Source organism: Manacus vitellinus, unplaced genomic scaffold (assembly GCF_001715985.3).
Source record: "Manacus vitellinus isolate BGI_N305 unplaced genomic scaffold, ASM171598v3 scaffold_8_pilon, whole genome shotgun sequence".
Lineage (NCBI taxonomy): Eukaryota > Metazoa > Chordata > Aves > Passeriformes > Pipridae > Manacus > Manacus vitellinus.
This window is the reverse complement of record NW_021940864.1, coordinates 11,338,066-11,410,154: the sequence shown is the minus strand read 5'-3', so window position 1 is coordinate 11,410,154 and position 72,089 is coordinate 11,338,066. Positions and strand designations below refer to the sequence as shown.

The 72,089-nt window shown below is 38.9% G+C and overlaps 1 protein-coding gene and 1 long non-coding RNA gene across 2 annotated transcripts in view; both read right to left on the bottom strand.

Annotated features, from left to right (window-relative positions):
- Positions 1-34,774: 34,774 nt before the first annotated feature.
- LOC108641777 lies at positions 34,775-42,138 on the bottom strand. The gene is made up of 3 exons (XR_001922251.2): positions 41,992-42,138; positions 41,019-41,197; positions 34,775-35,662 (listed from the first exon to the last, which is right to left on the bottom strand). It is a non-coding gene; the product is annotated as an uncharacterized LOC108641777 (long non-coding RNA).
- A 21,345-nt stretch (positions 42,139-63,483) lies between these two features.
- The window catches only part of PKDCC (protein kinase domain containing, cytoplasmic), a 32,783-nt gene continuing 24,177 nt past the window's right edge, over positions 63,484-72,089 (bottom strand). Inside the window, exons 6-7 of the mRNA XM_029965100.1 lie at positions 66,701-66,874; positions 63,484-64,748 (exon numbers count right to left, since the gene is read on the bottom strand). Coding sequence (XP_029820960.1) covers positions 64,663-64,748; positions 66,701-66,874 — 260 coding nt within the window. The 3' untranslated portion in view covers positions 63,484-64,662. The remainder of the gene's footprint in view (positions 64,749-66,700; positions 66,875-72,089) is intronic.

Below are 72,089 nucleotides of genomic sequence, written 5' to 3'. Positions count from 1 at the left end.
GGAGCTGCTACACTTCCATCAGGGTGCATTTTCTGTAGTAAGGGAAAGGATTGCCGCATCTCATGAGATTTTAGAACTATTCATTGTAACTCAGTTTTGCTCATTGCTATCCACAGAGCTATCAAAAATTCAGTCATTTGAAAGATTTAGGGTAGAAGATTCTAAATTGTGTTATGGGAGGATTTTACAGAGGATTCAGTGGATTTAAATAATTTATGCTTGCATTTGACCTTAATTGAGATATCCCAAGATCATGCATATAAAAAGTGATGCCCTTTTCCACAACTTGTGTTTTATTAAAAACTTCTTGTATAGTTCATGACAGTTTTAACTTTTCACAAGACACTCACAAATTAGAATCATCTTCCTTGTGGGCCTACTAATGGAAATCCCCTCATACAGTTATTAGTCACTGTCTTACAATAGCTTCTTGTTTCTAAGTACTTTGATGTTGTACATAAGAGCCGTGGATCAATTACATTCATTTTTCCCATTACCAGGCAAATATTTGGACATTTTCTGTTGAGTTGATTCAAGGCAGAGCTAAACTGAAGGAGTTGCATACAGTGCAGACATCTCTAACCTTCAGAAGCTGAAGGTTTTGTGACCTGGGAGAATTAATAGATGTTTATTCTAGCAGGGTAAATGGAAAAAGACCATTTCTATTTTAGGGAGATAAATGAAAAGCAGGGAAGATGGGGTTTGTTATGACAAAATCGTTCACAAGTGGCATGCTGAAATGAGAAAAAGCAGTTATGTATTTATATTATAATCCTCACGGAATGTTTGTCAAGAGAGACTCAAGTGGCAAAATGCATTAGTAATTGTTGTGTTTCCTCACTTGTCAAAACAAGTATTTCCACTAAAACTTGTCTGCTAAGGTTGTCTACATTGCAAAGATTCAAAACACACCTACCTTCTGCAGTGAAAATCCAGAACGTTTTTATTATGATGTGATTCCTTCCAGTGAGGAGAAGACATGTAACTATTTCTTCTTGCCTATTTCAAACAATAGTTGTAAGTCTTCCACCACTGTGTCAGAAACACATTTTGAAAATATTTCACTTGCCAGGATTCTTCTACAGAACAGAAGAGGGAAGGCGAGCCAGCTGGCATGCCCAGCAGTGGCAATCTCGAGTGCTTACCATGCTCAGGAATGTTACAAAGCATGAGCAAACGGACGGCATTCTCCAAACATGGTGCTGCAGTTATTCCTCAGCTGGTGCTGCTCTTCTAAACTTACTCAAGTTCACTACAAACACTGAGGGGGATTTTGGTTCAAATAAGGGTTTCATTGAGAAGAGACTAGTGCTCGATTTGGTCATTGATTCTTTGTCAAATCACAGAAACCCTGAAACTTCTTTTTCCATAATCTGTAAAGGAATTTCTGTGACTATGGTATAGACAAACCCTCTGTTAATTCAGCTGTATTACTGCCATGGTACTAGGGATCAGAATGTGTCAGTTGTATGGAAAGACAGAATGTCAGCTTGTATGGGCTTCGTTCTCTTCCTTCAGAGATCAAGAACTGCCCAGTGATAGGGGTGGTGAATCCTTAGAAGTAACCTCAAAAGAAGATTCCTTCCCAGGTAGACTGTCTGCTAGCCCGTGAAGCAAAAGGACATTTCTTTTTGTCTAAAGGTTAAGGAAAATCAGTTGATGAAATTGCTGTCAATATTGTCTTCTTTAGATAGTATTTCAGTAATGGATTTAGAGCTGTTCAAAAAACGAACACATGAATGGATAATGCATTTGATATTCATTGCAAAGTCATGATTATGATTTTTTTCTGAAGGAGTTTTAATATTTTTATTTAAGTCTTTCTGAAACAGTATGAACTTCTTATTATTTCCATTTCTGGAAAGATAGGATTCAGCCAAAAAAAAGCTTTTTGAAAAATAACAGCATTTCAATTAGTCTGTAAATTATTTCATCAGTGTTGTGTGTTCAGAATGGAAAATTAGTCCAGTATGAATCCTGAAAAATGAAACAATTGAGAACTTATACATGGAATTGTTTTCAAGTCCTTAAAATCCATTTGTGAACCTTGATGCAGAATTCTCGTATCTATCATTTCCAAGAGAGTATCTTATGTCATAAATGTCAAGGTGTTTAAACAGAAGAAGGTATAGTTCAGCACTGTTATCTGCTGTGACTGTCAGGAAAGGCATAAATCATGGTTATCTGAAGGTCTGATGCTGTTCCATTTGTGCAAATTTGAGTCAGGAGAAATACCACTGTAATCAATGGACTGCAAAATTGTACAGATAGCAGGAAAAGGGTGCCCCAAACATATTGTGTTTTGCACATTTTATCTTTCTTTACTCATTTTCCTGGCTACACCTCCTTTTATTTATTCCTAAAAAAGAAAGACTGCAAAAAGCAACAACTCGAAACAGCCTTATCACAGGGAACCGCCCTCAAATAAATGTGTCTTTTATTAGGCATTGTCTTGAAACTCCCCATCACGACTTGAACTGAGGACAAGAGAAGTTGGTGCATTCTTGCATTAGGCCTATTGTGATTTGTAGCTTAAAAATGCTTTATTTAATTCCCATTTAAAATGGATTTGCAGCATATGCAATTTCAAAAAATAGGATGAAACTCACTGTCTCTTTCCATTTATGGCTCAAGCACTTTTTTGGAGGCATCATCATTCATCACAATGTCATCTCATGGTTATTACTTTGCCCGCCGAGTAGAGACATTTCAGTTAAAAGTGAAAGTACCAATTGTGCTAACTGTACTTATGTGTTTGCAGTATATTGAAGAAAATAGATGTGGTCTGGGATTGAAGTTAAAAGCACAAATTCTGTGAGGTGTTGAGAACAACCTGCCAGATGCTGTGCAACCTCAGTTCCCATCCAGGGTGACAGAAAGCTAATGTGCCTTGTCTTTTTCAGGGTCAGACCACTGGCGATTAAACAATTCTAGCAAATATGATCTCATTCTTATTTGTCTGGGACATTATGAAACACAACTTGAAGGAAATTCAGATGTGGTAGCAGAATACAAAGCACTAACACACCCAGCATGGTGCTTGAAATGTGTTCCTTTATAATCCTATATTTCCCAGACAAACACTTGTAAACATTGAAGTAAAACAAAACACATTTCCTTTTTATGAAAAAAATGCCTCAAAAACCACAGGATTAACAACAACAGGGAAGGACAATCCCCTGAAGGGCCTAAATCTTGTTTCCAAAACTTGGGCTAAGTTGACCGTGTTCAAGTTGAATTTCTTTATGATAGCACATGGAACACATTTTTAAAAAAAAATATATACCACGGTCAAACATACCCTAGAATAGATTCTGAAGTGATACCTCATGGTTTAAACACCCTTACTGATTATATTCCAATGATGAGGGTGGGAAATGGGACTCACACATATTGCATTTGGTTTCTGGCTTGGCTACAGGTTTTCCTGCATACACAGGAGCAAAACAATTTATCTATCCAGTGTTGTGGTTGCATGGCAAAACAAAATAAATCATTTTCTGCTTTCTTCAAGCCAGAAGCAACACAGGTGGAAGAACCTGCCTGCCATTCCAGCCCCCACAGAAGAGCAAAGACAGAGCTAAATATATGCTGGGGCAATAAAAAGTGAAAATACTGTTTACCCAGTAAAGCAAAATGCACCGTGGGAAAAACTCGCTGTGGTGGTCAGTTGTTTTGTTTGCTGAATCACATTATTTTTGAAGGAAGACAGAAAATTATGTCATTATATAACAGGTTTTTATTCAAAGGTTGTGAAGGGCTCCTACTTTACATACCTCTTTCCTGTTTCTCGTGCCCAGGCTATGCCCAGTCATCTGGTCAGAAGAAGAAAACTATCACACAAGCAAACGTTCCTGGAAATGAGTAGAATTATATAGACAAAAAGCTTGGTTCATAGGTTGGAAGCATAAGAAATACATCACAGGCCCAGACCAATGTCTCTGATGGTGTTTTATCTTTGGCAGCAAATTCAATTTAGGCAGGATTCATCCAATACCCTTCTTCTGCGAGTCTGCTCTTCAGCTGTGGCCTATTTCCCATCTTCCAGCATTTAACTACTTAAGAACTTTCTGAGCCAGAGGTTTATACATAAACCACACTTATTAATACCCAACAAAGCATCTGATTTTCATGAATTTTTCTAATCCAATAATTTTGGGGGAAAATCAAAATGACCTCTTTGTCCTTCACAGCATCCATCCTACAGCAAGGAGTTCCGCAATTCAATGATGTGTTGAACAAAACAATCTCTTCTTTTTTCTGTATTTTCCTGTTTTCTAATAAAATGGCCCTTAATTCCTGTACTGTTGTAAAAGTTTCATGTCTTCCTTATTTTAGATATTTACCATGTGCTAACTTTTTGGTCACTACTTTTGCAAGTAGAAGAGCATTATCTTTTTAGACTCCTCTACAGAAAATTCCTCAGATTATTCTTGTTCCCATTATCTAAACTTTTCCTGTTATCCTGACAGTTACATTGATCAATCACAATGAGAGTTGATTGATTGACAATTTCATATTTGAATTCTTCCAGATCTCCTGTGTAAATACCACCTATTGTTGCTGATTTGTTGTGCTACTGATTTGTTCCAAAATCTCTGACACTCCAATACAGGAGTTTGCACAGACTCATTCTGTGTAAAGAATGACCCCAGTGTGAAAGACTCCCACCTCATTTACAGCGAAGATCAGTGCAAATAATTCATTTAGCTGTTCCATAATGTCTTTATCTTCCTTTGCTGCTTCTTCTCATTCTGCTAACTGTCCAACTGTGCTGCTTCTGATGTATATACAAAAGGCTTTACTGTTAGCTCCCATTACTTCTGCAAGTCGCTTCCACTAATATTTTAGCTAGCTTTGCTGTGGCTTAACATTTATTTTGCTGGGGATTATACTCTTCCTCTGTTTTCTTTCTTTGGACACCACTTCCATATTTTGGAAGATGTCTTTTCATTTTGAATGGTCTCCATTACACTACTGTTTAACTATGCCAGCTACTTCTGGATGTGGCTCATTCAGAGTCCATTTTTATTGATGCTATTGATGACTGGCATACATTAACTGGCATACATTAACATGCATGCTGTTTTCAAATATTTAATTCTTTTAACTGCTATTTACATGTCTCCCTTAAAGAGCTTCCTCGTTTTTGTACAATTCCCCAACTAACTATTTATCACAAGTGACTTAAACACTACCAATGAACCCAAAAGTCTCTGAACTTCTTTTTAAGTGTTCACTGAGCATAAAAATCAGACAACAAAGCTAAATAATGAAAGGGCCAAGGGAAGGCTGTTATGAAAAAACTCACATATTAACTCAGAGGTTAACATTCCATCCGTGTTTGTTTCATAAATTTGCACATACCCACATTAACATAATCCATAGCATCATGGGGGCAAAGTGGGGGAAGAGAGGTGGGGAGGCAAATGTAGACCTCAGCATAATATATTTGCATAGCAGAAAGATGGGCATGCTGTAAGAACTGTAAGAGAGGAATTTTGTTTCTGAGAGTATGTTAATGTGGATTTCTCTTACAGTAATTCCTAGTAAACAATTTATTTTCAAGGTACCATACTGAATTTTTTGTCTTCTACGCAAGGCTTTAAAACTATCTTTGCTAAAACCTCAAAGCCTAGTTAGATTCTGATGCATAGCTAAATGGAAACATCAGTTTGGTTGCATATATTTCACCTTCCATGCAAGATGCAGTGTGATAAAAATCCTTCAGCAAATCTGTGTGTGAAGATTACAAATTAAACCACAACAGATTCTAAATGCAGCTTCAGAATTTTGTGCAGAGTGTTAGGAAAACCTCACAGGCTTTTTGTGCTATTTGTCTTAGCAAGTTATACATGGATCTTCCTACAGTAATAAATGGAAAGGAAGTCCTGTTTGCATAAAATTTGGGACTTAACTTCTATGTCATTAAGTATCTTATTATACTTTTTTGCAGGAATATGACTATGCTTGTGCCATACTAAATTTCTCTTCATTATTGTCTGTAAATGTAATTAAATATTTATGAAACTACTTCTCTATATTTCACTCTGCTTTAAATAATGAGTAAATCTGTATCTTTTTTTAAAGGTCATGTTATATGTCTTCCACAAATGGGAGAATTTATGCAGATAGCTTACCATACACATACTACATGTATAAGTTTTATGTAAGTGTATACAAATGCATTTTTAAGGTTCCTTATGTTCTGCACATATAATGGTGCAAAAGAGATGCTTTTCTTTCATTTTCAGGAGAGCAGAATGACAGTATTCCTGCCAATGGGAAAGAAGGGCTGAATTCATTCTTTATTTTCCACTTTGAGATTTGAGTCCTGTAAGAAAGCCAGTAACTTTAAAAAAATAGAAGAAATAATATGGGAAGACTGGAAGACTGGAAAAACAAATGTCATTGTAAATGATAAATAAGAATGGAATCCTGTTTAAAAAAATTCTGTTCAGGAATTTTCCAGTCTGATGTGATTTTTCTTCTGTATGGAATCCTGAGTAGAGTATAAGAATAACTCAGAAGTAAATATCATGACTCAAATACTGTATAGGGACTAAATCCTTTTATTTTAAATTAAATTTAATTCATTTTAAAATTAAAAAATCTGGAAAAACCTACATAAGGAGAGCTTTTACCAGAGATTTTGTAATAAGCCTAGTTCTGAACTCTGGGAAGTGAAGTGCATAGCCCACAGCAGCTGACCTAGAAATCACTGCTCTGAAATGATGCAGGGATGGCTGACACTATCCTTCAATATTTGTCAGAGATAGTAGGGCTTGGAGTATTCAAAAATTACTTTAGACTATTTGGTATATTTCTGTTGTTGTTTCTCACAATGTTATCAAACCAACTTGTCCTTACTACAGAATGAGTCAAAAACAATGAAACAGTAGGACAAACAGACCTGTATGCTTAGCCAGAATCATGCTTTGTCATTTTATCATACAAACTATGCCAGCTGGAGGCAGCATGAGTAATCTAAGCTTCAAACAATATCATTCTGCAGATAAATCAATGAACACAGATAGAAACAAGCTAAGTCTATTTTAGACAGACTAATGATCAGCAGTTTTTTCTAATAGCTTGTCAGACTTCAACCTGTCAAGCCTGAAGATTTAGGGACACTGATTCACTGGAGATTTCCTGATTGCATTCCTGCTGGGCTATCTATGAATCACAATAGGAGACTCCTAGGAAAAGGAGAGAAAATGGATCGCCTTCAGGCCTTTATGAGGCACAGGTTATTGTCATGCCTCAACTAAATCCTAATTACTCTGATTAACAATGCAAGCCTGTCACAACTCATGCATAATAGTGAAAAACTTTGCAGTAATGACTATGAAATTCTGCCACTTCTGCTCAGGTCTCCACACGTGCCTTACTGGGGCTTTGTCCGCTCTGCGTGCCATCCACCCAGCTGCTGTTTCCAAAATAACAGGGTTGCCAGGGTGAGTTCCATTTGCAATGCAGACCAGACCTGAACATACTTGATGAGATCAACCAGCTCACAAGATGGGCTGCAGGATTTCAAACATATTGAGAAGTTAGTGGCTCTGCATATCAGATTTCTTCCTGCTTCATATTAACTTTCCTCTTAAAATCAAAGGTCTACAGTAGATTATTATTCAAATTTAATGTCATATTTCCATATATACATATATTAGGATCCTAGCTGTCTCAAAGTTTTGTCACTGTTAAGTATTCCTGAGGTATAATGGAAATAATACTTCAGGCAGGTGTCTGCAACAACATATACACATCTACTTAGAAGGAAATGTCCAACAGTTTAGCAAGAGGTGTAGCATTGCTTTCATTTGAGGGAAAAAAAGGAGAAAGCTTTTAGAAAAAAGACTTTATTTCTAGAGAAAAGGTGTATTTTGAGATGCACAGTCTAGAGTGCAGTCATCTATAGAGCTTTGCCAGTGTCACAGAATATTTGCAGTCTCAGCTTCTATCAGTTCTCTGATCTGATCCTGCTGTCATCAAAACCGGCTGTAAAATTCTCTGAAGAAATCCTGGTACCAGTGGAATTACCAGCAAATTTCCATTAACAACAGTAACTAGGTCCAGTGCTGGGGAAACAGGGGCCTGGTGTCCATGACAGATATGAGGGAGAGAAAGTTGAGTCCTGATACAAAATTCAGCTGATTTTGTATCAGAATTCAGATGATGTGAAGGTCATCCCAGGAATTCAGTTTAGATGTGCACAGTAAGGATGAATGTCTCTGTTACTGGTTTAAGGTGGAAACATGTTCATCCATCTATGCCTGGTAAGCTCAGCTCCTTCTGACTGCTGAGCATCATCAACAACTCGCAGGATTAGGCCATGATGGCTCCATGTTGACCTAATGCTCTTCTTATCCTTCACCTCCACACCAATACACATTAAACAGCTGCAAAGCATTGGAGTGTTCAGCAATGAAGCCTGTAAAATTAAATCCTCAGTAATGCTCCAGTAGAAAAAAAAAAGGTCATAATTAAAAGTCTTTAATTTTTGTTTCCCTATTTTAAAGGACCTGTTCTGGGAACTGCTGCTTGCTGTTTTGCCACATCCCCTGGCTGAGAGTACACAGCTCTGAAAGAGAGTTTTGTCCTGGAAGAGCAGGAAATACTGGCACTTCTTTTGTGGATATGTGCATGATCTTTCCATGTGCTTCACAACCAGTGCGTTTTCTGGGCCTCTCAGATTTGGACTTCACTAGGTGATCAATCGAAGAGACATTTGATTCACCTTCTTTAAAACAAAATTTCAAATTACAGCATAAGAAAACGAAACATAATAATGATCTGCTTTGAAATTATGGAGCTGTTTCCCTGTCAGAAGCAGCATGCTGATTTCATTAACCTCTCTCTGGAAGCTTCCCGGGCATCCTGGACAGCTGGCAACCCTTTGCCCCCATCCTGAATGCTTGGTGCCCACGGCCCTGGGTGCCCAGACACCACATGGCAGTGCCCGGCTGTCCCACCAGCCGGAAGGAGGTGGGCACCCACACAGACGGTCTTGTTTTGACAGGTATTCGGAAATGTCGATGTTTCATTCCAGCACAAAAAAAATGAAATGTTGACAACCTGGAATTTCCCAGAAAACAGATGTTTCCTTTTCTGGCCAGCCCTAACCTACAAACACACACACACACTTGCAGAATTATTAACTGCTATGTAATGACACTAGACTCTATGTCCACTTCCACTGTGTAGTGTGGAGGGAATCCAGCCTTCAAATTCCCATGTTAGAGCAGCCACCAGAGAGCCACAGAGCCCTGTAATTAGTTAGGTATCATAACTCCTTCTTCATGGAGCAACGCAGAGTTTTGTGCCATGTCATGGTGTTGAGCATTTGCTGCGGAGGAAGGAGAGCACTGACTGTGTCGAGTAGCCCACAGGGAGACACAGCCTGTGGCTCACAGAACAAAGTACAGGAAAGATATCACTGTTTGGATCAGTAGTGACTCCATCCCTGAGAGCCCTTCTTTTTTTCCCCCCTTTTTTTTTCTACAGGAGCAGTTGTAAAGTGCCAAAAGCTATCGGGAAGCCTGCATTACATCAGGCAAGCCGAGTGTACTGACCCTCTGAGCCAGCCCGCAGGGAAAAACAACAGGAGGGAGATTGCAGAGGAAGATAGGACTACTTAAGTAGCAATTCATTGTGAACCACTTTTCTAAGCTGTTGATAGAAGCATCAAGTGTGAGAGAGGAAGGGGACTTATCTTCTTGCCCAAGCAGAACCCTAATGACCATAATGACTGCTAAATAATGTTGCCAATAATCTCCATTTAATTGTACAGCTCTAGTATGTCCTAAAAAGGAAAGAAAACACGTACCCAGCAGTACCTCAGCCTAGTTCTGTAAAATGCATGTGGATATGTAGCACGAATTATCTCCTAGAAGATAGTTCCCTCCCCATCTTTCTTCTCGTCTGAAAAATTTATTCATGAGAAATAAATTGCTCAGCTCTTGACGCAGCCATCAATAAACACCGTGCCTGTTGAGGCTCGTGAGCATCCAGGTAGGCTCTCCCCTGGACCGAAATATATATGATTTCACAGATCTCTTTTGGAAGGCTCTTCAGGAGCATTTTATCTTTGACCAGAGGGCACTACAAAAGCAGGGTGTTTAATGAACACAGCACCACTTCATGCGAAAGTTTGAGGAATATTTTTCAGACAGATGCCTATTGTAAGAGCTGGTGACTTACACAATGGGCTTTTTAAAAGCCTGAAAATATGAATTCTCTCTTTATCATTATAAATTTTTTTTACAGATGCTGAAAGTCTGAAAATAGGCTGGTCTTGGAAGTAACAGCTTAATAGTACCCTATGTGAGCAACAGGTTAAGGAGAATATTTAAGAAAAAATATTCTATTTTTGGCTTAATATTCCAAAGCTTCCCTCACACTCATTTCACTAAAATATTTCTTCAGGCACAGCCCAGATTCTTTCCAATACAAACACTGATTTCATCTGGAATATTCAGCAAGATAATTGATAAAAAACATGCCATAATGGATGAAGGTTCTGTCATTTGACTTCCACTACCAGCTCAGGAGACTTATTGTTATTATAAATAAAACATATTAAGAAAACAAAAAGAACCAGGTTTCAACTTACTGTGTAGGGACAGTGCCAAATTCTGGATTCTGGGATTCAATTGCAGTGTGAAAGCCAGCAAAGCAGGAATGAAGAGCACCTCCAGAAAATATAGTGGGATTTCAACCATCAACTAGTGCACATTTAATTTTAACCATGTGTGTTAAATAAGTTTCCTTTAAAGCTCCAGCTGATGAACTTTGATGGTAGTTCTTTTTGGTGAATTTTCTGACCATCACCTGTCCTACCCCTCTGTATAGAGCAGAAGAAGTAAAAGTGTAGGTGGGAAAATTCACAAACCAGAGTATTACCTTAAATTAGATAGGAATTATATTATTAAGGGAAGCAGGGGTTATGCTAAATAGCAGTCAAAAAGCTGCTCTGTCTTGGCATCTTATAAATCTGAAGGTAAGCATGATTAAAAAATGGGGAGGAAATGCAGAAGGCTGGTGCAGTGAGCAGATCTGTCTACAGGAGCTCCCTTTCCTGTTCTTCCAGGGCCACGGCTAATCGTGACCCCTTTGAAAGTGTATAAACACAGTGCCAGACACTGCACCTGATTGTAATTCAAAACTGATAGCTTTACAGAAGCAATAGAGTAAAAGAGGCACAGTCACATCTACTCATCTCGCTGCAAATACCACGGAAATCTGAGGGAGTACAAGTCACAGCTGATGGCAAACCCATGCAGTGTGGAAACAACCTTCTCAGTTCTCTGAGTGAGGTCCCCTGGAAAAGGGTAGGCAGCAAGCTTCTTCCCAGCACCCAGTGGCTTCCTTTCCCTGTGCAATAGAGACAGAAAAGAAAAAGAAAAGCAAGTAGAAGGAGATGCCAAGAGAAGAAGCTCAGTTCAGAGTAGAATACGAGTCCCAAAAGGCAATGAGAAACGAGGAAAGGTTCTGTATTCCTCCAGTGGAAAATATTAGAGCACGTACATAGTCTGAAATGCCCTTATTAGACAAGCAGCAGCCATTTCTCTTTTCATAACATCATTTTTTTCCATTAAAAAATAAAATAAAATTGGCCAGTTGATGTGATTCAGCTCCTGAACTGGCTTTTCTAGAGGTAACGCTTCCTGTCTGAGGTACTGTTTCTGGCTGGCTGGATTTCCTGGCTGAAATTTTCAAAATCACCTGGGGAACCTGTGTATTCACACATGTACCATGAATTTAAGCAGGAAATGTCATTTGAACTCAATGAGCAGATGTGAAATATTCTGGGTTGTTTGTGGGTCTTTTTTTTTTAATCACTCTCTTTTCATATACTCTTTATTTGCTGCATCTTTTATAATTCTTTTTTTTTTTTTTGCTGCTTCATTCTTCTCATAGTTTCCCTTTCTACTTATACTCCTCACATTTCACTCCCTACTGGTTTATTTTTCTCTCTTTTTCTCCTATAGCTACTATCTTTTTCTGTGTTTTCGACTTTCCTTTGTCTCTAGATGCTCTCTCTTCATATTCAATCTTTTGAGTCATCAATCTGCCCTGCTTGGCTAGTTGCCCCATGTGTAAAAGCTGAACCATCTCTCGTGTTCACAATATGAATCATAAAATGGGAATTCATTTCAGTGTTTCCTCCCCAGCAGTGAGGCTATACAGATCATCAAAGCTCCATGCAAGAACATCAACATAACTGCAGAAACATCCTCTTTGGTGCTCCATGGGATGGTGGGGCAGGGAGGAGGCAGAGTGAAGAGGAATTGACATATGTGTCCTTTTCTTGGTCATAAATCACTACCTATATAATGTTCAAATGGCTTTGAACACTGATACTTGCACCAGGTTATGTCACAATGCCTGATATTTTCCACTGACATTTCTAGAGTACTGCAAAGGCATGACTTTACTTAGCAGGTTCAGACACCTGCCTGACCATGAATTCCCGGGTGTGCTCTGTATTCATCCACATGTATGCAAATGCTGGCGTTTGCACCCACTCAGTACCACTGATTTAGAGCTTTGTCTCCTGTATTCAGATTATTTGCTTGGTAAAACAGGAAGGTAGAATACACCCCCTTTCAAATGGACTTCAACTATTCTCCAGAATACAACTGTGTCTTTAATACTGTTTCTAGTCTGCAACACAAGCATACTGAACATAATGCCAATGAGGTAGCTGAATGTACTTTTCCTTCATTATTCAGAAGAAAATGATGCTCTGATGTTGAGCCATGCAACATGGGATTATGCATTTGACACCATAGGCATCAAACTCCATCACTAAATTAAAAAATGTCTAAAAAATTTATAATTCTAGATTCATTTTAATGGAAAAAATACAATTAATGTATATATCCAATGGGTTAAATTTTATAATTCTACATTTTAGCCTAACACCCAAACAACTGCACAACTTCGTACTTTAAAATATTTAGGTCTTTTAAGGTCAGGCTTCTTTTTGCAGAACTTACTTACAAAAAGCTGCTAGAGTCTGCCAATTCTACACTGCTAAATTTATAGCAACAGGTCAAAAGACAGTTCCTAGAGGAATTCAGCAGCCCTTTGTAGTAAATCAGCAGTCATGTCTTTGATAAATGTCTCCTGAGTCCAGCAGTAACTGTTCCTCTGTGCTGAAAGATAAAACAGTGGACTCGTACAAGTCGTGTAGTTTAGCGAAAGTCACACAGCAACAAGGAACTGGTAAATGACTTCTGAGGAAGTAAAGGTTAACCCAGAGCTCGTGAGCACTGAACTTAACAGCTCAGGAAAACAAGACAGAAGCCTACCTGGGCATGTGAATTCAGGTGTGCTGCTCAGGTATAAAGTGTGCAGCACCTTGGAGGATAATAGGGTGATTGCTCTAACCCAGATGAGAGATATAAAACTTTTTCAGGTGGATAAAACCCTCTCCAAATGTTCATATTTTGACGGTGTCATGAACTTCTGTGTTCAGCCTGTTACTTGATAATTCTGTTAGAATTGTAGGTCCTACAAGCAAAGAGCAGGGGTTCCTCCAGGCTCCATTTTAATGCTCCAGGGGCCAGTCCTGCAGCTGCAATTGACAGGAGCAACCTCCGCTTATTGGACCACTGTTCACACAAAGCTCTTTTTTGCCTTTCATGGCCACATCTGTTCCCCTGATCAGCTGCACTCAAGCCAGTGAGAATATTTTTCACGTCTATAAGAAGGTCCATGAAGAGATGCCACTGACTGAAGAGGCACCAAGGGGCTACTGGTGGGCTTGGAAGGATGAGGGTGAGGTTTCTGGGTCAGTTTTCACCCAGCAGAGCAGTGTTCCCCTGGGAGGTGTCATAGCAGCCCAGCATTTCAACACCACAAGAGGGTAGGCAACATCAGAAGGCACAGTAGCCTGTTTGCAGCCTGTCAGTGCCTCATCATTTTAACCTCAGAGGGGGTGAGAGCTGATTAAGTCACACACTTCCAAGGGTAGCTGGGGCTCTGGTACCCTCAGCCCTCAGCCAAGGTAAGATTTTGAATGACCACAGTACTTTGTTGCTACAGTGGTTCACAAGTTTCTACCGCTAGAATAGTATAGCAGAGGACGCCAGTGACTGGGGCAAAAGGAAAATGAACAGGTCATATAATTCTTTCAGCTGAGATTTATGGGCCCATCTCATCAAGATTAAATTGGTGGTGTAGTCTCAAATAAAAACTAGGTGTGAGGAGCAGCTTAATTTGACAGCACGAAAATTTTTCCCCTGCTGGCAAAGAAATCTCTTTACTTTTGCTATTAAAAAAAAAATCAGTCAAGTTAAAAAATCTGGATTAAGTCCCATCCAAGCTATCAAAAAAGTCAGTCCAGTCAAAAAACTGTATTAGCTTCCATCCAAGCCATCAGATCACAATCCAGGTACTGGAACCATGCTAGGAAAAATATTATTTCATATTCTTTTCTTTCCAGCTCAGTATCTGGCCTCTTTCCACCAGGAGAAGGAAGGCCTCCCTCTGAGAGGAATGGCACTAAGCCCTCAGCAACTTTTTTTCACTTTTTGGGAGATTGCTTATTAGGATTCCTTTTTTGATGACATTTCGTCTGTATTATCTCAGGAGCAAATGTCTGTCTAGACTAGTTCATCAAGGATTTTCTGAAAATGTCCTGGGATTTTTGGTAACAGTCTTATGTACCTACTAATGAGGGAGATGTGTCTTTACAATAGGAAACAGTACATACCTCTATTTCTGAAACTATTTCATTAACTATGCCCTTACTGCTGAGGCAAAATTACTTACATACAAGCACTGCATTCTGGATGAAAGAGACTGTATTCAGGACTAGGCATTTACACAAGTAAGTTCCTCTAGAATAATAAATTATATCAGAAGAGAGATAGAGGAATCTTTAGTTCTGGAGCAGCAACATTTAAAAGTTCCCTCTGTGGATTCACACTTAATATACACGATACAGGAGAAGGTTATTTTGTGGTCTGGAGAAAAAGCTTTAAAACACGATAAAGTGCAGGACTAATGAACCACTGAGATCTGCAGTGTCTCTTGCCTCTTTATATCTCCCATATATTACTAAACACAATAAAATAAAACTTCACGCACAGGGACCAATGAATAAAGACAAAAAAAGCATCATTATGCCATACTCTAAGGACATTTGAAAGTTCTTTTTGGTGATGTAAAATAATATAGGCTACCTAGGAATATAACTAGACTGTATGGATAAACCTAATACAGATAAATCTAAGGTTTATAGGGCAGAGATCTCATGGTCTCTACTTTGCTGCTACTTGGAAGAAAGAGATCTGGTTATTACTGTAATTCAGATTCTCTCTCTGAGGGGTACACTCTCAAATCTACTGTTCTAGTGCATTCTAGACTACTAATTCTCCCCCCCCCAAATTTCTATAAAACCCGAGACTCTCTGGTTCTCTCTAGATCCCAAATGAAATACTGGAGCCAAGCATTTCTTCTCCCTCTCTTCTCTATCCCATTTCCAGCAACATCATGGCCTGTACCATCTTATTTTGCCCCAAGGGCCTCCAGCTCACTCAGACAGCTTATCCTCAATGGTGTGGAGGAATCAGACTGCGTTCCTTCAAAAAATTCAAGCCTATTATCTGAGTGGAGTTTCCTTGAATACAGTAGTCCTTACTATCCTCCTTACACATCTGCACAGAAATATTGGACAATTAAACACCAAATAGGAAAGATAAAACAGGATAAAATTTATTTCCATGTCTACAAAGCATCAACTAGCTAGGACTCAGGCCTCCTGGTTTATGGTGCCACCATTCTATATAAGAGCAATGCAGCCTTCTAATGTGAAAATTCACAGTAGTCTAGTGTTACTAAGTCTGCTCTGCCAAGCCATTATTTCTACTTGCCAGGCTTGTAACACACTCTCAAACTAATACCTAGGTCCCCATCAAAATCAAACATGCTTTAAAAACCTGAACTAAACCATCAGCAAGTACATCTTTATGTGTGTTCTAGTAAGGTAGCTGCACATTTCTTCTCAACCCAGCTGAGAAAATCTGCATGAGACACTGTTCCCTGTCAAAGATGCTTGGCTGTGGGTATGTTTTCTGGAGAGGAAATTAATCCAGAGTTTGAGCACATTGAGAGCCTTTTTGGTTAATATTCTATGAGGGTTAAAAAAAGAAAAAGGCCGCACAGAACAAATATGGACAAAGTACACCAATATATAAACAGGAAACTAAGAACAACAGTTTCACAAAGACCTTTATGAACCTTTCTGTGCCTACCTGTAGCACTCTGATATTATCATGCTCGGGTTTTCTAAAAGAAGAAAGCTCTCAAGAGGAGATGTGTAGTTCAGTATCTTTGTGGCATGGAGGAATGGCAAGATCTATGTCATAGCAGTTTCTGCCCTTGTTTCTGCCCTTAACATCTTATTTATGCCTGTGGCCAGGTACATAAGGAGGTGCATAAGCAGCCTCTTCTGCAGTATGGAGGTGCCTACAAGCTTGGCCATGTTTTAACTTCTGTATTTTCGAATCAAAGTGTTTTGTAGCTGAATTTGAACTATCTGAGCCTTGAAACACACAGAGAGGTAGCTCTAAAAAGCAAACTGAAAGGGAGCCCCCTTCCCCACCTCCTTCCCTGTGGTGCTCCCTGGGCTGGCTGAAGCAGCACAAAGCTTGTCTCCACTCTGGGCTATAGCTTATGTAAATGCATTTCTAACCTTCATAAAGCTGATCCCAGACAGTGTGTAAGAATAGATGGCAAAGGAGGGATATAAGGACAATGGATGTTTGAAATCCACAGTTTCAGAAGACTGTTTCAGATGCTCCTCTTCCTCCCTTCTTGCCCCTCACTCCTTCCCCTTCCAATTTCCATGGCTCTGCAGCCGCATTTCTCTCCCTTGTAACATATCTTTCCCTTCCCTGCTGCTGTGCAAAGGACTCCCACAAACTGCAAGATAAACTAATTTACAGCCGGGTTTTCTGGAGTCCTGAGTTCCCATTTAGGTTCCCAAATACCTGCTAGGTTTTCAATAGTTCAGAATTGCTGGGTATTGAACATTTTTTCAAAATCTAACATTTATTTACATATTTAACTGGGATATGAGGTCTTTCAAGTTCCTGGTTGTATTCTGAGGTCCTGTGTTCCCTTGACTAAAACTGATGACACACAAAAATTAAGAAGAGCAATTACAGGTAAGTTGCTAACAAAGCAGTAGCCTAGCTTGTGCAGACAGAAAAGTAGTTTTTTCCTCTTCTGAAGTCTCTTACATTCATAGCCTATTCTTCTGTAATTTACATCAGAAACAGGCCAGAATGAACTACAAAAGTTAGTCAGAGTGGAGCAGGCAGAGAAGTGATTGGCTCTACCTTGCTAGCAGTTCTACAATTTTTAAAGAACTGCACTTTGCTATAATGGCTTTGCCGCAATTGTTCATCTCCACGTCTAAGTGTCTCACTGCAGAATGCTAAGAAAGGAGGATATAGCTTTCTGTAACACTGCCTTTTGAACTGATATATGTCCTTACAGCTATCCCAAAACTCATGCTTAGAAAGATCTCAGCTCTCCCAAAATGATGAGAGTTTGAAAACACTTCGTCACCATTGACTTCTTACTGTTTGTCTCCTGCCTTCAAAATCCATTTGAGGTCACATTATCAAGTCCTTGCCCACTTGTAAAGCTAGAAATGCAGCCTTACATAAAAGAAATCTGGTCTTCACAGATAGTCATTTGAGTACAGGAAATAAGGATTTACTTGTGAGACTCACAATAAAATCCTGAGATCTGGCAATTTTAACAGTATGATTGTTACTGCAATTAATGGGAGTTTCAGGAACACTCATAGGAGATAATAGTTCCTCTGTGTGCAAAATATCTTTTCCCATAAAAGTGCTAAAAGGCTTAGCTTTGTATGTTGCTGCCAACATGAGTTACTCAAGAACAATTCATTTCAAACAGTCCTTATTTCCCACTCTTGTAAGACAAGAAAAGCAGCACAAAATGCTATATTTTGCTTCAGAAAATTGTTAAATTATGGAACAGTTTGGGTTGGAAGGGACCTCAAAGATCTTCTAGTTCTAACCTCCCTGCCACGGGCAGGGACACCTTCCAATAGAGCAGGCTGGTCAAAGCCCCATCCAACATGGCCTTGAATTCTTCCAGGGATGGGGCACCCACAACTTCTCTGGGCAATCTGTTCCAGTGTCTCACTGCCCTCACAGAAAAGAATTTCTTCCTAATATCTAATCTAAACCTACTCTCTCTCAGTTTAAAGCCATCCTCTCTTGTCCTGTCTCATCATGATACTTGAAAAAATTTTTTGTATCATCCCAGATGACATTACAATTAGGTAATTAGGGAAACAAAACAATAATTTATCCAAGACAAATGCCTATATGATTCAAAGCTATTCTATAGAATTTGCTGAAAAAAAATTCTTAAAAAGAAATGAGCAATGGCTCATTATCAGACTACAAGGCTGCATAAAGTGGCATTTCCCAGGCATCCCTCCCAGGCCAGTTTAATATTTTCGTTAATAAAATTGCTTCTTATATTTTCAAGCAATGGGGAAGCTTTGAGGGCCTGAAGGCACATTGAAGAAGATGACTAGTCTTCAGAAAGAGAGAGGAAGTGCTCAAATGGTCTTGAAAACACAGTACTAGGATGTGATTTAATATAGTGGCAGAGCTCTAAACATACATAGCCATTTACACAAATTCAGAAGAGGTAATGACCACTTCTTCAGAAGAAGTTTCGGATACAATAGTAGTTCACAAACTAGATATGCTGCCTTGCAGTTAGAATTTAAAAATAATAAAAAAAAAGCAAACACCCAACCAACAAACAGAGGGAAAAAAAGCAAAGACGAAAACATCATGTTGCATTGTATAGACACTTCTATTGGAAACAAGTAACAATCCTTTTTCTCTGACCTGTGATGCCAAAACTGTAAGTGAAGTTCCACTCCATGTTTTATGCATTGGATTTCTAAGGAGAGGTAAACCCACAGAAAGAGAGAATTGAAGAGAAATTATAATAATCTTCAAATGTAAACAAGGCACAAGAGAAAACAGTCTCACAATGATTAGGACAGGAGAAAATATTGAATCTAAGAAAGAACAGTGTAAATTTAGGTTAGTCTTTAGCTTCAGAACATTTTCCAATAAAGATAAACAACTTTTACAAGAAAAACTTTTATAATTAAACAATGTAATGGAAGAAATCACATAAATAACTGTAAAATAATCTTATTTTGTAGTGTACCATTCCTGCTGAATGTCGATCAAACGAATAAGTTTGTGTCACATCAAACATAAATTATACCAGAAAGAGACTTGTAGTGTAGTCAAATAAAGTTTGTAATTAAGAAGTGATGCAGAGATACAAATTAGGGAGTAGGTGTATTTTCGTATTTGTTAATAATGTGCAAAAAAAGCAAAAAGTACCTTTATGATTCTGTTTCCAACTTTTTTTTTCAGTTATAGTTTCAGACTTTCACTATTATGTAGAGACTGGAATTATCTGAATGGTTTTTTGTGGAACTGGAATCAGAGACATAAATAACTAAAGTAGTGTAAGCCAGTCCATGGGGAGAATTTAATTTTAGCTATCCCGTTAGATAATTTGATGGTTTTGGTTTTGTCAGTGTCTTTTCAATATAAATGCCAAAAAAAATTTTCATGCTCATTTGAATCTGGAAAACTGAAAAGCAGTTCAACTGAGACCAAGTAAGTTTTCCAGAAAAACACTCTCAGATCAAGCTGGATGTTATTCACTTTTTCTTAGATAACCAACAAAGAAAAAACTGTTGAATAAATTAATAAATCAGGTCTTTTATAGCAGTAAAACTTGGAAAGTTCCCTTTCCCCTTTTCATAAATCACCGTTAGGTGTATGGCGGCTACAGTTTCAACTGAACACATTGAGGAGCTCAATACATTGCAAAAAGATGGACTCTCACTGAACTTCTGATTAGTATGCTCTTTTTTTGAGAAATCTAAAAATTTGGCAAGGAAATTAAGAAGTTAATTGAATTTGCTTATTGTAAAAATAACCAAAGGCAAAGAAGATGTACTGATGTTAGACGATAATGTTTCATTTCTTTCCTGCCCTGAAAGGTGATATGTGTTAGAACTAATGCCCCTTGGCACAAGAGTTTGCTGGAATGTACTGGTTTAGCATGGATCAGTGATCTTAAAGCTTTCCGAAGTGGGTGCAAATGTCAGTCCACCGAGTAATGAGCACCAGGGAGGATTGTTCCCTACAGGATCTGTCTAAATAAATACAAAACTACGAGCTGTCAGTCTGGAAACAGGGTCAAAGGCTATTTTTTTTGTTCAGCTGATTGCTTGTTTGTCAAGCATACAAAACAATACATAAAAAATAAGGAAATGAGGAAATACCAACCGGCATATGGCAGAGCTTTACGAGACTGATTGGTGTGTAGAACTGTACAGAACACTCATGTGAAAGTCACAAAAATTACTGTCTTTCTTTCTTTCCCATAAAGAAAACATTTTGTTACTGCCTTGTGGATATGTATTTGCACCAGTATTTGGACTAAGAGTGTTTTCAAAGAAATATTTGGAGAGGATTCATGAAGTCTGTATAACTGATGATAACTCATTTCTCATGAATAGTGGATTACTTTATGACAAAAGGTTTGGATTTGTTTTCTTTAATATATTGCAATCTGCAGAGCGATAGAAATCCACAAACTACCTGCTCTGTGAGTCTGTGAGGGGTAAAAAAGAAAGCAAGATGAAATTGTCCACAGGCTTATATGCAGAGTGCCATACCTCAATGAGATGAAAGTTAGAGAACTAGAAATTGAAAATATTTGAAAAGCACTGGTAACCAAATTTGGTAACCAAATAGTTTATAAAAAATTACTGAGATGGAAGTACACTCACTGAGGAGCCAGTCCATCTCCTATTGCCTTCAGTGAGAGCTTGGATGACTCCCTGGTTCAAAGCTCATTGGAGTCAATGTGAGTCATTCAATGGAACTAGCTGTAGTTGAATAATAGTCATTTTATAAAATATAAATTTGTTTGCAAGTAATTAATGTATAAATAGGAGCTGAGTTAATCAAATAAATATTTTGTTGTAAATGATTTACCCTAAATCCAGTACTTACCCAGTTTCCCTCGAAACTTCTGTATAATATCTGCAAACCTACACTGTAAACTAAATGGAGTAAAACTGAATTCCAGCATTCCATGGAGTTCCTTTTGAAGGTTTTATATGCTACATATACACTATATTAATATTTAAAACAGCTGTTTAACATATGAGGATTTTACTACTTAGTTTACTTCTACCATTTTTCCATTAACAAATTCACCATATATGTAGGCTTAAGAACAGAATAAAACAGACGAAAATGTTCTAAATACACAGTCAGTTCATTAATAAATGATAATAAAGAAAAGGAAAAAGTACAGTTTTTCTATTCTTGCTAGCTAAAAAGACACAAGAGAAACAGACTCATATCATCCAGCTTCACAGACCACAGGAATAAAAAAACATGTAAGCCTTTACCTAGCAAGAAAAAAATCACATTTTGAAAAAGCCTAAAGAAAATTCCAGAAGAAAATAATTAGGCACACACAACATTTTCTGTTTCTGGTCTTGCTTTATTCTCAGTGTCAGGTAATGCAGGTGTATTTTCTAAAACAAAAGCACATCCTAACATTTTCAAATGTACCTAGGGATTGTCTTGGCTCTATGGAAAACAGCTGCATGATGTCTCCACTCAAACATATAAAACCAAAGGCACCAAAAGCCTCTCCTCTTCTAAGAAACTCTGGGTCATAAAAATGGTTGCTTTCAGATTCATTGTCAATATTGAGCCTAACAACCAAAACTTTATACAGTTCAGAGAGCCTGTGAGCTTTTGCTGCCAGCACAGACACACTCACCCTTTCTACCCAGACTCAATGGCAAACTGTGCTGCAGGTCTGCTCTGGGTGGAGATGACAAACAGATGAGTTCCCACACTTGTATGCACTTGGGTTCTTTTGGGCAATTTTAGATGAATTCAGAGGTCAGTGGAAAGTGAACCCTGACAGGACGGAATGCTTAAATTACAAGACAAAAAGCAAACAAACTTGACCCTCGCTCTTCATGATGGCTCTGACAATTGTGAAATGAAAAAAAAATAAAAGAGGAAATCACTGAAGGTTTGAAAGGAAAAAGCATTTTGTTGTGCAATATAGTATTATATCCCTCTGTGAAATGGAGAGATTAAAATCCACTGTACCTTTCCATTTACCTAATTTTCTTCTCCCCCTAAAAATTCATGGACTCGGGACAAGTGTGGCACACACTGAGCATTCCAATTGCTTTTGAAAGGAGCGTTTTGCTTGTGGAAAATGTGCTGTCTCTTTGATTGCAAATGTAGTTGATTGTGAGGAGAATGAAAGGATGACCTATGACATGACCTGCTAGCGCAGTAAGGTCATTTTTTTTCTCTCTCCTCGCACAAAAGATAAGAGGCTGACTGCTTACAAAGTGTTCTGGCAAATGGACAAATTAGGACTCCCGCTCCGGTCAGGCAAGTTATTCTAAGTGAAGATAAGTGAAAGTTTGAAATGTTTTGAGGAGGAGGCAGACTGCGAGCTTTCATTCCTTCCCCAAATGGATGGATTGTGAAGGAAGAGAGCTGTGCAAAAATGGCTGGCCCAGGAGTTTCAGGTTTCAGACTTCAAGTTTCCACAGCAGAGCAGTAGAGAGAAGGAGGAGGAGGAGGACAGGATGGCGGAGTGGATGTAATGTTGGGCGGCAACAGTTCAGGACAGCAAGCTTTGGTTTGACTCCCAGCCTGACCATTTGTTTTCTGTGAGGCAACACACAATAATAGACAGGCAGACGAAATCCTCCTTTGAGATGCTGGGGCACAAACCAGACCCTGGGTAAAATTCCTACAGATATGTTGCCATAGCATTTTATTTGAATAACACCTGTCTACTCCGGCATTGTGAAAATTCAGCTTTACGGCTTTTAAATCCAAACTTACATTGGTTGGTCAGGTCAGTGCACGGGCAAGTTTCTGTCCATGTATGTCCACATGTATACACTTACTCTTGATCTACTGTCTGACCAACATTTCAAGCTCTGCATGAGTCAGGGAAAATGTTTTCATACCTTGGTGGTGTGTTATGAGATAAAATTATCTGTGAGTGAGAAGTGTTCAAATAGACCTCTGCTGTTCATTTATACACCTAGCTAGAAAACTGAGCCACTTTTTAGCAAAACTAAGATTAGGTTTCAGTTGAGCCCTCATTGAGGATATAGTTTGGGTGGAAGTCCCCTGGTGCCAACAAATAAACAGCCTAAAGCTCAATCATTTTAGCTCAGAATTGCTTTGAGATTTGGGGTTTGAACCCTAACCCTCAGTGCAGAATTCCTGAATATGAACTCATTCAAAGCAAAGCCAAAACAAAGGTTTTCATGAAACCTAGGAAATCTGAAACACCAACTTTCTTAGCAGTGCTAAAAAGCAAGCTCCAGAAGGCCACTGAAAAGACCAAACTCCACCAAAAAAAAATTAAACAGAGAGAAAATGTCATTTTCTGCTTATTCCTTCCTACAAAACTGGCAGGTTCTCTAATTTCTGTTTGATCTGCTTCAGAAATATACAGTATCAGTTAAGTTCCACCTAAAATTTATCTGGCACATACCTGCTAGCAGCTGCAAATCAAGGAACTCTGCCATTGAAAGCAGAATCTGAATCACGCACCGTAGGGTGACATGCCAGATAGAGTTTTCAACACATTCATGGAAAGTTATCAAATGTGGTCCTGTGTGATTTTATTTCACAAACAGTTTTTTATGGAAATGAAATATTATTGGCAAGTTCTGGAAAACTTGCAAAATGAGACATATATCCCAACATCACCCTGATTAACCATATTTGCACCATCTGACAGAATGTCACTGTCAATTCATTTGGGCTTTAGTCCAGAGCAATCTTCAAGCAAGTATTTGTCTCAAAGTATAGCAAAAACCTTCTCCAAGGATTCATATGTTTTAGATGAAGAACTTTCTTTAGTGCCTCATAGAGGTTGGAGATACGTTAACAGGTAAGAGGTAAACCTGAAGCTCATTCTTGCATAAAGTAGAGGCACAAATCTCTCCTTTTTAGTAATTTTCTTTTTAATAGAAATTAGCTTATGAATGAACTTTTTAACCCTGTCAAAATCAAATCTATGACATAAAATATTCAGCAAGAGTGGTTCTACTCCCCATCCTTTGTGTCCCCCACCCCCACTGCACACAGTTCCCATTCTCTTCTGGTGGGACCTGTGGGAAAATTCAATCCTGTGTATCTGTCAAGCCAAGTCTTTATCTGTGTTCAGAACAATGAAGATAGAGAATCTGGAGATCATTTCCCTCAACACTGTCTTGGACATGCTGATATTATCATGATGCTGTAGAGCATCCATACCTCCTGTGTCATGATTATATCTCTAAAATATGTGGGCATATCTGCACAGTGATTTACCATTAGGTTAAAATCAGCAAAGTCAAATAGAAACTTTTATTGCCCCTTGTTTTAGAATATAACAGAAAATACTTGACATCTGGTCTTTTTTAATGGCATCTGGAGTTGTGTCTAAGGAGATACTGCAAATTCAGTTTCATCAATTTCAGTATGAGCTATTTTAGGAGAACACAAACTTTTCATTTTAGAGCTAGTTAAACTTAAGAGCAAGAAGAAAGACACTCTCTAAAGTTCCTTTGGTTAAAATCAGTGTCTGTACATCATACACCCTTTGATCTCTGGACAACAAAGAGCAACCTCAGCTAAGAGGCAGGATGAGAAGGAGAAGCTGAGGAAATAAAACATTCATTGAAAGGGACTAGCAGCTGTCGTTCAATCCCAGGGTAGGAAACTTCCTGCTACCTTTTCAGATTGCTTTTTGATTTCTAGCTTGCTTTCTTTTTTCTGTCGGGGAGAAAAAAAAGTTACCAGCAGCTTCTGACATGTTTCAGATGAGCCATTCCACCATTCTACGGCCTCTACTCAGCATTATCTTCTTTCTTCCAGCAATCATTTGGAGTCCCTCTGACTGCTGGTGTGGAACTGCTCCTGAAGGACACAGCATCGCATGTGTTAGGGTTCGCTGGCAAAGAAACTGTCTTGGTTCAATTGGCTGCTGCATGGACATGGGCTTCTACTCTCAAATACTTCTGTCTTCAGTGTAAATAGCTGTATGAATTATGTGAACAAAAACTCACAGGATCTGACTCATGAGGAGTATGCAAGGGGCATTTGTAGTTAATTCCAGCTCTGCAAGGAACTGAGTCATAGTTCAGCAATCAGCAGTTAGTTTGGATGTACTATCAAATTCATAAAGCTGCCATTTTTTGGTCACTGGAAGGGACAGAGATATCTATGGTGTTACCACTGATCAGCTGCAGTATAGTCTTGTTGTTTCACAACTGATGGAGTTAGAGGAAGAAAGACCAAGATTGAAGCTCTCTAACTTCTAATCTACATTACATTGATTTCAAACAGGGATGGACTTAAGACAGATATGGCCAGTAACCAAGAGTTACTGCAGTTCTGCTGTCAGACAATATCTTATTAAGTTGCTATAACTCAGCTGTCTGAACCCTAGTACATTAGTTAATGAACATTCAGTAATTTTTTTTAACCATGCTGAGATTTCTATTAAAAGCACGCGATTCAGGTTTTTGAATGCAGCTGCTGGGCTTTGGAAGAAGAGGAGGAAGTTATTTAACTTCTTCTCATGCATAGAGAAAAATCAGGGTATAGAGTTTCTTCTTGTTTTTCTTGATTACTGTCAAATGGTTCCCGTACTTACTTTCCAAATGGCATTTATCCTCAGCTCATTACAGATACTGTTACTGTTTAGCCAGGAAAACAGTGAGTTCCTGGAGCACCTTGACTCTGTGTTCTAGCCTTCAAAGTACTGCTAACCTAACAAGTGCAAAACAAGAGGTTTAGAACTTTCAACATGTGGTGACAGAACTGAATATTTACAATCATATTGGTGCACTGCAAGAACATCAACAGCAATAAGATAAGCTGTATCTCTACTCATTGGGTCAAATTCTGTTGCCTTTCTTCAACGTAGTTTCTCCAATGGAATTAGCTGAATGACTCCAGATTTTTATTCATGGAATGGAAAGCAGAATCTGATTCACCATGTGGAATCAATTTGGAAAGAAGTCTGGCTGTTTTATCTACAGCTTATTGAATTGTTCATTTTTCTTATTTTCTTATTTCTATTCTTCTTGGTTTCATTGCAGGTTGATAATCAATCTGAATGTCTGTTGAGGACTAAAGTTATTATTAAATATCTGAATGTAAGGGCACCTAGAGAAATAGATGGGCTATCTTATTTCTCAACCACCATCCAAGTTTCTTGTTGTTGCTACCACACAGAACTCTGACCCAAATCATCACCTGCCCAAAGTGAAAGCGTGAGAGTATAAATAAGTCAAAAAGAGTATTTATCTCTTGAATAATATATCCAGGACTTGCTGTATGTTTATACAATCACAGCTCTTGCAGAATGGGAGGAATTCTGCTCCTTGGGCTGAATACTCCACAGACCTCAAACGGATTCAGTGGCTCCCAGGCACTGCAGCCCCTGCTTCCAGGAGTTCCACACATCTGGATTTCTTCCACAGCTGCAGTTCTGGGTTCACTACAGACCCCAAGCCCATCACACAAGTTACAACAGACACAACAGGCTGACAAACCCATGTGACTCTCACCTTACCAAGGATGCTGTCAAGCATCCAGAGAGAAATCTTGTGACACTAAATCCCAGCTGGATTGCCACATCAGGAATGTCTTTACTGGGATTCCCTATTTTGACAGCTTTGGAAACAGAGAGCAAAACAAAAAACCATGAATTTCTGGCCAAATCAATGTGCATGAGATTTGTGCTGCCTCTTCCTGTGAAAGGCCTGAGATGGAGCTCATGGCAGGATTTGAGACTTGTGTGGGGTGTTTTTTCCAGAGAAAGAGAGAGTATGTGTGTCTGGTAAATAATTTTGAACCCACGCACTTAAGATACAATTAAACACTTCTTTAATTCCATCTTAAAAAACACAGGGGTAATATTTTAATTTGAAAGGTGGATCCTAAAACATAATGTTTTTTTGAGGTATAATCATCAGTAATGTAGGGGCGTTTTATGAAATAAAGGGACAGATAAAGTTAGTAAAACAAACTATTGGCCCAAAACTAAATGTTCAATAATGTTATATTTGGAGAGTGTTGTCTTAAGGTTTGATACAACTGTTACATTCAATGAAAGCAAAATTATCTTCCTTATAAAATAAACAGGAAACATAACAAATAGCAGTTGCAAACAGTTGAATTTTTTTTATCACTGTAATTTCCTGCAAGATTAAAACCAGAAAAGGTAAGTGAACTCTCTTCAGCACAACACTAGATTTTCATGAAATTGCAAAACTTCCCAGAAATTACTCGGAAATGGACAAAGCCAGTACTACACAAATATTTAAATGTTGTGAATGAGACACTGCAGAAGTAGGTCTGAATAACTGACATTGTATGCTATAGAAAAGAAGGAAAGGAAAATTATTTCATTAGTGTCAACTAATTAAAGGAAAAGCCTAAGATCCTCTTCTAAAGACAGAGGCAAGAAGCAACAAATTTATCTGAAAGTAATAGCAGTGTACTTTTAGCATGATTTATGAAAGACACTTAACATTAATGCCCAAAGACATTTTGATAAGAAATAATAACCACTCTGATAAATTGATACAGCCTTATGAAATAGTCTGAAGCTAGACAACTGAATAGGTCTCCAAAGAGAAATGAGAAATAGAAAGTCCATTCTAGCTCTACAGATCTGAAACAAACCTGAGCAGTCATGTTCTTGTCTGCTTATTTTGTGAGAAAGATAAGATTACACAGAAAGCAAATACTTAGGAAACCAGGTCACAGATACAGAGTCACCTGGACCACTCTGTGAAAAAGGCATGGCTATAAATCTGAGTTCCAGCAAGGCCAAGTGCAGGACACCCAGCTATGCAAAGTGAATGCTGCCAAGACAGCAGACTACATCTGGCAAGTTGTAGCTCTGGAAATACTTGGGATCTGGAGGTGTCCCTAATGCCGTGCTACAGCTGAAAGAGTTCATTTATTGCAGGGTTAGATGAGGAAATGTGATACTAATAAACGAGACAAGGAAAGTCACCATTCATTTACTTTGTGAACTGGTGCCCAACTCTGTACTGAGTACAGAGGAACCATGAAGAACGCAGAAAATAGTTGGAAAAAAAACAAAGGATTGAAATTTTTGTCTTATACTGAAACACTCGGGAACTCAACAAATTCCTGTGTCAAAGAGAATATAAAAGGGTGACTTGCTTGGCAACACCAATGTTGTAATTCTTCAGAGCTGAGAAAGATCAAATTATAAGAAGCTTAACTGTCTGAGCACTGGAGCTAGACAAATTCTGTACAGTGACTGATTAGCCACTAGGACAGCTTAATAAGGTTACAGTGAATTCCCATCATAGGCCATTTTAAACTAGAATTTGAATGTTTTCTAAATCAAATGCTTTTTTGGAATGAGAAATAACTTACGAAAGCCCTATGTCTAAGTTATGCTGGAGGTCAGTCTAAATGATGATACTCCCTCCATCTGGTTTTGTAGTCTCCAAGTAGAAGTCTCAGAATAAACTTACAAAGGGAAGGAGCTGGCCTCCTAACATGTCTAGCTAACATTTATTTTAAAAGTGCTTGGTTCTGATTGACAAAATGCATTCTTCAATGTTAGTCTGCAGCAGAGTTATGGTTTTTTTAATCTTACTACTAAATTTTAACAACCAGTCTTTATTAGTTTAGATTGTCTTCAGCAGAAATACTTGTTAGGAAGAAGCTGCTCTCTGAACAGCTGGTAAATTAGACAAATTCCCTTATAAAAGAAATTTAGAACTGAGAGAAAGAGACTTTGTGTAAGATTAGATTAACATAACTATTTACTTCCAAAAGGAAAGACCTAAAGGACAATGCCATAACATGTGTATCAAGTCACTTGTCTCAGCTCCAGAACTAATTACTATTACAAATATTGACTCTGCGCATCCCACCAGCCATCAAACAAGATGTCTCTTACTAAATTTTCTTTGAATCAATCCCAGCCTCAGAACTATATGAGACTGTTCTACTGGTGTTTATATAGACCTCAGGCCAGAGCAAGTGATTAACTCCGGCTGCTTTGACTGCTTCAACAATACAGGATACCTATAAACTGGACCTTTACATTTACTGAGTTTATTGTTGTCTCCTCAGTGAATTTGCTGTAGGTGAAGATGTACAGAGGCCTTTATTTTTCCAGCTCTCAGATTTTTCAAATTTAACTTTTCTTAGCACAAATGAAAAGGGGAAACAGTGAATAATGGAGTGATGTTTTTCCTTCTAGTAGTTTTTTTCCAGCAGTGTAAGTCCTTGTTAAAAGTTTTAGAAAAGAAAATGAAGCTTTATTAGAAGCCATTTCTGTCAGGTGAGGTAAAACTTCTTTGCACTCATGCCTAGGTTCTTTTGAAGAAATGAGAAAATTTATTTCTTTGGGGAAAAAACTGGGGAGTTCTCTCCTTTGTTCTCATTTGGTACCAGTGTCACTACACTTTTTAGCCTCCATTAGTATATTACATTTTTCCATCTATGCTTAACACTAGATAAAAACAAAATTATATTACATACAGACACATAAAAACACAGGCTAAAAATGCAGAATAAGAAATAAAAAATCTCAATCAGCTTTGGCAATATATCAGCTAGGAAAAAAAAAAACAAACACCAAATCCAAACCCCCCCAAATTATGCACAAAAGTCAAAACATTTAATTAAGGTATTTCTAAAATCACATGCTTTGGCTTTCTTTTTTAAATTATTTTAATTTTTTTAAAATTTATTTAAACTGACCTAAAGCTTTTAAGTAGAGTAAAAAAAGGGAGTTAAGTAACACTGACAGGACTTCTACCTGTTAAAAATGTGGGAAATTTTCTCCATTTCTTTTTCCTCTCATCGCTTTCTTTTCATAATGCAACTATGGAATGGAGAAATCCATTTTTCATATGCAAGGCTAAAAATCCCCCACTAAACCAGTTTTACTATTTTTTCTAGAATAATTTTAATACAGATTTGAATTCCACACAGTTGGATGAGATTCATCCAATTCATGCCTTCGTTTGATCGCACAGTTCCTAAAACTGTCAGTGATAATTGTGGTGAAATCTAGGGTGTGCTACATGGTGAAAAACATCAATTCCTTCTGAAAGACTGAGTTTGCCAGTTTAAACTTTGAGCAAAATAATTTGTCAATGTCTAGTCTGTGTGGGTCTATTTGCCCTGGTACACATTAGCTGCCATTAGAAATGCTGAGGGTTAAAACGGCACATCAGCATGGAGCATATCTACTATTGCAACTCAAACACTGCTCTTCCTTATGCAAAAAAGAGTGCATATTAAACTACATAAAACCTTTCATGAATCCCCGTGTTATGCTAAATTGGAAGTGTTCAGAAACGTCAGTCTTCCCTGGAAGTAAATTGTGTAACTATACTTTAGACACAAATGCTTACTGTTGCTTAAGCTCAGTTTGTGGAAGGTAAATGCAAACTCTAATTTTGGCTTCATTTACTTTATTTCTTATAAGTAATTTTGTAAGAAGTCTTCTCTTTCCATGGAGAGTATAAGATCATCTTCATTAACCAATATTTTTAATAAAAGTATGTTTAATGATCAATCAAGTAGAATAAGTGCTGATTATTTTAGTGATAGAAACTCATTAACTGAGCTCATGTGGGCATTTATATTTTGGGTTGACTTCACACTCCATGGAAAAAATATTTCTACTCTTTTGGAAGTCTGATACTAACCAGATTTTTAAAACCTCATTGAAACAAAAATAATACTGTCTGTGCAAGAAGCTTCCTTACTAGTTTTCATGAAGGACCCTACAGGAGGACAAGTCCAGTAATATCTTCTCAGTGGGAAATTGAGACAAGAAGGGAATAAGAAATTTTAAGGGAATAAGAAATTTTGTCCTATATACCAAACCTGGTGATGAACATGTTGGGCGTCTTGCTTTAGACATTAATTGAGCAGAGAAGAAACATAAGAGTCATCAGCACAGTCAGAGACACTGTTGGGAAGGTAGTGCATGGCACCTCTTTGAGAGGGCTAGGAATTATTCATTTCCAGTCAAACAGTGAGCAGAACACAGTTTTACACTGTATCTGAGACACAGCAATAAGACTGAATGATATGCCAGCAAAAGGCAGTTAATTTTCTTTGTATTGGCAATACAGAATTTGAACTTGACTCATCTTTTCATCAAATTAGTAGTGGAGCAGACACCAGACAATGTATCTTGTAGAGCACCTTACATCTGACACCTGAAATCCACTTTGTCCAAATTCAGCACTTTATTTTGGCAAGTGGCTATGTGTTCAGTTTTTAGGTCTTTACTTCTTGGATGATTCAGAGTACAGTAATTCAGGAAGTAATATTTTAAATCATCCAGTACAAGAAAGGAGGCTATTTTCTCATATGCTATTGCAACCATCCAAAGATATTCCTTTCATGGTCTAAAAGAAAAGGGAAGAGATAGAAAAAATGTTTGGAGGTAACTGCCAATAAAGGCCATTTATTTTGTATTTCACTTTTCAGTAATTTTTTTTAGTGTTCAACTATCCTAAATTCTGAAGCAGTTCATTTAATATGTTAATAATTTTAGAAACAACGTTAGAACTAATCTTCTTGCCAAATAGACAGGCCTGTTTTGATATTTTAGTAATGAATAGCACCTTCAGCCTTGACTATTACTTGCACTGCTAAGTTGGCATCATTATAAAGTTTGTACGTTTTTTCTTTCCAGACCAAAACAATGAAAGATTTTATCGAGACACGAAGTACATTCCAGGAATATGGACAATTTCTTTATTGCTGAAAGTGTAGCTTTAAAAATCTATAGATCTTACTTATGAACAAAAAATTCCTTATACAGCTGTATTGTGTTGTTTCCACATTTGTTTAAACACAGGAGTCTGGCTAAGGAATATACAAACGATTCATAAAAACATGCCTATGTTACACATGTGTGAACCACATGGAAAGTAACGTGGATTTCAAACTCAGGGCATGGGTTTCCCCTTTTATAACTATTCGAAGTAAAAATATTCTAAGTAGGGACTTTTTTTCAATAACATTTTTTGAAACCTTAACCTCAGAGGGTATCAAAAATGCCTCTCATGAGATATGGGGCCACACATATTGCAGACAGCTGCTTGGAAAAGTTAACACCCACCTGAAAAAGCAAAAGGGATGAAGTTTCCACAGTTCATTCTTTTCAGTAAGCGAGAACCATATCTGGAAGACTGACCAGAGGTATCCTCCATATACCTCCATATCTACTAACTGCACTTTTAATTCCTGATCAAACTGTTAAAAATGGCTTATTCTGTTGACAACATATTATATAAAGTAAACCAGGAGATAGAAGTCGTAGTTTGAATAGTCACTGGAAGTAATGAGGTTCCCCATTTTCATATGGTGCAGTTGACAAGCTTGAAGGATAGGATGCCACCCAGAGGGACTTGGACAATATTGGTAAGTGGGCCCATGGAAACCTCATGGTGTTCAACAAAGCCAAGTGCAAGGTGCTGCACCTGGGTGAGGGCAACCCCTGGTATCAATACAGGCTGGGGATGAACAGATTGAGGGCAGTTCTGCCAAGAAGGACTTGGGGGTGCTGGTGGATGAGAGGCTGGACATGAGCTATGACTTGCAGCCCAGGCGGCCAACCGCATTCCGAGGGAGGTGATTCTGCCCCTCTACTCCACTCTTGTGAGACCCCACCTGGAGTACTACATCCAGTTCTGGGATCCCCAGCACAGGTAGCACATACTTAAGTGCTTATTATTGCCCAAGGAAGTAACATTAATTTGCTGACTAGTAATTTTATCCTCATAAGCCAGGATGCAAGATTGCTTTGTTTATCAGTCACACAAGAACGCAAGGACAACAGCTCCAACAAAGCTGTGCTATGTGTTCAACCAATAGAGAGGTCCAATGAAGCTCTATTCTACTTCACATGCATTCTCTGCTGGAGCTTTCCTCAAGCCACTTGACTCTCAGTTTAATGTAAACTGTAAATCATCCCAATTTCTAAACTTGTTTGCGTGTGTGTGAGCTGAATTACTCTGGATATTGCTTTGTCTGAGTTTGTTTATTCCACAGTACAATAACAACAGGAATCTATATATTAGGTGAGGCTCAGATAGTTCTGTGTCAGGTCTTAGATTTGACAAGAAGGTCTTTCATAGGAATGCATCCAATGAACACTGGAAGGCTGTTCCTTGTGCTGCAATATTTTTTTCAGTGTTTTGTTATAAAGCACTACAGCTAAGAGCAAAGGATCATTATTTTTTCAATCCAGGCTATCTTACAAAATGCTTCTTGGCTTTGCACTCTGCTACCTTTGCTCTTATGAAACTGCTTTACTGCAGTACAAAACTCCCTCTGGAGTAGGTGCAAACTTAAATTCAGACAACATTAACAGTAAATTTGTTTCAATTATTTTGAAGGCAGAAAAAGCAAGCCATCACAGGTTCAGATATGGTGTTAATGAGCACAGCAAAGACCCTATAGTGAAAAAAAGAAAAGGAGGATGGGAAAGAAAGCAATAAAAGCAGAAGGAGAAAGAGCAAGAATAAGTTTTGAGAGACAAGGAAAGAGAAAAGCTCCGCTGTTTTCAGGTAGTGTAAATGAAATGAATCACTCCCTGTGACCTCAATATTTTTGTTATAAAGAAAGAGGATGAGGCAAGATTATTTTAAGCATGATTATTTTAATTATTTAAAGCAATGTAGGCTCCAGTCCCAAGTCCGTCTTTACAAACTGTTCATGGAACGGCAGGGATATGGATGAACATAATGTGAGGCTCATCACATAAAAAATGAGGATTAAAATAAAATCTAATATTTTCTTACAGGAAACCCACAGCATGGTACAAATGAAGTAAGACAGTGGTCTAGCAAATACAAGAGTGACAAATGGTGACCCTGGGGTTTTCTGCTATGGTTGCTCTTTTGGGGATGAGAACTGTGGTGACTATGGAAAAAAAAAAATTAGATTTATCTGGAGACAAACAGGTGCAGCTGCAGAAAACAACCATCCCAAGACACCATCCTAAGGACCTTAAGTCACCTATCACTCTGGGGCCAGTATAGCTGAAGTGGTGGCTTATCCCATGTGCCAGAGTTGCCCCGCCCTGCATCAGCAGGCAGGAGACTGAGCATGCTCTGCTCCAGCAGAGACATTGAAAGTGCAAGCGACATATGTAACTGTTGTCATGGAAAGTATATATTCCCATCAGCTCCACTGTCAGATACTCTGAAGCCATGGAAAATGCCATGAAAGATAAGCCATAGACTCCTTTGTTCATTCCACTTGTTTGAATTGTTCTCTGCTCTGCTCTGCTTTGTGAGTTCTTTATCAGCACCATTTGTACAAAGGCATCAGTCTGTTTCTGATAAGTATTGCTGATATCATTACTGCTGAAGGATTGCTAGGGGCATTTATTTCTGAACAATGAACAATTAGCCATTGGCAGCATGTAATCACGGATTTATCCACTTATCTATTAAGATACTTAGTTAAATTTTGGTATCCTGCTGCCTGTTGGTATTTAAATCCCATCTCCATCTGGCCATAAAACCACAAGAGCTTGTAGTGGTAGAATACTCAGTATCCCACTGCCTCAAACACAGAAGGTTTCAGGACTCAGCTTAACAAGCTGGGAAAACTCTAGTTTACCTTTCAGGCTTGGCACCACTTGCATGGAGGGCTAAGCAGCAGAAGGAATCCTGGGAGCATTATTCATTTTATAGTATTTAATTTATTTCTTCTAGCACAAAATGCTTATTCAGAGAAACATCAGTGCATACCTGACACCAAAAATAATTTTTTACATACACTTGGATGCTTGAAGAGTGAACAGAAAGAATTTCCTTGGCCTCAGAGGGGAGAAGAGGAAGTAGATCAAATCCTGTTTGTAAAGGGAGAATTGAAGAGAAAGCATCTCTGTCAAGCTCTTTGTGATAGATGTGATATTATCTCAAATACACCGAAGTCAAAAGCACACTGAGAAATTCATAACAGTCAGACTATCTGCTATCTATCTAAATGTTTTTGAAAACTGTAGCAGTGATGTCATCAAAGAAAAGCTATTTTTTTCTGTTCTTCACTAACTGGTATAATTTTGAAGAAAACAAAATTGTACTGGAAATTCCCACTGAGCCAAATCTAATTTTTAGGTGATGTGACACTTGGTTTCTTAGAGCTACATTAGAAACATCTGGTAGAAAAAGTTACTTCTTGAACTGTATTTTAAAAAAAATTTCCTCTCCAACCCTCTTAATTAATCTTCAGAGACATTAGCATTAGAAGTAGTTCACTTAATGCATTTCAGAAATAAAAGTTGAAGTATGATCGCTGGGCAATTATTTTGTTGATACTTACACAGTGTCAATAATAGCTCTGCAGCTAAAGCTGTTGTAACAAACCCAGAGTTTAGCTCTTCTTAATTATCCAGGGTAGCACAGTTCACTAAGCATGTCACTTGGCACAGCTCCTTGCAAAGCAGAATTCTCCTGAAAAGTTTGTTTATAAAAGAAGTAGGGAAAAAAAGGGAGGGGCTGAAAGTGAAAGATGCAAAGCTGACAAGCACAATTGCCCATTGACACTCAGGCCCTCTTACCCTGAGCAGCTGCAGTACCTCTAGGTGAAGCCATCCAGTTTAGAGCCAGGAGACTCTGCTTGGCTTAGTGGTAGGACAAAACACTTCCCCAGGGCACGTGGCATGGCCCTGAGCTGGGGAGCTGTAAGAGACAAGTGCAGCTTGGAACTACAACATTTTGCAGAGGCCTTGAGGGTGCCCAAGATGACTTCCTTGTAGCTGCACTGAACTTTAACACCAGACAGTATAAAAATGCCTGATCCATCCTGAAGGCACTGTGGATATTTTTGTTGAGTTCACTGAGTTTTGAGTCCAATCTATTAAACATGATGAAAATTAATCTACTGCTACCTGTGACAGTCAGGTTTAAATAAACACCACACTTTTACTTCTCTCTTATTGCCATTGCTATACTTACTAGCTAAGATGTTCAACGCATGAACAGGTGTAAGAGCAAATAACACCTTTAAACTTTGCCTTTGTTATCAAGAGATCATCTAGTACAGCCTGTACTAGATGTTTTATTAAAAATAAATGTTTTATTAAAAATAAATATGTCAGTGTTGAACAGAGTACTCCAATCTTATTATCCACAGAGCTCTCTGTGTGGGACATAAGACTCATTTAAATGCACTATCCCTCTGAAAGCTTTTTAATTCAACTTTTTTACGATAAAATTTTCTTTGACCACATTTTTATGATACAACAGAGGTTTATACATGTCATCAGTTTGTCTGAATAGTAAAAAAATATTCAGGAACAACAATAAAAAAATCAGTCATTTTGTAAGAACACTTCTGAATTTCACTTTAATTATTATGTGGGACATTTTCAAATTTAACCAGCCTCAACTCCTTTACCCAGCTGAATTTTGTATGTGAAATGTTAATGTTGTAAAATTTTAAAAATGTAGTGAGTTTATTTGGTTTGTTATTTATTTGTTATTTATGAGCACTAAATGAGTCCTGGTGACAGGGAAATTAATTGAAATGAGAGAGTTTCTACTCAGAATCAAAGATGTGCATCTGGTTTTTACTTTTTAAAAAACTAAGAAGTTTGAAGTACTATGGAGTCAGCAATGAAACTACAGCTATTTCTAATTATTACTGTGTCTGACAGGATGCATATGTTTATGGAATAATCTATGCATAACATGAAAAAGCTCTTTTTACTGTTTTTGAAACAATGTTTACATCAAAGTAAAACATATGTGTGATAAAAGAACAAAGCAGAAATCCCTAGTTGCTAGTCCTATTTGAGGACTATATATAGAATATTTACAACATTTTTTGGTGTGGCAGAACTCTGTGTGTCAGAGTGATTAATTAACAGACATGAAAAATTCAAGGACCGTGAAGGGCTGGGGAAGATACAGCATCACCTAAACTATCAGAATAGGTAGAAAGGAGCATTTGGATTTGTCTGGGGCTTGGTGCAAAGGTTTTTTATAACTCAAAAGGCACCTGGACCCAAAGCATCAACTGGAAGCAATTTTACAAATCAAAGGAGATAAACTATGTGAAAAAATTATGAGTAACTAGTTTACTCAAAGGACTTGTAACAGGATCTGGAGCTTTCATCCGTGCCCTATTAACAGTGGCCAAGACTAAGTCTCATTCAGAAAAAAATGAGTAGATGTTCCCATCACAAAATCACCACTACAGCTGACACCAATTGACTTTCATATTGGTCATGTCAACAAAGAGCCGATGATTACATGACTATGAAATATTGTCTTTCCAGAAAGGCTTTAGGATGGCTGAAGAATGATGTCTAGACTGTGTCTAAACTGGGAACAGACATTGCTTAGGCTCCTGTTCGAGGAACTGTAATTGGCCTGATTCTTTTACTGGACACAGATATTGTAAATCAGGATTGCTGACTTACAGTAGCTTTGGTGATACCCATGGAAATGGTTCAACACAAAATTTGTGGATGTAAGGACTGGGTTGGATCACTGGGTTTGAAGGAGCTCTTCACCATTTTTCTCAACCTGTAAGTTGCCCACAGCGCTACCTGTGGAAGAAAATGCTTCCCCTGCAGTTCATCCATCTTATTAAGAGCTGTTGAGTAACAAAAGAAGAGTCTGACCAAAACCATTTTATTGGCAAATGGGAAATGCTTTGAAATGATCCTTTCAGTTCCTCAATGGGGTAAGACACACAATGGTATGCCCCCTCTTGCTCTTTGATGTCTGTTTTTTAGACATTCAGATATAAAAATATATCATTTGAGTGATCTAAATTTTCTTTCAATATTTATTTCATGTTTCCTGTACCATCCATTAGTTCCATAAATAGAATAATATTTAGTTAGCTAAAATGACATAGTTTAAGTATGACTACTATGTCTGGAGATAACGTGAGCAAATGTCAGCATAAAATTTATAGGTACAGAAACATAAATAATTCTTTAATAAATTCTTTCAATCTTAACATAATCAGTGGGAAACTAGATTAGTTGCTGTCTCCCCTGCCAACCATAAAAACACAAGCTCATAGTGGGATTGGTTGATAGATGGAAAACTTCATTTTGGATAAGAGACATTTTTAAGCAAAAACTTGTTTATTTAGCCAGGGAAGTTTGGCTGTAGTGAGTAGGCATCAGAATTGTTTATTATTGGAACCCAGAAGCACATTAATTATGTGATTTGAGTGACTGGGTAGCATCAGCCCTGCAGGTTTTGCACGTCAAATGCCCTCATCTTGCATGGTGTAAACTGACCCCTGAAGTGCGCGTCTGTGCACCAGAGGTTAAAGGAGGACCCTTCTTCATCCCCACCCAGGGTCTGCCAGGGTGGCTGCACCACAAATTTATGTTTTAGGGAGATCAGAACACTTTGATATACTGCACGGGGCAGCAGCATAGCTTCAATTTCACTTACATGTTGTGATTTCCTATGAAAGATCATCTGTCATTGGGAGTTCTTGTAACACATTTGCAAATAAGGTCAAACAATTTGTTCAGAGGTGAACACGGTAAGTATAAACACATTGTAAATATTTGAGTATGAGTTTAATGGTGTTTGAGAGGCTCACACAAAAAACCTCACAAATAAAATCACTATATTTAAAAACAAATTAGAAACTTGCACATTATTTTAGCCTTTGGTGGACATTCATCATCATTATGGAAACTTCTGTTTATTTGGGTTAGTGTGGGGGAAAAAGGAACATTCAGAAAGGCCCAGTGAGCGCGAACAGGGCGGAAAGGGGGTGCCAGCGGGGCCCTGGGGCTCCAGCCAGCCCCTGCAATCACCAGGTGACACCATAGGCCTGTGAGTGCCACCACCACCCGGGGGGCCAACTGTGCCCTCCCACTCAAAAATCCATTAGGCTTGGCCAAAAAGTACTTTCACAGGCAAATTATGGCGTACAGGAGCACCAGCTTTGGTGTAGTGGCACTCTTGGAGGGGAATGACCCAGTGACAGGCAGTGGAAGGACAGGGTGGGCTCTGTGGGCAGCACATGGTTCTGCTTTGACTCTTGGGGTGGGGGACAAAGGGTGTTTCAGTGTGGAAAAACTCCCCGTGGTTCTGTGCTGCTTTTCCTGGAGACACTTCACACTCTGAGGAAGATAAAGTTAAGCTGACCACCCCGCAAATTACCTTAGTTCCACTGTGCTTAGGACTGGAGAACCCCCACTGTGCCCCAGATGTATCGATCAAAGAACCAATGGGAATTTCTTGAAAATCCATCCTGAGTACTGCCATAACCTCCATAGAGAAGGTTCCTTGCAGAAACATCTATGGCCATATTTCAGCGCACTCCTGCCAAAGCAATTTCTTTCACAAGGGCTTTCAGGTCCCCTTTGTACCACTGCATTTTGATATGGCTCTTGGAGAGAAAAATTAAGATATTTCCAGAGTATTCCCCCCCAAAATTTACATCCCTGAATAATCTCCAAGCCAAGTTAGATTTGAAGAGTATTAAATCTATAGATTTCTGATTCCAAAAAGGTAAAAAAATGGCATTCAAATAAGTCCAAGAGTCATGATTTTCAGGACTGCCATATTCATACTTCAGCTGTTTGTACAGGGCCCAACCCTGCAAACACTTTTGCACATAAAGTGAGGAAAGCCATACCTGAGTGTAGACATTTCCAAGCTTCCATTTCCAGCTTCTAAACTCTTTGAAACAGAGAACTATGTGTATGTGGAACTGTACCTAAAGCATCTGGCATGTCTGGGAGGCACTGTAATAAATCTTCATAATAATTATGTATAAATATGCAAAGTTAATTATGCAAAATATGTAAGAATCAATGGATTAAAATATAAATATATTGGTGGGACTCCTAGCATCAAAAGTGACGTCTCTGTCCAGTGGAATGGTATATGTGCAAAATTCCAGTTCATTAATCTTACTTTTGCACTTTTTGAGTAAAATTCACCCCAGGGTTTCATTTGGTCTCTCATGAAGCCATACTATAAATCACACTATGTATAGTGCACAAAGATAATTATTTTGCCAAAGTTTAAGCTAAGTATTCCACTGCTGTGCTGTCATTTTTAAGATTTTTTTTTTTCCCCTTCTGTGGCATTATAAATTGCAATGCTCAGATACACTTCATACCTGTTACAGAGTACCGTTAAAAAAATGGATTCTAGGTGCCAAAATAGCAGGGAGCGCCAGCAGCTGCTTTGGGACCTCTGTGTTAGCGAGCCTGTGTGTGAATAGCTTGTTTCCTCTGTGGCTGTGGCCGGAGGAGTGAGCTCTGCACAGCTTTTCACAGCTCCTCAGGGAAGGGCAAGCTATTGCGTAGGGACTGACCTTCCTGTCAGCCCATGAGACACCACAAACCAAACCTGGTGGAGAACTGGACTCAGACTGTTTCTCCTCAGCCAAGATCACACCCTTCTGGAGATTGCTTTGTCCCAGCACAGAAGTGTGAGCTGCTGCAGTAATTCTGCCATGAATAAGAGCCTTTCTTTTGAGTCATATACTTTTGTTTCCAGCCTACAGTGTCTTGGCTTACTACTGTGCTGGGGATTATCCCTCCAAAAAGCCAGAGCTTGGAAAATGAGCTATTTTCAGCAGCTATGAAACTAGGTTTCAAAAAGTGTTTCTCTCTTCATATAAATATCTATATATATATATATGTGTGTGTGTGTGTGTATGGCTTGGTTTCAATATAGTGAAACTATGTAAATTATTGTAATAATAAAAAATATAATAACATATTTTAGTACCATAATGTAATAGGAAAATATAATAGCAATAATATTATAATTACTATTATAATTATTACTAGTAGAATAATACACTTACAGTTAAAGCTTCATTTTCCTAGGTGCCAGTCAAACATAATGAATTGGACTCTCTTTTTTCCAAGCAGCAAAAGTCTCGATCTTACAGGAAACTCCATGCAGACAAATCCCAAATGAGCACAGTTGGATCCTTGGCAGCTCGGGAAAATAACCCAGCAATGGCTGCAGCAGGACTGTGATCTGAGTAAGGGCCATAGAAGAATTGATGAGAAAAAGAAGGTAGGAACCGTTACACATGTACAAGGAGATATTTATATCAACAGCCTGAATTCAGTTCTCTCCTATCCTTAAATCCTATCAAAACTGCTGCAAGCAGCATCAGAGTCATACGGGTACAATTTATGGCAGTATTTGGCACAGACAGTGTGTTTCTCCATTCCAGGGGGTTGGGGTTCCTCAAAAGTCTGATCAACTAATTCATAAATGCCTTGTGTAGTTATATTACCATGTATTAATGTGAGATAATGTATAGTTATATACTTCATAAGATCAAATGCAAAGTTTATAAAAAAGAATCCTTGGCACTGCAGAAGCTGCGAAACTATGCATACTTAAAAGAGAATAGTGTAACACAGTGCAGCTCTGAAATCTTTACTGTTTTTTAAAAATTCCTTCATATCTTGAAGGTCTCTGGAATTTCTTCCATACTAGAGCACTCCATAGCATGTCATGCATCAGAAACTAGGCTGAAATCTTGTCCTTTGCTCATCCTTTTAATGCCTTACTTTTGAGTCTCCTGTGGTTGTACTTTTTTCATTAAGCCTTCTAAAAGAGCAGTAGCACAAACAGATCTACCTCTGACTACATCAAATGTTGTATTTCAGCCTTTCTTCATCAGAAACCAGATGCTTCAGGTTCTACATTAAAGCTTGAAATGCTGTGCCTTGGTGTCCTTCCTCCTCCCTGTATGCCTTCTAGTAGCATCCTGAAGCACATGTCAGTCTTGGGACTTTGTTAATACTCATTTCACTTACTATTGGCTACAGAAATCCTTAAAAATACCCATTCTGCAAGAGTATAAAGTTTATGCAGATGTATCAGACTGAGTGGGGCAGTAGGGTTAAACTGTGCCAGCAGAGTCCATGTCCACGAAGAAGTTATTTCTTTCCTTTCCCAGATTTGTTTCAAGGACATGTGTACCTGAAGAGGTAGCCCAGAAGAGATGAGTCAGTAGGATGCTGACTTTAAAAAGGGGGGAAAAAGAGAAATTTTTATGGAAAAGTCAAATGGAAATAAGAACAAAAGAGCAATGGAGAAGGACCACAGGGCAAGGGAGAGTGAGGCTGCAGGAAAGATATGAGGAAAACCTGAGGCTGGAAAGAGTATGAAAGCAGGAATAATGGCTACTCTGTGGTGGGTACAGGACTGTCAAACTAAACTTCTGCAGCTACTGCTACCCCAACTGTTTCCCCTGGAATGAGACCCAGCTTACACAATCTGGCCTGAAAAACTGCAGCAGGGTAGCAGCTGAGTCACAAACTGGTCCTCCTTGCTTCAGGATAACCATAGACTCATAGAATATCCCGAGCCGTAGGGGAACCACAAGGATCATTGAAGTCCAACTCTCAACCCTGGACAGGATAGACCAAGAATCACACCATGTGCCTGAGAGCATTTACCAAATGCTTCTTGAACTCAGACAGGCAGTGACCACTTCCCTGGGGAGCCTGTTCCAGTGCCCAACCACCCTCTGGAGAAAAGCTTTTTTCCTAACAATTCATCACTCAAGGGTGGAGTGATTGGTATATCTTCATCCATCCAAATCCAATCTGACACTGTAAGTCTGCCCAAAATCTAGTCTAAAGGCTGTACTGAGGGACAATAAAAAACATTTTGCCTTTTACACAAGGAGGAAAATCAAATTAGCAAAATTAGATATCTCATGTGAAAAAAACCTGCTTGCCAGAGTCATATTATTTAAAGTTTTGATTGACCTGAGAGACTTTCTACACTCTCTTTCCTCTACCTCCCACTCCCTGTACTATAGGAGGATTTTTTTATTATTTTTAGATGTATCGTGACAATAAATTTAAAACTTTTGGATCTCTCAACTCACTCTTCTTAGTTGGCGCCTCATTTGAGTAATGGGTCATGAAGTTGACATTCCTCCAGTGATGTATTGCTTGCTAGAGTGGCACTGACCACAGAAGGCAGGTCAAATACTCCTTTAATTTAATCTTTTACAGCTAGAGATGCGAATGCTATAAAAAATGCAAAAGAGAATATCCATGTGATACTCTCACTGGGGAGAGTATCCATGGGGGAGAGAGAGAGAGAGACGGCATCAGGAGCCAGGGAGAGCTATATCTCAGGAAACATGGCTTATTTTGGGGATGAGCCAAAGACAGAATAACTAGTGTGAGGGAAATAACAGAGAGTTTCTGGTTTTTTTTTCACCAGTTGATTACCTTCTGTTTAAAGGTTTGGCTCCAATGTCCTTTTAGGTGGCTTCATCCAGAATACCCTTCACAGCAGAGGAAAATTGTTACTCCTGGAAAATTACAGCTGAGTACATTAAACTTGGTTTTCTGTCTGTGATTTTGATTAAAAATATTTCTTAAAATACACGTTATTTCTGCTAGGCCATTACTCCTGATGGCACAGTCCTGAAGCTTTTTAGATTGCTGCAATTTATTACACTGTTTCTTAAAGTTTAGTGTGTCCTCTTAACTTAACTGAGAGGAATTAGAGTACACACAACAAGAACATAAAAAGAAAATAGTGAACTGTTTAGCAAACCACTACCACTTTGCATAGGATTATGAGGTTGAGTTAACCATCTAAACAGCCAAATTGACATTATTTTTTTAATCTTTGTCCACTGCACTCGATGGAGTAAAGTTTCTCTATTTGTTATACAGTTTGATTAGACATTCCCCACAAACAAAGAAAAGAAACTTTTCAAAGTTATGAATCTCTTTTTCCATCAGTGCTTTGCCATTTTATTATTCCCTGGGCTGCACACAAGGTATATCCTTGTTTTTTAGATCCTCCTAGCTTTTCAGTCTTTTTCTATTTTTCACTGAAACACAAAGTTTTGTAAAACCACCATCAGGAAAATCATACACCAAAGCTTGTCTTGAATGAGAAGAGACACATGCTTGTACTTGCTAAGGATACTGATACAGTTTCAGCAATCTGATTTCAGGCAGGAGATTAATAGTTCTGACAACTGTCATAGATGAAGGGTAATAATTCTGCTGAATCCATAATAGTATTTTTTCTTGTTTTTCAGCCCCACATATTGATTATGCTGATCTATCTCCTAATGAAGAAAACCAAATGTCTATATTTCATCTCTGCTGAAGGCACCCCATAGCATTTTAATGTTGATGAAAAAATTCTGACACTCCATTCATCATTGACAGTGGAAAATTATGACATATCATGAGAATGTCTCAAGAAAGAAAAATATTTGTATTTGCCTTCTCATATCTTGACCCTCTGAGGTTATTTGCTTAATATTTTCAATTTATATCCACATCCTGAAAGGCTAGTATGTCTAAGTTTCCACTAAAATTTCCTAGTTTTAATGGAAACTTAGATTCCCACAAACTTCTCCTGTCCCAGCAGCTAAGGCACAGTAAAAAACAAATATCACAAGACTTTGTGATAAAATTGAAAAACTTGGCAGCACTTATGCCTCCTGCTGATTAGCTTTTTAATCTATGAGCAATCTGATATAAAACCAATGGAGTAAGTCACCAGTCGATAATATTCACTGTAAAGCTGGCAGAAATATGTCCTGTTTAAAACAAAACAGGCTGAAGAAAGTTCTCAAACTGATAGTCTTGGTTAAAGTATATACACTGTATAAAATGTATGCACATATATGCACACTCATAGATCCATATACACACATATATCTACACTGTTAAAAAACCTGCACCAGGTTAAAAACTAAACAGAGTTACTTGGGTGATGTTTCCACTATGAACTCACCTTATTAAATAAAACACCTAGTTATTATTACTCTGTTGAGAAATTTGTTTATGGCTTGTCTCTTAAAACCCAAGCTGCCACAACTGTGTGATCACAAGATGATACACAACATGAATTGACACATATACCGGGTTGGCTAGAGAAAGCATTGCTTGCATCTGGATTTTTTTGAGGACTTAGATTTGTTTGTTGTATACATCCCTTAATGCACAATAAATATACATGACAGCCTCTCCTTTAGACAGGACACTTCAAAAACCTCTTTCTGTCTCTCATACTTCATCACCAACTTTGACACTACTTGTAAGAACTTAATTGCCTTCTAAATATCAGCTACCTCTGTCAAATTTACTTGAAATCAGCCAGTGTTTTAAAAAAGATTATTTTGGGGAAACACAATGTGACTGCAAAATGTGACTCACACCATGTGACTGCAAAAAAAAAAAAGTCATGTATTCAGCTAATAGAAGTAATTCTGGCTTATTTCTGTATTCTATCACAAATCCCCATGAGAAGCACTAGCTGGCATTTGTAAATGGCAGCTGCTGCTTATGAACTACTGTAATCAATCTTCATGCTACTGCAGTTATCCACATAAGAATAATCAGTGACTTTGAGTCAACAGGCTGAAGCATGTACCATTTATTCCTATCCATCTAGTAGTATAAAAATAAAAGTTCACCAAGGCAGAAAAGAAGGCAGTAGCTTCTTGTTTTATGCCATATTTAATATGAATACAGTACCTTAATACAGGGCATTCACAAAGTCTTACCTTGCAAATTCACTTTATTGGTTTGATATATTCAGAGAAAAATGAAACTAACCTGACAGACAAATATTGCATTAATGTCTTAGTCATTCTGAGCTTTGATATCAATGGCACTCTGAAAAAATGGTGATTTATAAACAGATACTTTGTTCCAAACATATGGTCTTATATACCAGTAAAGACTAGAGTATAAATTCCCCAGAGTATTTATATTGTTGAGTATAGGACAGATTTCTGCTAAATTATATTATGGAATTACCATCTCTGGCAAAATATTTATGGACATGATTTCTACATAGATATAGATTTAGAGAAGATACCTTTTTATTAGGCATTAAAAAAAAAAAAAAGTTGAATACTTACCAAACTGAGGAGTTGTCCTAAAACTGAAAAGTTCCTGTGTAGATTTGAAAAGCTGAATCAATCAAAACCTTTTTCCACCCAGGAACGACAGTGGACCCATATTCAATTCTGATTGTTATGTTCATGTTTTAGCACTTAGTTACATGTCAATGAATCACAGATTGACTACTATTAAAAATAGATAAAGTAGTATTTCTTTTAATTTAGATGTCCTGAGTGTTTGAATCTGAGTTCAGTCAGATGCCTTGAAATGTTTATACAGTGGGGGAACGAAGAAAGAAATGGATGGCTAGTCTTCTCATTGACATTCATTATTTTATGTTTGAAATCACATTTTAGTCTCACTTAAGCCAGTCATTTTCAGCTCATGGGCTGTAGATAAAGGGATACATGGACTACTTTGTAAAAAGCCTGTAGAAGGTAACTGCAAAGAACAGTGTCTGTAGCTCTCATGAAAATGGGCTCTCATCTCTCCTGCTGAAAAAGTTTGACCATGCATCTGGTAACCCACAATTTTGAATCAAAAATCAAAAGCTTAAATTTAAGAAAGTATATTTTGTTAACCCCGTCTTTATATGTCAAATGCCTATAGTTGGAGTAATCATTCATGAGAATCTTCAGATAACTTTAACCTGTTTTGTCATTCTTCTCCAGAGGCTTTCTCTGCCTAGCATGTCTACTTACACTGAGGCATCCAAAACTGAACTGTGGTACAACTGGAAATGTATCACTGGTAGTTTTCTATCAAATCATTATTACAGTGAGATATTACTTCTGTGAAGTATTTCTCTAATCCTTCCTTTTGTTAGTTTATTTTGGAAAGGTATATTTATTAAGCTGTAATACTCACAATGATTCATATCTGTTTCCTCAGGGAACCATGTTAGATCAAAGTCCATTATAATAATGAGAAGTTTATTATATTTTCTAATACATTCTGCTTTTCATTACAGCTGCCAGAATGCTGATAGATGGATGGAAGAATGAATGCTGTGGGCAAATACAAGTATTTCTAGGAGTGTCTAACGGTCATCTTTAGTTGTTACTGATCCAGAACAATTTGTTAACAAATTGCATTAAAACTCTTTTTTCAAAATAATTCGAATAATAAACAGCAGTCCAACATATTTTCTCATTGCTCTTTTAATTTAAAATCAGTTATTTTCTATTAATTCTAAGCATCTTCTTGGCTGGTAATGTGACTTGCTATTTATTTTATTTCAAAACTTCTCACAAAGGGTCCTGTCATAAGTCTTTTGAAATTCCACGTGAATTATGTTTGAAAGATACATTTCATCTCTTACTTTATGCACTTTTTGCAAGGGATTCTTGAAAGATAGAGCAACACAATTTGCCCTTACAGAAGCTGTGTCTGTTGGTCCTTATCGTACTATGCTTATCTTAATGTGTAATCTAGTCTTGAAGTAGATTCCATTTGAGGTCTTATCTTTCACAACTAGAGCAGATTAAAGAGGAAAGTCTTTGTTCATTGAAGTGCTGTGACTTACTTGCTCTCAAATCCTTGGAATTCAGAGTCAGAGTCCTGCAAGACTGCTGTCTAGCAAAAGGTTTTATGCACTTGCTTAACTCTAAGCACAAACAATCCCACTGTAGTCAGTAGCCCTCTCTCTTGCTGAAAACTACATGTGGGATCAAATACCTTCCAAGCTGTTTTGAGCAAGTAAAAAACCTGAACCTCGGTTGAAGAAAAACAGCAGAATGCAACTATCTCAGGTAATTAGCACTTTTTCCCTCTTTCAATACTGTTTCCATAAATCATATACAACACTCAGATCATTCAGAAGCTTTCTCTGTTAAATACCCTGTTTCATTAGTTCTAACTTCCTCAAACACATTTTCTGTCATACATAAGGAACTGCCAAAGGTTTCCAAAAGAAGCACATCATGGGACCATTTCTAGATGAGAAAAATTAAAAGAAAACATGTGCCTGACTTTTCCAAAGCCTGTTAGAAGTTCTGACTAAATTTCTGTTCTCCTCACATGTATGGCTTTCAAGATAACCTTACACCTAACACCAAACTGACAGAATTAGCCTTTTAGACATTTTTCCAGTGACTAGTGGAAAATATGCCCCCTCTACCCCACCTTCTGCTATATCTCTTACTGTGAAGTTGTTTAGTTTCACTGTGTTAGCGTCCAATGCAAGTCATTTTTGCTGCGTGTAACTGGGTCTTTTAACTGTTGTAAACCCTTTGAAGTTTCCTCTTTCTGCAAAGAGGTCAACGCGGTCTTTCTTCTGCCCTTTCAAAAGGACCTTTCATTCATTCCTGTGTTTGGTCAAGTTGTTGTGGGTTCTGCTCTGGCCTGGCACCCTGAGTCCCCCCTACACAAGCAATTGCTGCTTTCGTTGCTACTGCTGTTTGTAGTCCTTATTGCTTCTTTCATTTATCTTCGCTGACACACCAAAGGAAAGAGGGGGCCGAAAGGGGAGAATATGGCTGTAAGCTAAATTGATTGCATGTTATATTTCATGGAAGTCTGGCAGGAGGAGTTGAGTGATCTCAAGGGTTTCAGGAATATTTTCATTCCTATTGTGCAAATCAATCAAAGCACACTCAGCCCCGGCTGCCCGCCCCCCTGGCAGCCCAGAGCAGAGCTCGCTGCATTGTCAACAAAAGTTTGAATAGAACAAAAGTCTCCCAAGTGGACACTGCATTCACTTGATGAGGTCACATATTACCCAACATTTAATAAAATTCACATGAATTTGAAAAGGATTCCCAGATAGATCAATGACTGGAAAAGTAGTAAATTTAGCTGGTAGAAGCGATGTCCTAGAATCAACATGTGGCAGTTACTCTTCTGTTTAGATATGAAATATCATGGGTGTCTTGGGACTATTAGAATGAATTCTTGCCAAATAAACATATCTACCACCTTCCGGTGATGTTTCCACCCACCTTGCATCTGTCATGGAGGAATTCGTTTAAAGTGGCTTGCCTTTTCCCAAGCCCTCATCCACAACACCAGCTGACCAGGCTGGTTTGGATCCATCGCAGCTTTAAATGCTTCCCTGTGGCACAAGCATAAACACAACAGAGCCAGCAGAGATGGTGAGGCTCAAGCAACACCTAAGCAATTGCCTCCCTAAGTGCTTGGGCAGAGATGTCTCCAGTAGATCACACTCCCTCCCTTTATTGCCAGAGCATTGTCTTAACCGTCTCTAAAAACCAGAACAACCACTGTCCTGCCACTTTCATCCTTCTTTTTCCTTTTAAATCCAGGAGATCCCCAGGTTACAGTAACTCTGCTAGCCTAGTTTTCCACCAGGTCCTGAAAAAAGGTGATCTTAGTAATTCGGGTTGTTGCTACAGTAACAAACCTTTAAATTTTGGCAAAACATGTGAGTTTTTAATTTCATGCTTGAAAACAGAGTGAGAAATAATGACTCTGCATTCTTCCTTAGCGAATGCACAGTCTTAGGCTATCTAAGGAACATAAGGCCACATGATGTGTCACTGTTTAAAAATTCAAAAGGAATCCAAAGGAGTACTTCTTGCTTGTTCCTCCGACCTTATCTGGTTCACCACTAGCTTTGGCAATCACTGTCACAAGTGAGAGCTGAGGGAATGCTGAGTCTGGAGTCATCACTCAGCTAACAAGTTTGTGCTTCTGCAAGATACATAGCAACTTGCTGACTGCCAGCACCTTATTTTGGACACAAGTCAGACTAGAAAGAGAGAATGGGTACAAGAGCTTGCAAAAACCCTTGGCTTTGGGCAGGCCTCCATTCTGTAAAAACCATCCTGCACCTAGTTTGGATTTTGTAATCCTATTTGCCAGAACCTCTTGCATTTGTGGGTCATATTAATCAGCTTTCTCTGCAGCAAGCCACCAAATAGACTGTTCATTTGGAGTGTTTGCTTTTTAGTAACTCATTTTCTCAGTACAAATATATGTCCAATTAACATATTTGTGAGTGTAGGAATACTGATGTCCAGTCAGTTTATCTCATAAACTTCTCAAAAGTAAAGCTCACACACTACCACAGAGCAGCCCACTGTTTGAAGCCAGCTGATCCATCCCAGTCATGGGAAAAGAATACTACCTAGAACAATTCTGCATTCCAGCAAGGATGCTATCTGTTGAATCCATGGATGCCAAGTTAAATGCTGTTACTAATCAAAAGTAAATAATCTGCTTAAAGCACAAAGCTGTTTCAAACTATCTATAGATCTGAATCTATAGATAGAATAGGTATGTGGGATATGCTTTTATTATTAACCTTAGAGTTAATTGTTCAGTTCTCTGCCTGCATCACCAGTTATCAAGCCAACTTTGTTGACTAGTACTGGTTGAGCTGTTATGTACCAGAGCTCAGAACAGAGGTATGCTGGTAAGAAAAAATGGGTGTTTAAGACTCATCTGCTGTTGAAAACCTTCAGAGTATTAGGTGAATACTTCTTTCAGTGTGTCTAAAAGCAATTCATGAATGAAATGAACCAATAAATAATGAACTAATGATCATGAAAAAAATACTGAGACTGCCATCAATGCATTTTTAAATATTTAAACCTTCTTTTGGGCCTTGTTGAAATTCAAGAGGTTTATATGGGCCCACCTCTCAAGCCTTTCCAGGTCTTTCTTGATGGTATCCCTTTCTTCCAGCATGTTGATCATACCACACTTGGCGTTGTCAGCAAACTTGCTGAGGGCACGCTCAATCCCACTCTCCATGCTGCCGACAAAGATGTTAAACAACGTAAACTAAAATTAAAGACTTCCTATTTCCACCAAATGCTATTCTGATTTTTATTGGTTTGTTCCTTGGTTAGCTTGATAAAGGAAGTTGGTAGATAGTTTTAAATCTATTCTCACCACAAGCTGGCAAACCCCACCAGGGGTGGTAGCACGCTGAGGGAGCACAGGAAGCGGGAGACAGCTACAGAGGAAGGCATGGGACATACACCACATCCTAGACCTCAAGATCCTACTGGAAAAAATCCCTTCAGCTTCAGTCAGAGCGGCGGTAAGCCCATAAGACTTGAATGATATTTGTCTCTTTTCTCAATACATGCACGTCACTCACAACTGAGTCCACTTATTCAGATACACTTTTAATTTTTGACTGGAATTACTGGTAAGTGCATTTGGGTTGTGTTGCCTACTGATTGGCTAAAAGGCCTTGGATTGGTTTGGCTCTGTTTCTACACTGAATGTGTGAACCAATACGACCAGAAAGAATGACTTAATGTTTAAGTCAAAATGTGTTTTGTCAAGTTTTCCAGTAATCCACTTTCTGCAAATATTTGAGATGGTAAACTCTGATCACAAAAATACTATGTGAGCCAAATAAATTAATTTCAAATCCAGGGAGGACATTTGCAGAATTCAATAGGAATTATTATCCTTAGCCCCCAAGAAAAGATATCTCAGTTCCTCTTGCTGACTGTGTGCTATTTGGTGCAATTAACTAAGTTCATGGATCAAGGATTTGAGGCCCTAGTCTGGGTTATACTATAAGGAATGAGTAGTGAGGAATATTTCTATCTACTTTATCTTGGGCTTAGTTTGTAGTGCAATGCAGTCTCACAGAGCATTTGCATGTGGGTACTGTGCTGGATGAAGAACTGTGCAATTATAAAATATAATTATACAATCATTTAAATGTGGGTAATTTAAACAAGACCTCCTGTGTTGGGTGGTTATGATATTTTTCCCTTTCTACTTCTTTTTTTTTTTTTTTTAACTTTATCAAGTTATTTATTTTCTATTTGGTTTCTGGAATCTAATCAGTTGGAAAACCAGGCACACAGAAAACAGTGTTGTGGGGCTTCCAGCCAGGTCCAGCACTGCCCCAGGAAACACCAGGGCACCATGACTTTGCCTGGTATCAGGAGGCACTCAGCACCTAGCATGGCTGGCCAATGTAAATGAATGCTGGCAGGAGAACGATACACTGGGATTAAAGGTGATATATAATTAGTCCATATGACTTCTGTTGATAATAATTGCAGGTAACTTGTCTGCATTCTGCTAATCCAACTGACTGTCACCATGCACTGAGGGCATATGTTATCTGCAAAGGTTTCATATTTCATTTCAAACAAGGAGTTATCCATTAATAAAACAGAAAGGCGATTACATGAATGTGCTCTCTGCTGAGACTGCCCAGCAAAGCACATGCAGAGCTCTTTTGCCAGTGCTTCCCTGCCGAGCAGCACTGCCCCTGCAGCTCCCTCAGCAGCACAGACAGGGCTCTCAGGGAATGGTAGAAACGCCTGAGTAATTCACTGTGGGGAAATGCAACAAGTAAATACTTGAACTGTGTTGTCCAGTGAAAAGGAAACAAGACCATCTTGCGGTGGTAGAAGGGGCATGAAAAGATGTTAATCGCATGAGCAGTAATCTCTTTGGCTGCTCAGTGTGCCACACTTGGGCTTTGTTTGCCTTGACTTATCTGGCTTACCTCAATCTGTGTGATCATGAGGTGCTGGAGGGCCTCTTTAAGTGTGCACGAGATCAGCTACTGGAGAAGGGCAATGAAACGTTAAGGAATAAAGGTGGTATCTTTAAAAAAAGCGAACTTCAAGGCCACCTATCTAGACAAAAGGGCTCAGACAGGCAATAAATGCAGAAAATCATTGACACAGCAATGAATTATGAAGGCTATTAAAACCCGCAACTGAATTTACAGAATCAACTTCCCCTGATGTATTATAAAAATGCTTTTCCCCAGGAACTGGAGATATCTGAATTTGTATTGCAGATTGATTACAGCTTTATTTAGCAGAACTGGGGAGGGGGAGTTCAGCTCAGTAAATATGGGTATAAATAGTGTTAAACTTTCTGAATCTCATATACTGCCAGGAAATCATTAACATTACATTTAACAATTTCAGGTACTTCTGGTTTTGAACTCCAATTTTATTATTTATGGAGTCTTGATTGCAGAAAAAACATACCCAGCACTTGTATTCAGATTCTGTTTACAAAGGAGCTCTGTCTTCTCCCTAGAACTTGCATAAGAACAGAAAAGTAGATTATGTGGTTTCTTAATAGTTCTTCACAAAGAGTCTTCTGTTTCTGACAAACGGTTTATGCAAATGTATTCTCTGAACTGCTTTAAGCAGTACTCATGGAAAAATGACATTTTGCAAGAGGGAACAATGAATATTCAACACGTCATTTCTTAGGTGAGCTAATGGACAGCTTGTATTCCGAGGCCACTGCCATTCTCTAATTTTGAAAGTTTGATAGAGGGCAGGGAAGTATCAACTGGCAGTGGCAACTGAAAAGCAGCGGCTCTCTGACCTTCCATCAGTATTCCAATAAAGGTAATTTGGGGCTTTAAATTACAGACTGGAAGAAAATTTTCAGTTTCTCCAAGCTCAACTAAAGAGCTGTTTTACAAAGGGCAGTATGAAGGAAAAAATCTATCTGCATCCTTGAAATCATAGCTTCTACTGGGCTGTGGAAGGGCAAGAGGGTGAAGGCTTCACAAAAGCCTCTCATAGATATTAATCCCTGGTGTGAATGGTACAAAAAAGAGGCAATTTGGAATGTACAGGCTGTATCTTGCAGGCCTTATTCATACAAGCAGGCATGCTGAAGTCAATAGCTTTGTTTGTATTGGGCTAGAACTCGCCTGAGAGCAAAGGCTGCGTGAGGAGCCCTCATTTTGCAGTCCAGTTCAGAAAGGATGGGTTGGCAGTAGGAATTTGACCTTTTCATGACAAAACCAATTTAAGTCATCAATTCACATACAACTGCTGTATAAAAATGATAGTTAATGTGATAGAGAAAAAGAAACCAAAAGGACTAAGAAAGGCAAGTTAAAGAAGCTGGAATATAAATGTTTTAAGCCTCCTTTGCCTCTCATGTACCTCATGTGACAGCAGTAAGCTTTCCGAGTTGAGTCCCAGGAATGAGTATAACAGTTTAAGGAAAGCAGGCAGGCTTCACTCTCTCCTCCTCTCTCTTCTGCACTCCTACAGTTTTTCCCAAATATTTTTCTGATTTGGAGACAGAATGTAATTTGTTCTCAACAGTTGTCCCTTACTCAACAGAGTAAGGGAATCTCATCTTGTCCAAATCCTTTGTATTTTGTTCTTAGTAGCCTTATACATTTACCAGAAAGCTGGATAACTATATCTGGGAAATTCAGACATTTGGAGATAAAGAATTGTTCAGAGAATCTTCACCCATATTGAAAAGCAGATCAAATCTCTTATGTTCGTTTACAGCAAAGGTATTCAGCACATGAAGCAGAGTAATTAATACCTTTGATCACCAACCTTCTCAAGTTTATCACGTTAAGTGCATTTGGAGATTGGAAAACAATTTCATGCATATAAATGTCTTCTAGGAAGTATATTTGATTAACAGGTGACCTCAAAAGAGAAATTTTTGAACATGCTTTAAAACTTGCATTCCAAACAGGGAATTTAACAGCAATATTTTAAAAAATATACACAATAGATATCTCATTTCCAAAGAGTCATTTGAAGTTAATAGCCAAAATCAGTGTTCAGTTACCTCACCATAATTTGTGAATTAGTTCAAGCTATAATCCATTCATTCAACAAGGTTATTGTGGACAAGAACTCAGCAACTGAGATTGGAGATCCTGCAGTACAGGATCGGATCACACTGAATCTGCCGCAGTTGTTTTTACAAACTATGCCCAGAAAAATTAGAAACTTATTGCTTAGTCCAGATCTACATAATAGTAATATATGCCAAAAAGATTGTAGTTTTGCACCTTTTTTAGTTCTATTAGCAGAGATGCCTTAAGAAACTTTCCAAACTAACTGTTGTAGGGGTAAGTAATAAGAAATTCTAATCTACATGTAGCAATATCATCCACTGCTAGATATTTAAATTAATCTCCAAGGGTAGTGAAAAACTCTACCTTCTTTGTGGGGGCTTTGCTAAACAACTGTTTTAAATGGTCTTATGTGGACTGTATGTGCTAATATCAAGATTCTTAACTGAGCATTGTTTCCGGCTTCTCTTGGACAGCATTTCTGGCTGACGAACAAACAAATATTGAAAGTAATTCACAGAGTAAAAAAATTACTGAAAACACCAAAGTGCTCCATTTGTAGATTTAATTAAGATATCGCACCAATAGAAAAGTATTTAGTCGGAGAGTAACAATTTCCTGCTGCTGTATATGCACCAAGACAAAACTGAGCAGCTTACTTTCAAAGCAGGAGATACTGGTCCTGCCACAGCTGCCAAGACAAGTGATATGACACTCTTATAGGCAATGACTGGAGTTGGTTTAATAATTTAACCTCATGGAAATCCTGATCTGCTGCTTGACAGAGAGGAGGAGACTGAGAAGAAAGGTCAGGTCTGTACTTACTCTTTCCCTCAAGGTCAATTGCTGGACACTGTCAGACATCGCAGCCGGGGTTACTGGCTTATTAGTCAGACTCCATTTTGGAACAGATGAAAGATGCCTGGATGACAGACTCTCAGTATCACCACAGCTTTGGATACCTAACTTCACGTGATCTTTCAAAATCCAAATGCTGCTTAGTGTGGGGGAAGGTACTAGGCTTGGTATCATCTGCCCAGTTTGCTTACCTGGCATCATTCAGGGCAAGTCTAAACATACATCTAAACATACTTCATGTGGCTAAGTTATGGTGGTGGCCAAGTGGGGTGTTCTCACAGTGTAAAGCCATGGCCAAGAAGCTGCACTTCTTGCTATGGGTCACAGCTGGGAAAGAGAGAAATTCTACAGAATAGGTGGAGCACTCTGACAGCTCCCCAGGGGACCATGGTCCTCTGAGACCTGTACAGGGCCTAAACAGGTAAGAAAAGCCTTTTGCAACATGTATCTAGGGCTAGAGTGAAAGAGAGATTTGGGATGCCATATCCAGTGCTGATCACTCTTTCCCTCATTGGTGCCTTCACCCTAGGCTATGCACAGCAGAAACTTTAGACCAGCTAATGTATTTTAGCAAGTAAAAGGCCAGCTAGGTTATTTTCAGCAAATAAAAATGTCATTATTTTGATTTGCGATTTCCAGATACTATTCCTTCTGACAAACAAATAAATATGTACATACGCACCTAAAACAGTAAATTAATGTCCTCACTTTGCCCAAATCATTGCATGTCAAGTTGCAACTAAAAAAACTTTCATCTCTCCATCAGACTACTTCATTTCTTATAAATAAAACCTTGATGCACACAAAGCCATGTCCCAATAACTTTCCACAGACAGGCACAGATAGGGGTTATTATGTTTGCAAATCACATTTCTGACAGCCATCATGAAGAGAAAATGGCTTAAAACTTGACCAGAGTCAATGCTGAAACTGTAACTGAAATTGGAGTGTAAACTCAGGCTCCTATTATTGCAACCTCAAAGCTTCTCTCAAATTCCTTCTTGGAAGTCATGCTTGCACTACTTAGAAAGATACTAAAAAACTTCTTATATAACCACTCAGGAAAAGCTGTATATGGGGAATAAACTACTGAGCTGGCATTAATTTAATTTCACTCTAGTGTTCTGCAATATAGCATATTTTACATCAGCTTCACTGTGTAAGGTTCTTCTATCTATCAACTTGAAGAGAAAATTTTGACATTAAATTTATTTCTTCGATAAATTATTGGATGCTTCTGAAGTCTACACTGAAGCATGAAGTGATAGTGTCTGCTGAAGCCATCAGTTCTTATTGACAAGTCTGGTTAAATTATCAGGTTGTATGTAATTTTATTTGAGTATAGGAAAATGAAGGTTATAGCCAAGAACTTGGTGGGGTTTTCTTTCCTGAGATGATGATTTATTCGTTTTGGCTTCAATAGCTACGGTGTCAGGCGTATTTTATATTTTTCCAACTTTGACACTTCAAACATTTGATTTCCCTTTGCAACTTCCAACCTAAAACATGTTTTCCATTATATATATTCAAGTGACTGCCTTGCACACACTGACTCATGAGGCTGGTTTTTATTTTCACAAAATATATAACCCTATTTGAATAAAATACAGATGGTGTCCAATACATTAAACACAGCAAATTTGCCATTCCCTTCTCTATTCCTTCTGTGTTCCCCTCCCCAGATATTCTGTGGCTGTATGAAATCTTATCAGCCTCAACAGCTTTGGGAGGACATGGCAAAAGAAATTTGATGCCATTCATATACAGTTTCCTACAATAAACAATGTGCATTTTTTTAATTATTAGCATTTTTTTCTGTAGGATCCTGCATATAGAGCTCTGCTTTAAAGTGAGCTTCATTCCCCTTGGAAGGTACTGAAGAGGCAGCTTCACAGTGTCTGTCCCATGATAGAGTTTAAATTGAGGGCAATCAACATGGCATATGGCACCAAGGTCCCAGCTGGAGCAGATTCAGTTGCCTCTTACATCACCAAGCAATTTAGAAGAAAAAAAAAAGCAATATACTAGTAGTATAGTAAATTAACTGAGTAAATTAGTAAAACCTGTTGAAATTAGTTGAAGAAAAATTGTTCTGGGTTTGCTCTGAAAGCATAACTATACACATGTATAACATTTATTTGGAATGCACAAGATTTTGGTTTTTGAATAGGATTCTATCAGCATCACTAGATGGCATTGGAGGGTGCTTTAACTCATCATAGGAAAATAGTGTATAGTAATTTTTATTAGGAACACTACTAGTTAAGGAATTTATCCCAAACAAGCTGAAGGCATGTTCTATGCAACTTTGGTGAGGGAACTGGAACATGAAACAAGAACCAAGGCTGGATGAGTAGTCACTGCACTGCTGCAGTTTCCTTCTGTCACACACAAAGAGTCTACCATTTCTGAGCAAGAATAAGACTGAAATTTGGACAGAAATAAATTGCAAAAGGTACAGAAGGAACTGTGAACTGGTATTACTTGGGCTGGTGACTTCAGAGAGGTAAGAGTTAATGTCTTCCTGAGATGTGGGGTGGAATTTTTGGTACTGCATATTTGTTTTTCCTCTCCAGCAAATTATACAAACATTATTATACAAATGGCATTTCTGTTTTTCTTACACCTTTTTTACTACATAGTTCTCATGTCCCTTTCCTACTACTTTTAGAATGAGATATGTTTGCAATCCTGTGATATTTTCGTTTAGCACCAACGTTCACTTTGGAATTACTGCTAACTTTAGCCATGAACTACTGTCAATTGATTGTAACTGCAAGGAATACATGCAGAATCAATTGCACCACAGCTACACTGCTTTCTGAATTGCAAGAGCATTATTACACTTAAAGAGCTCCCTCTTATTCATACCCTTTAGTAGCTGGTAAACAGAGGCAAAGAAGAGTTTGTTCACATATGAATACACAATTCTAGGAGCTCAGTCTTTAAGAAATGGAGTGTATATCAGAATAATTATAGGTCATGGAACATATATTGCAATATAAGGCAGCAAAATGATGATTTCTTTTCACATCTGCCACCTTGACCCACAATCTAAGTCATTAAACTTTTCAATTCTCCTGGTAGACAGTGTAGAGTCTGTTCGCAAATTCACTCCCTGAATGACAAAATGTGCATTATTTTATGCCTTTATCTATAATATTCTTTCTGCTTAAGAGCTACCATTTACCAAAATTCTGTAATGAAACAGAAATCAGAAACATGCACAGATGAAAACCTGACATTTAATTGAAGTCCATTCTTTAAACAGGCTTTAGGTTTGTAACTCTTGGGAATTAAAGGACAAGACGGTAAAACATTTAAAAATAGTAGCACTCAATGCTGATCAACAGCTTGTAACCAAGAATGAGGCAATACCTGCTAGTAAGTCATATGAAGTTTTTAATAGGTCATGAACTTGCACAAAGCCAAGGTCTTGTATAAAACATTAAGTACACTCACTTCTAAAAGTGCCAGTGTGTCCCTGGTCATCTGTTTGTCTGACTGACTGCTCTGCATTCCTTCCAGTGTATTTATAGAAAGCTGTAATTCACAAACACCAATTTGTACCATTATCTTCATACATGCCAGGTACTTGTAATATTGAAAACTGGAAATTGTTCTTAGGGCATACTTGAAGTTAGCAGAAAGATGATAAATAAGAAAGGCTCACCTACTAAACGGTGAGCGTAAAGGTGTAGAACTCATATTCCCTTCATGACATTATCTATTAAATAACATGTCTTTAATTTGCTGCACCTTGCTAAAGCTTCCACCTAAAAGTAGGATAAGTTGTCATGTTGTCATTGTTTAAATCTCACAGGAACCTACACATGTGCTCACACACACATGCGTATATGGAAAAATTGGGAAAATCAGTATATTTTTCCTCACTTGTATGGTTCAAATATTTAGGTCCAAGAGGTATGTTTTACTGAGTTCCCACTCCATAGATACTTGAAAATCTAACAGTCTGATTCGATTTTGTGTGAACATAAATCAAGGATTAACTGAATTTCACTGCTAAAATCAAGCTAAGTAAGATCAGATTCTGGCTTTATCATTTCAAGTAGCTACCCGATAGTTTAGTCTTCCTTCTCAGCCTCACAGTCATCTGCTGAAAAACTGTGGTTAGTGGGGATTTTTTGTTTAAAAGCCACAATTTCTAATAAACGTGTAGGTTTGCCCTCTGGCTTGACATCAAAGTCAGTTTCATAATAGGGTGGCTCCTACTGAATTATATTTCCCCTCAGTTTGCATAGGGAAGTAGGGCACCTATTACACAAAGGCAATTGCGAACTGCACAGAACTGCAAAGGGAAGAGACACAGTGGCTTGTTTCCTTCACATTTTTAAAATGTACCTCTTAAAAGCATCCATTAGAACCTGAAAAAAATCACTTGTTATTACTTGCAAGAAACATACTCATATGAGTTAAATTGCCAAGGCCCATGTCTGTGCTGAAGGAAGGATAGGGACTTTACAGGCCCTGGGAGCTCCAGAGGCAGTCAGCCCAAGCCAGCCCAACGTGTCTCACTCCTGCTTAAAATGCAGAGAGAGAAAAAAATTATGTTTTCTTGACAAAAGGGAAAAAAAAAAGGATCCCATGATCACATCTCAAAACATTAAGCAGAGTATCATTGTGAAGTCTTTATATACTGACTGCTTTTCACAAATGTTCCTCTTCTTCGAGCCCCAATTTTTTTCTGCAGTCAATTGATGAAAACTTCAGATGAGTCTTTTCAACCCCAATCTGTTTGACTTCTTTCAACACCATTTCACATTTTGACCAAAAGGTTAGGGATATGTTTTCCCGGAAAAAACTTGTGGACAGTCTTGCCACTCCATTTTTCCTTTTTTTTTTTTTTTTTTATAGCAGGCTGCAGTAAGATAAAGCTCTCCTTACTAAAGTTTGAACATCATTGTATTCATATATTATTTCCTGACAGGCAACATAACATGATCTCTGAATGTTCACTATCACCTTCCATACGCTTTGAATTATGAGTCCTCTAAATCATTTGCTTAATCTAAATTATTGTCAACAAGAGTGTCCCTTTTTTCTCTAAATAGCAACAGTGCATGAAGGTTCAGGGTCTTATAAACATTAATAGGGTCAGCATCAGTGAAATAATGGGACATATTTTGTCTCTCTCCAATTTTTCTTGTAGTGCATGGCTCTTGCATGTCCCTGGGTGTCTGCTACAGCAGGAGGTAGGAGAGCAGCCATGCAGGACAGCTCTGGGAGGAGCTGCTGGGGCTCTGCTCTCCAGAACCGTAATAGAGAAAGCCCATGTGGGCCTATGTTTTTCAGGATGCTTGCCTATAACTGACTGGTTAGTCCCCATATCTACTCCTTTGCTCACCTGGTATGAACACAAGGCTACACAGACATATCATGAGCTGTGGTACAAACTGATAAGGTAAATTTCAGAGGAAGGGACAAGGTCTTCACTGTGCACCTACCATGGTCAGATCCTGTTCCAGGACAGTGCTCCCCAGTGGTTACCACACCACATACAGTAACTGGCAATAGAAATATCTACCTTTATGCTGAATTGCACTCCTCCCTGCTTCCCACTCTGCCATTTTTACAAATCTTATGGGAAACTGGGTGGTCACAGCTGGCAGAAGGACTAAGCAAAACGCCTTAGTGAAGCAGTGAGTGGCATGGAAAAGTACGTTAGGAATAGTTGTACTAACACTAAACTCCTTTATGTCATGTTGGAAGAACATCTCTCTGAGATTCTTCACCAGTATCTCACTGCCCATCCAATCCCCTTCACTCTCTATACAAACTTACCTGAACTCCTCAGCTGGCAACAGGACCCCCTTGTTTTCTGGGTTTGTCTCATGGCGATGAATGCTCTTGGTGATACCACTAATTTCACCACAGATTTCTTCTAGATGTGATGTGAGTCGTAACCACCTGTTCCCAAAAGTGAATAAATGAGACCTCCACTTAAAAAGATGCACTGAAGTTGGGGAGAAAGCTTTTAAAAATGACCAGAAATAAAACAGTAGGCTCAGACAAAATAGAGAAAAATAGAAGAACACATTTTTATTTTGATCTAAGCAAAGACCAAAGCATGTCCCCCCTAAAACCCTCAGGATGTCAGGCCAAAGGTGATGCTGGTCAGTGCTTGCTTCACTGCCTGGAGTCCACTCACAGTGGCAGGGCTAAAGCCACCCCTTCACCAAATCATTATGGAGAGAGTGGGCAGCTCTTGGAGGTGCTCTGAGCCACAGAGACCAGCCAGGGCGTTGTGCTGTTGGACTGGACCAAACACTCAGCACAGCCCCTCACAGAGCTGCAGCACCCACTGCTTCACGCAGCTCTCACCTCTCCAGATGAACTCAACATCCTGTTTAGCACTTCATTTTGTGCACAGCCAATTGGTTTTTCACTGAGGAAATAAGCTCTCCCTGTTCAGTGTGACACTTACATAAATACGTATACACATACACACACGTGCATGTGCACACGTGATGCAGACATCAATCGTTTAAAGCCCTGTGGGTGTCTTCTTTCATATTTCTACCTTGTGGCTTGAGGAAGCCAGGAAATGTAAAAACCAGTCAAAAGTTTAGGGGGAAAACCAGACATAAATGCCTTTTCCACAGAAAATCTGAAGCAGGTTGACTGGCCCAGACCTGCCAACTCACTTTGTGCCTTGCTTCCTGCTCCTCCTCCTCCTCTGTAGCTTCTCTGGGGTTTCCATGCTATGAGTGCCAGTCAAGCACTTTGTTGAATCAGACCTACTGCTGTCAAAGTCACCTTCTCCACATAAATTCAGAATTTTACCAGTGCTTATTACAGCTGTTAAATTCCCTTATTGTAGTATCATACTTTTCTTACTAAGATTTTAATCAGCATTTCCACTGGAAAGCTTTACTCTCAGAATTATAAACCTGCCCATATAAATTTGATTACTGCTAAAACTTAGAATCCAGTCTCTTGGCTCATAGCTATGTTTCTTTCTTGCTTACTTGATCTCTGTGTGCAAAAGCTGATGTAAATTGGTTTGGCAAGTTTGTTTTATTTCTAAGGATAAACAATTCCTGACTTAAGAAGCATTTTTTTCCAGTATGCAGAAAGTGATGGAATTAAATTATTTGAAGTTACCTGACTACAACATTAAAGTATTACCCTGGATACTTTCTTTTTCTTTTAAATGTTGGTATTTTTTACCTAGGAATGCAACTAAAGAATTTAAGTGTTCACATTGTTTTTAAGTCCTGAGTATTTTTGGAACGGTGCAGTTCTTAATGGGAAGGAAATCACAGGAGGTTAAAGACTTTTAAAATACATACCAGCACCTCAGTGCCAACAACCCATATCACTTCAATGAACTGCGCAGTATGTGTTGGCATGATTTATGTAGCAATTTAAAAAGAATCTGTAGTGTTTGTTTATTACCACAGTATGATTGATGGGTTCCTAAGAGCATGGCGACACAATCAGCTGAGCTATTACGGCTGGGAGTTTGATAATTTGTGAGTTACAGCCACTACAGCATGTCATTTCAGCCAATTGCCAGAAGCCATTAGGGCATCAGTGACCTCAGAGAAACCGTGGTGAGACAAGACTTGCTGCTGTCGCTGTCGGACTATCTCTCCCGTACGGTCACACTGCTGCCCTGGCTCTGCTACTCTCCTTCCCTGACCCTCCTGGCTAAAGAAAATACACCATTTAGCCCAACGAGCAATTCCATCACATTCTGCTCTCATCATTGCCCCTTCCAAATGCTAAAAGAGTGGTCCCAGCATAGCACAAAGCACAGAGTAGGAAAGGCTGCTCAAACATTGTCTTCTAACCATGACTCACTTTGTGACAGGCAACCACGCAGACAAAGCCACCAATTACCCCAAAAAGAGACCCTGTACTGGGAGTCACTGGAAGAAGCTTTCTGGAAAAAGTCCTTTCTGGAAAAAAATATCCCAGGTTTAAATTTACATACAATACGCTATGTCCAAGTCCTCAGTGGATTTAGCCATCTATTTGAAACGCACACAAAAAAAAGCAAGAATAAAAGAAATTTTATTTATCTTTTACTTTTATTTTTTTTACAAAAATAAACAATTTGAAAAACAAAAGCAAATTTTTTCCTGACTGTACAAACTACAAAACAGTATGACATTGGTCACTTTAGCATTTACTTTATTGCTTTCACTGAAAGCAAATTCTCTAGACACACCATGCCTGTAAGATGCATTTTATATAGAATTAAGGCTAGCATTCATTTGACATCATTAAGGTCATTTACTTCATTCACTCTAAGAATTAGCAAGCGATGCCTTAGAAAACCAAGGATCTGGTGATAAAAAGTACGAATAACTGCAAGATAGTAATTAACTTAGTACTGTTCCACCAGCTGGACTGCTTCAGCAGTCTGTCAAAGACGTGGCTTCCTGAACAATTCAAACTTGATTCAACAAAAGTCTTAAGCACAGGCTTAATTGTAAGCATATGCTTAGGCCTATCCAGCAAAGCACTTGGGTAAGTCCCTACCCTTTCAGTGGGACTTTTCATATGCTTATGTGATTTGCTGGATCTACAAAATGGCTCTTTCAAATTAAAAATGAAACTTTATGATAACACTGGAAGCAAAAATGAAAATTAGTTACAGTCTTGCAAATCTAAACATAACCAATTCCTTCCGTTTGACAAATATGCTGGCATTGCATATTCGATAGCTTTAACACAAATGCTGATTGTCCTCAGTAACGTTTGCTGTCCAGCATACAAACTGATACGCTCCAGTTACTCTGTTGTGATTGTATGTACCCAAATAAATGTCAGCATGGAGGATACAGACTTCCCATAGAAATTATCAACTTTCATCCCTGTACACACATGTATAGGTCAGAAATGTTGTGGTAACCTTGGTTAGAAAAGCTAGAGCTGCCAGGTGATTTGTAACCAAAATTATACTCTAACAGTGTATCATATCTTGTATTTTTGCTTTGCTTTTTCTTTTTCTTTTTTTTTTTTTTAATCACATTTTCAAAATGTTGTTTTATTGCACATTCATCCTGGTCACGCAGGTTTTTTCTTTAAAGTTTCCTTTAGCACTCTATAGATTAGAAAGAGTAATAGTGCAATTATTTCAACAGCCACAGCCATCTTCTACCTAACAGCTGCCTATATTTATACACAAACAGCTCTTATCACTCACATGTCAGACTGAGCCACTTTAGGTGTCAGTCTGTCACCTTCACATATGTTATTTTGTCAGGATCAGGTACAATATGATTTGAGGCCATCTTGAAGAAGACAAGCTGCCGACCTGCATCAAATAGGAAAGAGGGGAAAAGGAAAAAATATTTACAAGTGAGTAAAAGGTTGCCTATGTCAAAATATTGACATTGCAAATTCCAGTTAAACCTATGCACTCTTCAGGCAATGTGAGACTGAAGTCCTGCTTAACTTCAGCTGGTATAAATCTGAAATGCTTTTTTCTAAAATGATACCAAATTTCCTCCAGTTTCAGAATGTTTACTCTTACCTAATTACGGTCAAGATATAGCTATGCACAGCTAACACAGTAAATGAAGGAAAGATCTAAAGATATTAATACAAATTTCACATAATCTTTAAAAAAGTATTTTAACACTCTCCCACTGATACAGACAGGCTTGAGTTAAGGGCTTACATGAAGGCCATGGATTTGATTGTACAGGAGCAGAATCACATCTGCACACCTGAATCTTTCCAAAACTTCTCAGTGCAATGTACATTAAACATGACTTTCTACAAAATAGGTCTTGCTGATCACTTTGTAGCTCTGGGCTTTACACAAGCTGGAACAAGGTTTCTACTCCTCACACAAAAAGTAGCAGCTAGTGATAACAGCATGGGTAGTGTAAGGCACCTGCCACACCTATATCCTAGGCCAGTGGGAGCTGAGTTTTGGTATTTATGGGAGCCACAGCACAGTTGTTCTATCTCCCCACACTTACTGACCTGGCACCTTATTCACATCACTGCCTCCCAGCGAGCTCCTGCTGCCCCACAGACCTGCATCATCATTGCCTTTCCTTGCAGCAAAGACCACAGAGGTACTTTCCACATCTGTGTCCACAACCAGCCATTGTAGGAGAAAAACTCGCCCTGACTTCAGTGCAGGTTTTATCTTGGGGGAAGAGTACGAAAGAACATGGACTTGGTCCTCTGTACCTCACAGAAACGTCTTTTTTCTTTACTCTTGTGGGGTGCAGTTTGCTCAGGGCTAGTTTGCAGTTTGCAGCAGAGCTGGTCGGGCCCAGCAGCGGGGGCAAGGAGCTGCCCTGGGCACACAGGGAAGGGGTGTGGGGTTGTGAGACGGCTGCAGCATTCAGCTCTTTGAAACCCTCATCCATTCTGGAGCTGCAGCTGGTGGAAATTTTTAGCAGTGATTTGTAACATTTTTGTTTCTCAGATGGCTCTGGAGCTGCTTGAAATAGGCACAAGTCCGGTGCAGAAGCAGTGAGCTGGGGCCAATTCTATGCTTGATGTCAACTGGAACCGCCTGTCTGCCTTCAGGGGAACCACACTGGGACTGCCAGGCCCACAGACCTTTTGGAAAATGTATTTCTCTTTTCAACAAGTGTATTCCGTTAGACAAGAAAATGGTAGCAAATAGGATTTTCCCCTGGAAGCTCTACTTCTACCTCTATTTCTACTTCCACCTCTATTTCTACTTCCTCCTCTACCAGGCTTTAAACACTCTCTTCTCATTGTCCTTTAGCCAAAGCTCTACTCGTAGAAGCACAGTGTTCCCATCAGTGCTAGGGCATCTCTGACATCAGCTGGCAAGTCGCAGTTAGATACACACAACCTGTTTAGTTCTGTGTCGCACTGCAACAACCATATGGATTGGAAAGATTTATTAAATTCCAGATGTTGGACTGTGTCTTGCACATTTAACTGTGGAAACAGGTCACAGGTTTCATTTCTGCTGCTGTGTTTTAAAATAAAATTTCAGATCCTGTGGTTTGGTAACTTATGGTCCATGTGCTGTAGCCCAGTAGAGCCAGCTCCTAAGAGTCTGTCTGTAGGTTTCTGCTCCCCTGACTGCTGGCAAAGAGAAACCTCACCAAAAATGAAACTGCCTCAGCTCAAGCTCCAGAAACTACCTTACCTCTAGATGCTTGTGGCTCCCACAGTCCAGCACAACACACTCTTCAATCTGCATTAAAATGCTTAGCCAGAATAGGTGACTTGGATGCTGCTTTCTGCTCCACAGCATCCATGACCTACCTGTCCAAGTCGTCTGGTTAGTTAGGACAAAAGCTTTGCACTGGGAGTAGCTGTCACAGATCTCAATGGCTTCATTGACGTCAAACACGGAGAGGAGGCAGCCCTTGTGATGGTAAGATGGCCAGCATCTGTAGTTCTCATCAGGAATAAAAGCTTCAGGCACCCGTCTGTACTCTGCAAATAACCAGAGCAAAGCAATCGTTTTGAAAACTCCAGTGAACTGCTTGTTTTTAACAGACAAGGTTTATTTTGACAGCTTAGGAGTAGGATATATGATGGAAAAGCTGACGGGTTATAGTGTACCAGCCCTGGTTTACTCCCAAATGTGTTTATAGCTCTGCACCTTACTTTCCTTTTCCTTTCCTCCTTTCTTCTTCTCACCTTTTTCTCCAGAAAGTGTCTGTAAATAAACAGTCTGTGCACAAAACCCTCCCCACTGCATAGGCGAGGCTTTGGTTTTATTAGGAGTTTTACAGGAAGAATGTCCCATTGAATAAACAGCATCCACTTGAATGAACTGACTCACTGTCCTACTTCTCAACAGTGAGCAGGATTGTCGGGGTGAGACCTGACCAGGCGTTCACAGCCCTCCCTCTCCCTCAGAAGGGCATGCTATTTTTCTCCGGCTCCTTTAGAGAAGGAAGAAAAGACAGGCTTTTAATTGAGCAAACATTTTTTGCTTGCTCAGATTAGGACAAAAGAGGAGTCACTCGATGGACCTCTGAAGAGAAGGGGTAAAAAAAGTAGTGGGAGCATGTCAGCGTGGTCCTCGCCCAGCGCCTCTGCGCTGCCCCGCCGACTGCTCCTCTCCCTTGGCTGCCGTTCAGTCTCACTTGCCTTTATGAGCTGCCTCTTGTTCTCTGTTCACAGCTCCTCTCACTTTCCCAGCCACTGACGGGGGTTTCTCTAATGAATGCATCAGCAAATTCAACTAATCATTATAAACATTTCTATTTAGCATCCAGACGCACAAATTAATGGTTCCCTCCTGTCTCTCCCCTCCATGTCCTATTCAAAAAACTAAATACATTTTATATTTCTTCTAATTTTATCTATTATGAAAACCAGCCGCCTACTCTGACTCACAGCCTATTCTTAAGTCACTTTGGTTCAGGCATTTTCAGCCTGCCTTTGCTGATTCAGTTTGCTAATATTTCATACAGCACATTGTACAAACACCACCAAGTCAAAAGTGAGTGTGTCTACTACTCTAAACTGTCAGTATTTCAACCGGGAAAAGAAGTACACTTCCGCAAGTGCTCATTCACACCACACAGTCTGGAACAGTGGGAAATAAATGTAGTAAATGCATTCTATTTTAAGCCTTGGCTCATTAAAAGTATCATAAGAAACATTCCTAACCAAGAAGCAAAATCAGAGCTGATCATGTCCCAGTTAAATAAAAAGCAAAAGAATTTTCATAATTCAAACATAGATTCATGCACAAGAAGAAAAAAAAATCAAAATGTAGTTCCAGACTACAAATGGTCATTTCTCTATCAAAAATATATATGCATTTCTTCTGAATTCAAATCAGAGCATAAATCAAACTGCTACTGTCTGGATGGGTAAAGTCCCTTTTTTCCCAATTTCTCAATCAACTGTAGTGTAACAACAATTAAATGTAACAGAATAATATTTTCTTATCTCCATACAGCAACTGCTGAGTATTGATTTGTACCTAACAGACAAGGTCAGTAAAATGATGTGCACAAATTAAAAGCAAAAAAAATCAATTCACTGCAGTTAGCACCATATGTAATAACCATTTGTATCAGCATACATGCCACGTTGACTAGATATAAAATATGATTATTCGCAACTCCTCTTTGCACACAATGGAAGCAAAACTCAACATTGCATTGTGCCAAGTCCCACAGCACTGTGGACATTCACAGAAGGATGGTCCTTGCTGTGGCAGTAGAAGATGAAGCAGCTGCCTGATTCTCTGTGTCAGCAAGGAGTGTGCCTGGCCCTTCCCCATGGCACTTTTGGAGTCCAACAGGCTCCGCTCGGGGGCTGGGAGCGAGTTGCAGGATCCCTCAGCACATCATCGTGGCACTACACAGAGCAGCCTCATATCACATTGTGTATTTTTCTCCATGCAAGCAAGAAGCCCGTCTGGAAGATCCCTATTTTGAATTATTATCCAATCTTAAACTCTTCTGAGCACAAATGTGCTTCTCAGTACACCAACAGCACTTTCCTTCTTCTCACCACTGCTCCTGACACTGCTGTCAAGGGTTAGGCTCTTGGCTGATGCAAACAGACTTCAAAAGAGTAGCAATGATTTACATGACCTGAGGCTCTGTCAGAGGTAGGAGATAAAGTTCTCCCTTTCCATTGACTTTTTCAAGGTGACCAAGCCTAGTAAATCATTTGGGCAGCATGAACACATTAATCAAGAGAGTTGGGCCAACAATAACTGCAATAGTGATGGTAAGGTCCTGGTTTGCGGGTGCAAGAGAGGATGGAAACAGCCATGCCAGTACTCAGGGTGGTCTCACCATGCAGCAGAGTCCTGTGGCTGTCCCTACTCTCCTTGCTGCTCCCTGCAAGCTCCTACACGAGGGAAAGCCACAACCATCTCCAATGACTCATGGGAACAGGGCAGGATAACAGGTACACAGCAGCATGACCCACATGCAAAGAGCATTTTCCTTTGGTTGTGAGATCATCAAGCACCAGACAGGTGAAAATACAGCCACTGGAGTCTAAGTGAAAGCACACAGTCATACAGGCTCCAAAAACACAGCCTCTGGCAGGCCCTCAAACTGGCACGGACCGCTGAATGCCTGCAGTCTGGGGATCTGAGTCTCCTACCTATGCTGCCTGCAGGGAGGGGAGTGGGATGCAGTGAGGGGGAAAGGCAGGAAGACAGCCTCTCTCCTCACTTGCATGGCAGACAGCAGGAATGGCTGTCTAGGATCGCCTTTCCTCGGGAGCATCTCGATGGGAAGGCAGCCAGAAGAAGCAGATAGTGGGATACACGATGGCCTGGTTCATGCACCCTGGTTCATGCTCCCAAACCAGCCAGGCACTCCCACTGCCCTGGAAAGCCAACACGGGATCTCCTCTTAATCTATTACAGTCAGAACTGCTCAGAAACTCATTGCAACACCAGCCAAGGGCCGGTCTGGGAAAACTGTATTTGTGTTCAAAACTCTCTCTGTCTCGAGCACAGCAAGGTAGCTGCCTTGCTCATTTGCACAGCGAATCACTGAAATCTCTTGCTTGCACAGTGACTATTTAGGGAGCTGACCCTTTAGCTCTCATATGTATGAGTTGCAAAGAATGGTGCTCCTCTCACATGAACTAGAAGGACCCTCCCGAAGGATGCTCCTCCCTTGAGATGTGCCCCAGCAATGACAATAGCTTCAGCCCTCTGGAGAGTTAGGCTTCCCCTTCACTTTAAATTATCATCTTAGTCGATACAGCGCAGTTACTCACTCAATTAAGCAATATTCCAATGATTTAAAGACAGCTCCAGCTCAGGTTTTTGTCCTGCCAAGACCTAAAACTTGCTTAAATGGAGTCCTTGGAATTTGAAGGCTCACAGCAGTAAATCACATCATAAAAAGGTCAAAGTTCTGGTCGATTTCCAGACTAATGGTGTTTAAAACCAATAAATGCTTGCCTAATACTATAAATGCAGCCATAAATTTACACTTTTGCGTACATACACATAGCTTGACACAGAGTACATAAAGTCTATCAAGGTAATGGCAAGGAGAGAAATGCAAGGAGTTCCTACTCATATCACAAAAGAAAAAGAATCCTTTCCTGCATCTACTAATTTTGTGAGGATTGAAGCAAAGAAATGCAGTGCAGTAAGCTTGATTTTGATGTCTCTTATAATGGATTTACTCCGGCTTAATATATGGGAGCTAATACAGAAGCTCGCAGTTACACAAATAAATCCTACTGCGAAACATTTTTCTGACGTGTAAACATTTTTAAACTTCAAAATATCTTCCTATGTTGAATATGGCCAATCCTCAGAAGTCTGGGTTTGTGATATTTTCAGTAGTTTTAAAATGGTTTTAAGAGCCTGTTCTGATCAATCAAAACAGGCCAAAATCTTCTCAGAAGCTTCTTAGCATGCTAGCCAGCCCCTATGATGGCCACAGTGATACTCAAACCAAGTTCACTTACTTGTTGTGACAAGTAAGAGAGGCATCTTTAAAAGCAATTTGCAGCATCTCTGACCAGTGCAACAGCTATTAAAAAAAGCCAATGCTTTAAATTCTTATTCTAAACTTTTTTCCATGAAAAATCACCTGCATTGTTCCAAAGCCAACTACAATCTATAAACATACTCGTTTTGACTGTACTAGACTGAATTATATAAAGAACTCCACAAGTATATAATAAACTATGTGAAACCGCCTGTGGTTTCCCCCTGTTAGCCTGTCTGAATCACCCTAAATCTGACTTTAATCAGTCCTAATGACCGTTTATTTCAGCCACAGCAGCCAGAATGCATTTTTACTACCAACTACAGCTACTTGTTGGAAATTTGCCCAGTTTTCTTTTCTAGTTATCACCTGCCAATACACCGTGGGTCAATGACACAAACGTAGCAATGTTCATCCTTGAGAGAGAAATCATGTTGCTCCTTTTTCTCCCTCCTTTTTTCCTCCGCTCTCAAGAGGAACACTGGCAGTCCACTCTGGAATTGCTTTTAATTGCTTTGCTTACAAGAAAGCAGAAAGAGCCTGATCTTGCCAATATCAGCAAAAAGTGGTACTGAGCAGTGTTTTGCTCTACAAACAGTCCCCTCTGATTCCCAGGGAGCTTATGGAGAACAGAATCACATCCTAAACAGACAATAATACACTTATGTTTTTAGTACGCTTCATTTTATGCTGAAATTTTCCTCATGTTTCAGTACCTCACATTTAAACATGCTTCTGAAAATGAGCCCTGCAAAGCCCTATGCACAGTTTGCTGCAGAAAGCTATTTTTTGGTATGTCTGAGAAAATGAGAGGGTAGGCGTATTCCATGTGTCTCTGCTTTCAATCATTTCTGACGCATCCCAACTGTTTGGAAAGACACGCTGGCCAGGCAGGACATGGGCTTGCTGTCAGACCAGGAGATAGCCCTACTTCTTTGGTGAGTATTTCTGTCCTTTGACTGCTTCCTGTGTGCAGGCTGGAAGCAAAGTGAGGCTTGTCTCTTTTTATGCGCTTCCATTGTGCTTACAGTAGAGCCATATTTAAATCGGTATGCAAGCTGTCACCGAAACACAAATAAATAAGGAGAAGAACGCCATGTTCCCTTACATTTTATTCCTGTTAACATGACACAGCTGGAGCATTTTTCCTGCCTCATACCCCCCATCCCAGGGCTGCTCAGTGGGCTGTGGAGCTGCTCCATACTCACAAC